This window comes from Amblyomma mixtum, chromosome 8 (genome assembly GCF_055824585.1).
Source record: "Amblyomma mixtum isolate Tamu chromosome 8, ASM5582458v1, whole genome shotgun sequence".
Classification (NCBI taxonomy): Eukaryota; Metazoa; Arthropoda; class Arachnida; order Ixodida; family Ixodidae; genus Amblyomma; species Amblyomma mixtum.
The window spans coordinates 123,362,440-123,434,333 of NC_143019.1; the positions used below are offsets into that span (position 1 = coordinate 123,362,440).

The 71,894-nt window shown below is 47.0% G+C and overlaps 2 protein-coding genes across 2 annotated transcripts; one reads left to right on the top strand and one right to left on the bottom strand.

The window, feature by feature from the left end:
• The first annotated feature begins 2,131 nt into the window (after positions 1-2,131).
• Positions 2,132-19,984, top strand: LOC149334195 (uncharacterized). Its single transcript, XM_089555066.1, has 5 exons — positions 2,132-2,224; positions 6,058-6,120; positions 8,021-8,095; positions 8,478-8,531; positions 19,907-19,984. Exons 1-5 carry the CDS (start codon positions 2,192-2,194, stop codon positions 19,982-19,984), a joined length of 303 nt encoding a protein of 100 aa, XP_089411192.1. The 5' UTR covers positions 2,132-2,191.
• A 1,607-nt stretch (positions 19,985-21,591) lies between these two features.
• On the bottom strand, positions 21,592-38,521 carry LOC149334196 (uncharacterized). Its single transcript, XM_089555063.1, has 6 exons — positions 38,309-38,521; positions 35,250-35,385; positions 33,060-33,193; positions 30,561-30,672; positions 29,391-29,519; positions 21,592-22,194 (listed from the first exon to the last, which is right to left on the bottom strand). Exons 1-6 carry the CDS (start codon positions 38,397-38,399, stop codon positions 22,089-22,091), a joined length of 708 nt encoding a protein of 235 aa, XP_089411189.1. The 5' UTR covers positions 38,400-38,521; the 3' UTR covers positions 21,592-22,088.
• Between the last annotated feature and the right edge of the window lie 33,373 nt (positions 38,522-71,894).

Here is a 71,894-nt window from a genome sequence, read left to right on the forward strand (position 1 = left end):
ACTTACAGATGAAGCCATTCAAACTTTGCTTCAAGTTCTTGAACACGTTTGGTTAGATTTTCTAGGCCTGTTTTTTGTGCGGCGCGGATATTTAGCACTTCTGTTACTGATTCAATGAGAGTGGCGTTGCTTGCTTCAAATCACATTGCGGTCTCTGCCAGTGTGTTTATTTCTCTTTCTGCGTCTTATTCATGGGCCCTGGGTTTACTTCTACGCCGCCACTGAGAAGCAACAAGCGCAAAACATTAAACAAGAGCAGCGCAAGCACGTTTGAAAGGGCTGGGCGGCCACCACACTGCCAGAAGGCAAACATCGTTGCTTCGGTAACACCGAGTTTGAAGATAACTAACCTGTAGAAATACAGATGATGAGTGACGAGACATCGTGGCAGCGTCGTGGCCCAGAGCGTCGTCCAAATGTGCGCGCTCTTGAAGAGGCGAGTAGGTAGCATCGTCCTACGTTGCCCGACGAGTAAAGTTAACGCCTCCAGAAACGGCGGTGGGTGAAGCAGCAGACTTGAAGATAAGTCGCAGCAGATTCACGGTTCGTCCAGGAATGGGCATTTGCTGACGCACGGTTCATAGCCCCTGGTGATGACGACGAGACATTGTGACAGCGTCGTGGCCCCGGATAAATTTATCATGTTGGATTTTGACCCACTAACAATGTTGCTGAATTTTTTAGGACCTGTAACCACCAAGAAGACAGGGTCTTTCGAAAAAATTCTTCTTTAGCGCTCTTCATTGCGCCTTTGTATAGAGAGTTAGCTATCACGTAGACAACCCAGTCATTGTGCATGCTGTAAGCTTTGCCTTGCGAAACAATCTTTTCTTTTTATTTATTCGCCGTTTTAAGGAAGTGTTGAACCACGGGGATGGCTGCTTGCCCGATATGACACGTAGGGGTATGTATCTATCTGTTAGCGAATTGTTTTTTTTTTAATAAAGACCAATTCTCTTCGAGAGTACGTGCAGAGGTATTTGGTAGGTATTCATCCAAAATTTTTCCGAGTTCTCAGTATGTCGAAACAAAGTAAAGTCTGCCTTGTAGTAATTTCTTATAAAATTTGCCGCTGGAGCGGAGCGACTGACGGTTCCTGCAGACAAGAATAGATTACTACTGTGGTGTGGTCACTGGGATCTGGTAGAAAAGTGAGTGAATGATTACCGTCGGGGGAAGTAGTTAGAATCAGGTCTTGGATACTGGAACTAGTAGGAGTGGCTCGTGTTGGTTGCGTTATGATTTGCGAGAAATTGAGATCAGCGCACACGTTTAGAAATGCTGCGATTTCAGAATACTAGGCTGAGGCAAACGGAACGGAAGGACCAACTTATTTCAGGGTAATTAAAATTACCCTGCAGGAAAATAGGTGAATTTGGGAATCTGACGACTATATTTAATACATCATTAAGATTGGTGCAAAATGAAGGGACAGTAGGGGGGTGGTAGCATGTGCAGAAAAACACGTAACTGTGGTTAATGAGTATATATAGACGCACACACCATCCATGTATAAGGAGAAGACAAGAGGAATATGGAAACTGCGAATATGGCTGGAATGGCAATTAGGAGACCTCCACCGTATCTATAAGCACGATCGCATTGGTATATGTTAAGACTTTTCGCAGTTGAAAAGTTCGTTCTTAGAAACCTTTGCGTTGAGCCACGACTCAGTTAGTATGCAAACATCGGTTTTAGAAGTGTCCATGAGGGAGCTCAGGTCACCACGTTTGTTCACTAGGCTTCGGATGTTTGAAAAAAGAAAACAAATTTAACTTGCGGAATCACGAGCTCATTTTGTTAGCTAAGAGAAAGGTGCGCCGTTTTCAGGAATGCACGTTCGGCAGCTGTTACATGCGTAGACGTATCACTACGATAATCATTCTCACATTCACAGACACTGTCCGTCCAAGATCAGTGCTAAAGCAATTGTGGTTCACGAACAGCTTGTTTTATGGAACTGAGAACTGCTGACTGGTGGCTTTACCAAAACCATATAGTTTTTCTTGTGTTGCGCGTGAGGTTGTTCCAAGTACGTATATCGATACGACCCAATTCAGACTTTTGTCGGTATCCCTTCTATCCTTTCTTTTGTCTGTAACGTCTGTGTGTTTTTTTCGCAGATCCTTTAGACTTGGCCAAGGCTGGCAGGGAAGCCACTGATACATTCTTTCACTGTAAGAAGGCAATTATGGACATGAATATTAGTCCTGACTTCATCAAGGTTTGTTGAGCACATTTCTCCCGTCGATTAGTCTGAATCGTGCAAGGGGCAGAATGGGGCAAACCCAAAAGCCTTAAAGTGGACAAAGCTGCAAATATGTGTATGTCCTTATAATTCGAATGAGTGTAACGCCAAATATCACATCCATGTCACGGCAAGTGCTTGCGCAGCCGCGGAATGCTATACTTCAGCACGCCCAAAGTACACCGCGAAACGCAGCCATTGCCGGATGGTTCGCCCGTGGAGCATTTTTGGTATGAGGGTATTCTAAATAAATTAATAAACTCCCTGCCGACAAACATTGCCACTGTTTGGCAAGAAAGACTGTCTGGTTTATTTAAAATGTGGCAAAATATGACTCTACATCCTCCTATTTCAGCAAGAACCGCATTTTGCCTTTACGAGCATTGTATTATGAGGGATGGATGCATATTGCATTCTTGGTTGGCAACCCTACTTATACCACCAATGAAACGCGATAGGGGTTAAGTGCAGGGATATGCAGAAACCAAGAAAGAGGACGAACTATGGTATGCAGTCGTTGAATTGGTAAATTCGTAATCTTTTGCACTTTCATCTCTGTCATACTGAAGAAATCTTCCTCTCTGTTTTTCGTAATTCTGTGAAAGCTTACTTTCTGCAGAAGGCATAACCTGATGCTCTTATTATATTGTCAGTTGCCTGCAACACCTACACCTCTCTGCTTATTTGGTACGACTGGTCGGTCCTCTGTTTATTCGGTGTATTACTAGTTCTGTATATGGGTTTGATTTGTATGTTTCGTTGCAATGTACTTTCTTATTCGTTGAACTCTCGGTCAATGTCTCAGTAATGAGAACGTACTGTAGGCTTAACTGTGAAAATTGAACGCTGCGAACATTCGGGTTGCTGTAATTGGAATGTTTTTTTTTCTTTTCTTCTATGTGTTTGGACCTCTTCAGGAAGTGTAAACACTGCATTTGCTGTTTGTATAAGTTTCAGGTTCATATTCATTTTGATATCTGCTGTGTGTGTAATCCTTTAGGCAATGTAAGCACTGCATTTGATCTGGGTACAGGCTTCATGTTCATATTCATTTTTATTGTGCTGTGAGGTCCACTGCATGATGCTGCCTGTGGGCACCCAGGACCCAGTCAAGCTGTCTGTGGCAGCTTTTTGCCTGCGGGACCCCCAACTTGTAGGTTAGAAATAAAGTGGATTTGGATTTGGATGTGCTTCTTGCGGCTGTGTTCGAGTGGTGATTAGGGCCCGGTCAAGCGAATTCTACTTTCGCTTTTTGCCCTCCATACCAAGACACTGTGTTTTCAGGATTTTCTGTATAAAAAAGAACAATTTGTCGCAGGTGATATTTTTGCACATCTTCAAGCCACCACGATTGGCTCGTGGCTACCGTCTTCTCACAAATTTTACAAATTATGTGCGTTAATCGTATAGGGCGCGAACATTGTATGGTGGCGGGAGGTTTCCGGGACGACGGATCGGGACGGGAGGATCGGGACGACGACTGAATGTTTTAACACTTTTCGAATTTTCGCTTTTTGTCAGACGTCACTTATCACACGCAATAGCTTCTCCATCTATGTTCGTGAAGACATCGTACTGAATTTTTTCATGTCAGGGCGATGCTCTTTCGCTTGCTTCTTTAATGAGAGCCCCTGAGCTCCAAAGTGTTAAACAGGGATGTTATTCCAGTCTTCTCCACCAAGTCCTTCTTGGGCAGTGGGATGGGAGACTGCCCTTAATTTTGGAATGAAAAGGCTGCTGCCTGATCTGCAAACTCCTGCGGTGTTACTTGCAGGACAAGCCAGATAATTTCAGTATGATCTTTAATCTGCAGCCCCTTTTCCATGCCTCTGACTGTCCTCCGGAGGACTCTGTTGTTCTTTGTAGTGCCCAAACTGCTGTACTAGGCTTTGCACCTCTTATGCGCCAGTTGCTTTTTCAGCCGGCATGCCCGAGCTGTCAGTCGGTTGGCTTCTATCTTCAGTAGTCTGTATCCACGCTTGTTTTCTACGGGCCCATAACTCCAGAAGGTGGATGACAGGAGTTGGCTGATCTTTGTATGCTCTGGTATTGATGGCTTGATTCTTGAGAGTGGCGTGTAGTGTTGACATAAGTGTATCTGGGCTTACGGTTTAAATGTACTTCGAAAGTGAGCCCTGCATTTAAATTTTCTTAAAGGGCAACTGCACCACCTTTCAAGAAATCCGCACTATACAAGGATTCAAATCTTTTTTTTTTTTAATAAAAACAGCGCAGTAGTCGGGACCAAGAAAGGAATCTATATAGGTGAATTTATATAGGCTGCAGTTAATATATGCCGATAATTTTGTTCTATCATTTCAACTAGTACCGTAATCAGCAATTAAATTTTAGGCTTCCCCTCACACCATCTTACGAGAGCAGAAAAGCTCGGTGTGACGTCACGGAAGGTAGGATGTCAAATTCCCGCTGCCGTCAACCACACCTTGCCGTGCCTAGTTAGATGCTACCAAAGAACGCACAGAGGTCATATCCTTTGGTGGTGTTGGTTTTTTGCCTTGAAAGGAAGAGCTTATTCGTCGGAACTGTACTGGTACCTTCGATGAAATAATGATGCACCCCCCAAATAGATCCATGCACTGCGGAGGAGTTTGATGACCGTCTCGGCTTCAATCGCCGGTTACGTCACCATTACAAACGCTACCCCGAAAGGACGTCGCACGCTCCACCTTCAAGGTTCGCACATTGGAACCCTTTAAGCTCGTCGAGTTCTAAAAACTGTGCAGTTTCTATTTAATCGGTAGTATAGCTCTAAATACAAAAAGTAAAAAATACTTATTTAAATGCATGCCAATGTCCCTCTCGCGCATTACCTAATTATAAAATGAAGTCATTCCGCGTAGGATAGTTGCTGATATGAAGTTAAACTCTTCGATATCGTCAATACACCACCTGCGCCTGTATCTGATGCATGCGAAGTGCGAGAGACACTATTTTGTAAATATGGAATGCGGGAAAGCAAACTCAAGAAGTTTTCGAATGCGTATGGATATTTTGAAGCACATTTACGGTTTAAAAAATTTTGAAACACAGCTGACCGTCGATCCTGACGGCCATGAATTTCACATTATAACCCTGCCAACAAGAATCAAAAATAAAATGTTTCATAATTTCAGCTAAGCAATTGTCTAAGTATTAATCCATATCAGGTATACAATGCCGTCCTTGCTGTCAAGTACAGCTCATCCGAGCGCACCGAGACACCTTTCACAGGTTTCAAAATAAAAATCGGGAATGGCTGAAAAATTACTCTATATACTACCTAAAAAGAAATAGGTATTAGCTGCGCAAGAACCCGAAGGCTCCACCGATGTGCGGAAAATGTCAGATACGAAGTTCCGACCTGTTTGAGAACGAGTACTTGTAAGCTGAAGAAAGCGCTAGGCATTTATTGAAGTTTTCTGTTTGCCGGCAATATGGTGGGCTCCTAGCAAGAGGAAATAGCTTAAGAGCACGTCAAAATTTACTTAATTTTTCCCATGTTTCTTTGGGTCTATATATTTTATCAAACTTTATCTTTATCTCACCTCTACTGAATCATCAGGGCGCTGAGTGCCCCTGCTTCCATGTCGCTGATAAAAAGAATATTTTACGCGATATTTCCTATCAGCAACGAAGGTTGGGATCTCCCCTTCATGCTACGTGGGGTAATGCTACTGCTTCTTAATCGCCGTGAATGTTGGAGCGACCAAGAGCGAGTAGGTAGACACGGAAAGGGGAATTCTGTTTTTGAGGAGTTTTAAGAGCACAATCTCCACTTTCTATAATTTGTCCTGTTTGTCTTCCGACAGGAGATTTCGCGAACGTGCGCGGCCATACGAGTGTGCCATGCTTACAACGATACGAACCGCAAGGTGAGTGCTGTGTCAAAAGACGGACACATGCCTTTCCGCTTAGGCGCTTCCCATTTTCGAGCTAGACAGGCTACCCTGATTCAGTTACCACATTCTCTTCTTGACGCGCTTCAGCCGTAGCATGCACTTCAGCGTTAGTGACGCCTTCTGCCACCTTGGCCGCTTTATTACCTCAGTATTTGTAGAATACAACAAATGTGCCGTTCGCTACACAGTCTAGCCTTTCTCTCTCTCGGCTTAGTTCTTTCTACTTCGCAGCGCAGTGGCTGGGTTGCTGGTGCCGATAATTTGAACGCACAGAACACACAGATAAAGAACGACGCCATCGAAACCCTTTTACTCGTTAGCAAGTGCTCTGTTTAGAGAACACATATGCGGTCATGGCCGAGCGATCCGAGGCTCCAGAAACAAAACTTCTGCATTTTCGCCGGTCTGGAGTCGTAGAAGATTGAGGTCTTTTGAGTTCAAGCAAAGAGTCCGAGATGTTTCGGCAGGTCTAAAGCGCTTAGTTGGGCGAGTTGGCATAAGTTCTTATTGTAAAAAAAAAACAGCGCACGAAAGACAGAGGACGAGACGAGAAAAGACACATGATGAGCGTTGTCTCACAACTAAGGTTTTATACATAACGGAGGAAGGAAAGGCACAACAAAGCCGCCGGAATTCTAGAGGCCCGAGTACTGTGCGATGTCAGTGCACGTTAAAGAACCGCAGGTGGTCGACATTCCCGGAGTTCTCCACTACGGCGTCTCTCATAGCCTGAGTCGCTTTGGGACGTTAAGCCCCGATAAAACCAAACCAAACCGAAAGGCGCAACATGTGAATAAGGCAGACCACGAAACTAACACAAACGTGGGCGCGTCGTTCAGAATTGACAAGAAATAACAGCTCCGTTTTATATAAAACAACACTATGTTTACTAAAGCAGCCGCGTTGTTTCGTTGAGACAAAATATGCTTCTGCCACTTCCCGCTTGTCTGGTCCCTGGGAGTATAACATTTGAGCGCGACGTAACGGAGCAGAGCGTCTTGTAGGACACTGTCGAGGGTGCGAAGTGATGAAATGGAAAAGAAGAAACGCTCTGAACTGTTACGTTGCGCTAAGGTGTTACACTCCCACAGGGATCAGACCAGGCGGGAAGTGGCAGAAGCATATTTTATCGCAACGGTGCAACACAGTTCCGTTAGTAAACCTAGTGTTGTTTTATCTAACATGGAGCTCTTGTTTTTTTTTTAACATTTTGAGCAGCACAGGCAAGATTCTTTTCTTTTTATGTTTTACCTTAATTCCCGTGTTATGCCTTTCCTTCATCCGCTATATACCCCAGGTTTTAAGAATAATGCTTTAGTTGTGAATCAGCGCTGATCCTGTGTCTTTCTGTCGTCTGGTCCTCTGTCTTTTGTGCGCTGCTTTTTTCAACATGAGGTGTATAGTAGTTTTGTACATATTGTAATAAATAATTCGAGGAAATTCTTTCAAGTGTCTCACCGTCAAAAGAGCAGCACACCGACCTGAAGTCACCAGTAACGAAGTACGTCGGCAGGGATCCTCACGAGACCCGCCCTTTACCAGTTCAAGTCAACACAAGAATCTAACAATATCTAGGAAAGAGGAAAAAATTTCTGCTCCGCCCTAAGCACATCAAATCTGTTGGTGAAACATGGGTCTTTTCCGGGAGCATTTCGAAAACTACTGCTGCTTCTGCCCGCGCAGTGGATATACATGTATGCATGTGTGCTGTAATCAGAGAGTGAATACTTAGGAAGTGGTGTTTTCTTGTTCTCCTTTTGTAGCAGTCAGTATTGCGCATTGTCGCTACAAAATCGACAGAATAGTGTTATTATGCACGAAGCAATTTCCACTTCCTGGGTAATATTCATTTCGCATTTCGTGCTGTCCACAGAACAGGACTGCTTTTGCTAGAGCAATGGGAGACTGTATGCTTAAGGTCGGCTTGTACACGGACTCCTCGAGCACGGTGAGTCAAGACAAAATATTTAGCAACTCACTAATAAAACGACAATGATACTGAAATAACTGAAGTAGAATAGAAATTTGAGCTAATTGGTGTAGCATCATGAAAAAATATAACGTACTCAGGAAAAGGGACTAAGAAGAGCGAACAACACAGGCGCTTACTCTAAACCAACACAGGCGCTTACTCGCAACTTTTGTGAGTAAGCGCCTGTGTTGTTCTGTCGTCTTTGTCTCTTGTCCTGAGTGCGCGATATTTTTTACATGAATGAAATAACTTTTAGATCAGGTCAAGGTATTGTCCACCAAAGTGCCTGAATGTTCAAATCCAGACATTCATACGAGATAGTAGAGCCGTCGTGTCAAGATAGATTTTTTTATTTCAGCGCTGGAAGGAACAGTACAACATTGTATTCAGCGACATATTGGTCAGATTCAACGTAAGTAACTCGGTCCTGTGATCTCCGTCATATTTGTTTTGCCGACATGCAACTTAAATCTCGAAGAGCTTGAATGTTTCTGAAATCACAACACATTTTACTTTCAAGTTGGCCCACGACTCGCTGGAGGTTCTTTATAGAAGGTTTGATTTGACACACAAAGAGACCAAAACTACGCAGCGATTGTATTAGTGATATGCTAAATATTGCAGAGAACGAATTTAGAAAAACCGGAATAAGTTAACATGCGTAAAGGTACAAATGTGGTTAGCTTGTTTCTCTACATAAACTACAGTTGTAAAGATCTTTTTGTGGGCTAGATGGTTACGAAGCATCTTGAAGTTAACAGCGTAGTCTGAGACACACACATGGAACGAAAAGTGAGGACGAACACAGCGCTGATGGTCAACTGAAGTATTTATTTCCACGACAACAGTAATAAATACGCAGATGGCGGGAAATTGACTCACCGCGCCTATGTCAGGAAAGAAAATACCACAAAGCCAATTGCTCAGGCGAAAGCAACCCAATGATTATCCTTCCCCCAGAAGTGACTATTTCATGTCCAGCAGTTAGATTGAAGAGGTGCTGAGAGACGAACCCCCGCCCTCTAATATTGTTATGTAAATGTAGGCACACAAGCAGTAGTCACTGAGGGATGCTGACAGCAACTCACAGCAGCTCAATCGAACCACTGCCGGCCAACGGCGCACAGATCACACTTCGTCCTCTTCGCGCTCATTGCACAAGCACAGCACTGTCTTCTTCATTGTCCACTGACACAACTCCCGGCGGCGAAAGCATCGTCCCGATGCTAAGTGGAAGACGGAGCAGGTGCACGGTATGGCTTGAGGCAAACCACGTGAACAACGTCAGTGGTAGGGGGGGTGGATGACGACGGAGGGTCGAGGGGGGCAATCTCATAAGTCACGTCGGTCACCTGACGGAGCACGCGATAAGGGCCCTTATACTGATGTAGGAGTTTCTCTGAAAGGCCGACACGGCGAGAGGGCCGTGTCGCTTCCATTGCAGCTTCCATTGTTTCTCCAGTGCATTCGTCACGAATTCTTGCAACCACTGCGAAATCACTGTAAGGTGACACGCATTGTTTTCCCTGTTTCTTCGCTTCTTCACACTCTAGGCAGTGAATGCCAAGGTCACCAGATTTAGCTTGCGAAATTCTGTAGAGATGTTCTTTTAGTCTTTCACTGAGACACCACCGAATCTGCCCTACATACTGCGCCCCGCAGGACAGCGGAATTTAATTAACGACAGACGATCCGGCACCGAGAACTCCACACCGGCACCAACTTTTTTCCCACTTTTTCGGTTTGTGAGAGAGGCCAATTGATATAGAATTACCGAGGCACGTTTGTGACACGTTCCGATTCCAGGTCTTTGCGTGTCCCTGAACTAGGTACGCTATTCCTTAGGGCACACTCAGCCGCAGATATCAGAATCTGAAGTGGGTAACTAGCCCGAGACAGCCTTTTCGCCTATTCAGTGAGGCTGAAGTGAAGACAACTGTTTGGTCTAAGACCCTTTTCCCAAGCATCTCACCCTAGAAGAGCCGAGCACCAGGACAGGGGAAATCTTGTACCCATTAAAGAAACCGGTGGGTACCCGGTGGCACGGGGGATCAAACCCAGCACCTCCCGAATGCGAGGCGGATGCTGAAATTCTGTCTATGATAGCATGATTTAGATATGAAACTTTTTAAATATGACAGTATGATGTCTCTTTTTGCAAGCTTTGAATTCCATGATCAGTACGGCAGCAGAGGCTTATTACCATGGGGCTGGAAGACACAAGAAACATGTGCAGGACGAAGTACAGGCCAAAATCTAGAAATTTGATGCGGTTATCAAAAGGAATTTCGTGAGTGATTCCATTTGTGCCGACGCTGTCAGAAAAAAATTACGAGGAACTTTAGCGGCTAAAGTTGTGAAAGGCGAAAACCTGAGTGCTGCATTAGGCTACGCGATTGTTCACTTTACATTATGTTGGTGCATAAATTATCTGTCAATTAATGACGCTTAACCTTTGCCTTTAGGAGTGGAACGCGACAGCGTGTTGTAGCGCTGCCAGGCAGTCCACGGAACGCCACCACCCGTTCGGCGCGATGCGTTACCCTTTGAATGCAACGCTTTTTGAGGAAAGGTTCTACGCCTTGCTCGTCGGTAAATTGGTTTTTGAGGAAAGGAAATGTATCTGTCTCTCATATTTCGGTGGACACCTAAACCTCGCCGTAACGGGAAGGGTGGAAGATGGGAGTGAACCAAGACACCGTATTCACTAGACGCGCATTTGTTCCTTCTAAACCATCGAGCTTGCATGGCGGAGTGGTAGCGTGCTCTTTTCGCACTCCGGAGACCAGGGTTCGATTCCCGAGCTCGGCCAATTTCCTTCTCAGTTTTATTTATTTATCTGGTCTGACTAGGAAGGTTAATTAGGCTAATTGGTTAAGTAAGTCCCACTAACTTGGAGCATCACTATACGATCCCTTTAAGTGGTTGCATTGTTTACTAGCCAAAGTACAATTGGCCCCGTTTCAAATTCGCGCACTGTGACGTCACGACCGTTTCGACCAACTGAAAAGCGTGACATTTCTGTCGACAACTTGTGCTTACAACGATGAGGCATTAAAGGCTTCCGCCTTAAAAATGGACCGATTAAGCGAAATTTGTGGAGGAAGTTCCGTTCTAGCACATTCAATTAAAACACGGCAATTGTTAACAAACCTAAATGTTCTTACAGCGTTTGTTGCCTGAAGACAGCCGTTGAGGATAGGGTCGCACTTGCTAAAAACGTTTTTTTTATGATTACCTTGTTTTTATTGAACGTCGTAGAACCGAACTTCCAGCTTAAAATTCCCCTATTTTCTCCACTTTTCGCCCTACTTGAAATCACTCACGAAATTCCTGTTGATAACCGCATCAGGCTTCCAGACCTTGGCCTGTACATAAACTCTGCACATGTTTGTTGGGCCTTGAATCACCACGGTAATTAGCCGCTGCTCCCATACTGATCATGCCATTCAAATCTCGTAAAGAGAGGCGTCGTACTGGCGTGCATCAAAAGCTATATATCTAAATCGTGCAGTCATACACAGCATTTCAGCTTCACTGAATACGTAAAAGGGCTGCTTTGGGCTTGTTCTCCATTTGAGCTTCTCTGTGGCTTAGTCTGCCCTAAGGAATAGCGTACCTGGTACAGGAAGACTCGAAGGCCTGGAATCGGGCACGTGTCGCAAACGTGTCTCGGGGATTTTATACGCACATGGCATCCATCATGGCCTGAAAAAAAGGGAAAATAAGTTGAAGTACTTGTATTTCGGCGTGTTGATTCATAACTTTTCAGGAGGACACAGGGGCGCAATAAAAGACACGGACATAGAAGTAGATAGGGACGAGCGCTTACTATCAACAGGCTTTATTCGACGTAGACCGTGATTCATCTATGATACTTCGCCGATCTGAAATGGTTTTCTTAGATAGATTTCTGTAATCGCCGCCATTGGATTTCTTTTGGTGTTCTCTGGTAACCACGTGCTTGTGATTCGCACAGTGGCGCTAGGGTAAAGCTAAGGTATATTAACGGTCTACGTCGAATAAAGCCTGTTGATAGTAAGCGCTCGTCCCTGCCTACTTCTATGTCCGTGTCTTTTATTGCGCCCCTGTGTCCTCCTGAAAATAAGTTGGCGTCGATGTGGTGTTCTCGGTGCCTGATCGTCTGGCAGACTTGTGGCGAGCCGTAAACAGCGGATATGGCAAGCAAGCTAATGGCACCACGAAGCATCAGCAGCGCTTCGTTGCTTGTGATCAAGCTGTTGTTTATTCAGTTTGTGCCATCTGGTGGTGCAGGCAGGGAACTTTCTTTTTTATTTCGTTTTGTGAGCCCTTTCTAACATTTGTCCTGTGGTGTGCAATGTGTAGGGCATACTGTAAGTTTTCGTAATGAAAGATTAAAAGAACAACGCTACCAAGTTTCACAGGGCAGATCTGGTCACCTCGGCATTCACTTCTGAGATAGTGAAGAAGCAAAGCAAAAAAGGAGAAACCATGCGTGCAACGGTGCAGTGATGCCGCACCGGCTGCAAGAATCGTGACAAATGCACGCGAAAAATAATTGAGGCTCTAAAGATTGGAAGGCTGGGGAATTCGTTTGTCAGCACCCCTTCAATCACACTGCTGAACAAGCAGCTGTCACTTTTGAGGGTAGCGCAATGAGTGCGGTGTTTTGTCCTGAGCATTTGCTTTTGTTGCTACTGTATTTTTGTTCCTGAAATAGGCGCTGTGAGACACTTTTCCGTCATCCGCGTATTTGTTACTGATGTTAGCGCTGTGTGTCTCAGATTGCGCTGTTAATTTCAAGATGCAGTGCAGGAAGCAACATAAGGACAGCAACATGGTCTGTCAGTTCATGTCTTGCTTACGTCCCATGTTGCAGTCTGCAACCATGGCACCTAACTACTGAACTTTGCTGCAACAAATTCTTGGCTGTGAAAGCAAGCTACCAATGGTGCCCGCGCAGTCTTCACATGTCACGAAAACATCAAGCAATGCTGAGATTCGAGGGGATAGTGAAAAGCACTGGTTCTGGCGAGGAAATAAATTACCGCCGTTGGAGAATTAATAATAGCATAATTACGTGGAAGCTTCATAGATCAGCTCACCGCGCGGCAAGCTCTGCGCCTTTCATAACCAGCATTCTTGCAAAACATTTTGAAAGTTGGAAAATTTTAAGACACTGTTATGAAAATACTGAAAGTAATGGTCCATTATTCTGATATATAGCAAAATATTTGCTTTCAAGTGTTTCCATCGATCGCATCAAAGAGTTAAGTCTGCCATAAAAAAAACAATGGGGAACGCTTTTGACCACAGCAAAATGGTGAATAAAACAATACAAAACTGCCGTCGGGTGGTCTGAAGCTTTGCAGAATGAAAAAAAATCAAGACAAAAGATTAACGGCAACATATTGATTATTATAGAGAAATATTACATGATATAAAAAAACTGCGTTGATAAATAAATTCCGGCCCAAAAATGTTTTTTTCCAAGATCGCTTGGTATGAAATAGAATTCACAATTGTGTTTACCGCATGCAGGAACTTATGAGGCAGGAACTTATGAGTGCTCGCAAGGTAACCCTTTAATGTCGTTTAAGTTTTTGAAGCAGGCAGTAGTCAGGTCGCGCAAAATAGGGCAAGTAGGACCGCGCTACTCGAACTCCAATTTTTTCAGAATACGGATTGTCTTGCGCGCCCTCTAGGCAGATCAAGTTACCTTGAAAAACCCCTTTTCACAGCTTTGTGTTTTATTCATGTTTCATGAGTTTGTGTAAGGGTCACTAGTCGCAGTTACAGCCTTAAATAATTGATTGATTTTTGAGTCAGCCAGCGTTTATTGCCGGTTCCGAATTACAAAACGCCGTGACCATGATCTTTCATACTTACTTATGGGCTGTGAACTCCCTTCTTCATGGAGGTAGTTATTTCTGCGGCTTCGCGAGCTATTTCCTCGATACTATAGAAGCGCTACATCGTTTCGTCAACAGCCGGTTGTCGCAGAAAAGTGGCATGACCACTTTCGTTATTTTGCCACACGGAGTAAGAGAGAAAGGATCGCGGACTGTTGTGCGCCGCATTGGAATCTGCAAACGTGAATTTGCTACATGAATGCGCACTGCGCGTTAGGCAATCTGCTTTGCGCTGTACTTTATCCCTATGCCACTGTTCGCTCGCCAGTGGGGCTTAATGCACGCTTTTCCCTTTCGCCACCCTCCTCGCAGAGATAGCCTGATTGAGGTACCTCTTGTTGACAGTGCCAAGGTAGATACAGGCTGGCAGCGTAGCTTGCACAGACGCCCGTACGTTCAAAACATGGCTGCTTGTGGAGCAAAGCTAGCGCCCTCTTCGAAATGAGTGGGCGACTAAACATTGACGTCATAATAAAAGCAAAGACGTAACGCCATGTCCACGGGATTGCCGGCAGAAAAAAAAAATCCCCAAGCCTTTCAAGGCTCAGCGCGACGCACGAGACCAGGACGAACGCAGACTGCACGGCGACAGCAGACTACAGATAGAAATTTTAGTTAGATGGTCCGCTCTCGTGCCTTCTTCCGCTGTCTACGCCTCTAGTGTCGCTTTCAATTTCCAGGTGTTAGTATGCCAGCAGAGCAAATCATTTGCCTGAATCCCCGAGAGGGAACTTGTATAGCCATAGTTATAGCTTCTTTTTTTGGCAGATGTTCTTGAGCAGCCGACTTTTCGATCAATCGATTGGCTTTCAATTCACTCGATCGATTTTAGCTCACATAAAAATAGACGATAGTGCAAATTTTTACTACCTTTTTCCTTTATTAATCGAAGCTCACCGCACACAAGACTCAGAATAGTGGCACAAGACTTCGCTGAACTAACCCACGGTATATGTTTAAAATTTTCAGGGGTAGAAAATGAGCTAGTTGCCTGCTGTGCATAAATGGCATAAGAGTGCTGGAAACAGCGATGCATTTTATCATTGAAATCAGGGTTGCTTTTTGGAACACATGGAGGAGACATTTTCGTCAACAAAATTAAAAGCTACGCGGAGCAAACGAGACAACAATCCCCGCTCTCAGAGAGGGAAGAAGCAGGGGAAGATACAGAAAATTGAACAAATAGGAATAGATAGCTTGCAGTGGTAGAAAACATTCAAACAAGCTCTTGATTCAGTAGAACATCCAGGAGGGTTTCAATAATGGTACAAACCTTAATAAACACTGCTCTGTACCAAACAAACAAATAAAAAAGCATCTGAGTTAGCGAGATTTTGCAAAGGAAGAAGGCTGTGCATAGAAAATCATACTCTTCTCTGATCTATAGTAATAAGAGTGTTGTATTATCTTGTATCCCGTAATCATAAAATCTACAGAACTCAATGTGTAGGAAAAAATTTGTATTCGCTGGTTTTGGTACTGAGTAAGACCTAAGTAGCGCAACCGGTCACGCCAGCATACTCCTCGTATTTGCAACGGATAGGGCTATTGATTTCTCTATGCGAAAACAGTGCCCAACATTTAGAGCGATGAGAAGCCTACTTATGCTTAATATCACTGGCAACTGCCCTTTCATCATAGTGTTCCTTCACCACGAACAAAAATATCTCTCATGTATTATTTCAGGCAGTACATTCAGAACAATGAACAATAATTTACTCCTACTGCATATGACATAAAATGAACAGAATTCATTCCGGAACATGCGCTTTCTTACCAACTACAAGCGATCATTCGAAAGTCCCATCTGACACCTCCCACACGGACGTTATAAGATACCTTTCAGGCTCGTATAGACATTTAGTAGAAAGTAACAGTTCTTCGCCTTAGCTGGGCTTTTTATCTCGAATCACATGTCATCCCTCTGATGGCAGAAGCTTCAAAACCGTACAACTGGAACTGTGGTCGATGGCAAAAACAAGCGCGCTCCCGTAGCCGACTAGATCGTAGCATGCGGACAAAAGTAACCGGGCACTTGAAATTAACGCTGATAAAAGGCGAGCAGTCCCAAGCAACAAAGACACGATATAACAAGATACGTCGGCCAACGCCGACAGTTATCGGCTAGCAAGACGCAGAATAATCAAGGTGGAGGGCATAACAGGGCTGCAAGCTGGTGTGCACGACAGCGAACACGAGTAAGTTTTTATTTTTAAAAAATGTTCTTCCGAACCAAATGTGCAAACAAAAGCCAGTAAAAAACCAGTAACAAGAAAAGCTTTTGAAAGAATATAAACTACAGATACGTAGCCAATTGGTTTGCGGCCATATTTGTCCGTATATTCATTTAATTTTGGCGCTTCAGTTCCACAGGCCGAACTGATGCCGCGGGCGCTTGGTTCTGGACCACACTGGAGCTTTGCCATTCCGACCTATGTAAACTGACATTGACAGGGCTGCGAAACGAAATTATCACGACCAGTGACGCAGCAGATGCAGGCGAAGCGCGAGTGCAGCGCCTTGGAGCAGACAACCACGTTGCACGCTAGCGCGCATGCGGGCGCCAGCAAAACAAGGGGAGAAAGCTTCCGGCCCCTAGAACCCCGGAGCAGCGGCGTGGTGAGACCGCTTTGCTAGGTCTAATGCCACATCTGAGCGCCTGCTATCAGATGCCACACCGAGGTTTTTCCGATGTAGCAAAACTGATCCCCTGTTATCACCGGAGTCGGCGTTAATTTCTATCTTACTCTGTGTTTTCCAAATTGGACTTGTCTAGCCGTCGTCGCTTGTTGCAGGATTTGAAACATTTCGTCACCCGGTCGGCCTAAAGCTTTGGCATACGCAGATGCGCTTCAGAATTGAAGCCTAGAGGTTCCTTAGTTCTCTGTAGTCACATTCGGCGATATATCAAAATCAATCCATGGAACGGGCGACAATTTCTGGAGTTCAATGCATTCAATGCCTTCCCCACAACTTTTCTGCAACTTCCGCCTTCAAATATTCAGACTGAAGCTGTGCACGCTTCTTTTTACCGTTATAAGCAATGTGTACGAACGCGAACAGAAGAACATGAACCACGCTTAGACGGTCAGTCTTCTGAAGCGCTACCTAGAGAAAAGCAGCTCATGTTTGATGCATGTACCTTTGCCCTTGCACATAATGGCAGCAAACATTTCAGTTTTCGTAACGAAATACGGCGGAAAAGTTGGAACGCGGAAGCGTGGTCCATGTTATTCTGTCCGGAACTGTGCCTTCCACGGCACGCTTGCAACATAGATTGGTGAGTTTTTCTAAGGGAGTGGTTTTGCTGGAATTAAGCGTTTACTTCTACTGTGGAGAAATGAGCATGATTTGATGCAAAATTTATCGTTGAGTAAAACACATTGCGGGGCTAGTTGGTGATGCATTTTCTTTTTTTTCAAATTTAAAGAGCGCTAAATTTGCAGGCGAATACACAGATAGACATGACAGGGCACGCGCTGACTCCAACTAGGTAGCCAGACTTCGAAAAGCAGGGTTCACTGACCACGTGTTGACTGCTGTGACCGAGGCACACGTACAGAAATTCAAGGGAAGGCAAAAGAAGACAAACATAATAGAAACGCCTGGGAACACCAAACCAGTGGTTATGCCATACATCCACAAGATTTCCCATAACCTAAAAAGGGTGGGCCACAAGTACGGCGTTGTAATTGTGTTCTCTACGCCTTGTAAACTGGTAAAGATGTGCCCTAAGGTCAGCAGAAGTGGCCCTGCAAATCCGGCTGTGGAAAAAAAAACACGCTAGCCGTTTTTCCGGTGTGCCATGGGTGTGGTCACTGAGATTCCCTTTTCTTGTCGTAAAGTGTACGTTGGCCAGTACTGGGCGTTCTGTTAACGAACGTGCCAGGGAACATGCACGAAGCTTAGGAAACGATCCAGAGTCATGCAGGAATCTACACGCCCATTGCCGTTCTTGCAAGGACCTAAACGATCGGAACTGTGAACTACGGCTTGACAAGGTCGGCATTCTGACCAGGAATAAAGATAGATTAGCTCGGGAAATATCCGAAGCCTTTTTTATTAAGGCGAGAGGCGACATGTGTGTGAGCACCACCTCTGTCTCCCTGCATACCAGCGAATTCACATTGCTTAAAAATAGGGGAAGAAATGCAGCCTGCTCGCCTTAATCTGCTACGCTTTATTTGCTGTCAGCTTTGAAAAAAAAAGCAACCTCACTTTACTCTTCCCCCCCCCCCGCCCTCCCGTTTTCTTGCCCTTTCCTGCTGTGGTCAGTCGTAGATGCGCATGCGCTCACTTCGTCTTTCTTACCAGTTCAACGAAAATACGTGTCAATAAACATAGTTGGAGTCAGCGCGTGTCCTGTCATGTCTATCTGTGTATTTGCCCGAAAATTTAGCGCTGTTTAAATTAGAAGGAAAGAAAATTTACCTATGCGAAGCCGACTGAAATGATTGAAACAAAAGATGTAACTAGGACTCCCGAAGTGAGCAATCGTACTATAACATACTGCACCCTCCCGATACTCTGTCATATCAATGCACATACGTTCTTAAAGAACTATAGTCGCCAAATTTTCGTTTGCGTGCTTTCTTTTTAAAACGATGTGTATGATATTCGTATACATGGACAACCCTGTGGTATTCGTGTGCGACCGCTAAATAATTTATAATTCAATTTCTTCTTGGCGCTGTTTCGTTTTCGTCAGTGGACCAATGACTGTGATGAGTAGCTATAGTTTAGGTCAAGTAAGGCATAAAAAATCGGCTATATAATTGCTGACAGGTAACTTTTTGTCATTACAGGTCTTGGGAGAGGCTGGATTAAATGTTGTAGTGAATTAAATCTACATATTAGCGATTATATTGATACGTGGTGGCAAGCCAAGGAACGGAACGGAACGACATGATAGCCCATGAAATATGATTTTAATGGCTGCGGTCCTAGCGCGAGCGCTCCGTCCCATGCCACAACCCGCTTCTTCGTCATCTTCGTAACGTTACCCGGGACCACCGACGATCGTCCCGATCGATTGCGTGAATTCTGAAGCATGAGCTGACGGTGAGGATGGCCAGAAAGGATAGAAGAAGATGAAAGGCTTGCCACTACGATGGATGAGATGGTCTGATGAAGAGTTGCCTGCGGAGCTTCAGGGCCGGCGGTCGGTCGCCCAGAGCCGAAGGTCAAGGTTTATGGACTCGCCGGGCAGCTTGGGCGGTGGTGCCGTCTTGGTTCTTCTCGTCATCGGGTCATAACGGGTCTGGCCCTGGTCACCGTGTCTTATGTTCGGGGCTGGGGACGGGGCGGGGGGGGGGGGGGGGGGAAGCGGCTGGTCAGTTCTGGTCAAGTAGAGCTGGGTCAAGCCGGGCGGCGGAGTCCATGTCCCCTAGGCCGACGACCAAGGCGAGCAGAAGGCTGTGGTGCTACAGGGACCAGGATGACGATGTACCCCGCACCTCACACCAAATGATACATAGTGGCAAACCAAGGAACCGAACGACATGATGACCGATGAAATATGATTTTACTGGCTGCGGTCCTAGCTCGAGTGCTCCGTCCCGAGCCACAGCCCGCTTCTTCGTCTTTTCCTTCGTAACAATAAGCTTTTCTAGGGGATCACGTGAGCAAAACATGAACTTCACATTAGAGTGATCGTTCGGTCGATGAAACCGACATCCAAACAGCATGAGAGAAGAAATTGAATCGTAAATCATTTAGTGGTTTCAGGCAGATACCACCCGGTAATCCATGTATTCTAATGTCTAACATATCGGTAGAGAGAACAAAACACGCAATAAAGTTAAATATCTCTGGCAATGGTTCTTTACGGTCATATGTCTTGTTACGACGCCGTGTTTCTTTCGATGCACACTACAATTCTCACCCACTGCAGAACTGCTACCGTTGGTCGCCGGACGTCAGATACATACTCTTCGGGCTGAAGTTTTTCAGAGACCTCATGACCGGGTGAGAAGCGCACCACAGCTTTAAATAAATGTTGCTGGACACTTTTTGCTTGGTCATCTTTAATTTTTTTTTTGCGTGGAGGAGAATGCTGCACAAAGGTTCCGCTCAAAATTAGCAGGATGATCATTTCATATTTTAAATGAAGGACACACTCAGTAGGTGTTTTTTCCAGCATTAGTTTGAGTCCTTTATCCAAGACCCCAAGGAGAAAGAGAGCGGTGCTTCAGTAATGAAGAAAGCAAATTGTCTCTATCGGCGCTGGTGTCTTTGCAGTCAATTACTTAGGGGAATAAAAATAGAGGAAAATGCATTTGGCAGGCATTATCTCCGTATGAAAAACTATAGGGGCTCTTAAGTGACCTTAAGAGTGTAATGCAATCATCACTGTGTTGCCACTATGTGTACGTGTCAGTTCTTTCAGGAATTGTGCTGCTACTGCTCCACAATCGTCGGCCTCAAAGCCGATGCTCTTAGATCATAAAGCTGAACCACGGGACGAGAGCGGACCGCCGGAGTTCGCTGATCCTGTACACACCACATTTATTGCTCATAGGGGCGCTTTCGTACAACTACGAAACACTTGTCGCTGACGCTTTCTGACGCACGTCCACACAACCAGGAGCACCTGCCAACTGACGCTGGGGGCACCGCGCCTTGATTTTCCCTTCACTAATGTACTTTGCATGGCGGCCACGTTTTCTAATTTGGCTTCCATGCGCAGATAGCTAAGAGCTCTTGGTTTCGCACAGACCTGCACACCGATGGAAGTTGAAGTGTACAGGCAAAGCTCAATGCGCGAGACTTCTAGCTTCACACCCGGGTTGTGAGCCTGCGGCGATTTCGTGGTGGTCTAATAGAGTGACGAGCGAAGCTGATGTGTTCACACCTGGGTTGATTTGTACACGGTACACTGGCGCCATCTCTTGGCGGGTCGCAGCCGCGGGTTCCGTCTTCAGGCTGCCACCGTACCCTCTTCGTCCGCTTTCCTCCTCGCGCTATCTTCGTTCAGCTAGAGCAGCGCGCTGCCCCGGCTGCGGAGCTGGTTACGAGGGACAAGGGCGACGCCGCGAAACGCAGGAACGGGCGCCAAAGAGCTGCGCTCTAAAAAAAACATAAATGAGCACGGGCAGGCAGTGTAATGTAGCACGAAGGAATCGATGGTCGCTTAATGTAACAAAGATAGTGGTAAGTGAAGCCGAGCTTCGCAGTGGGAGTTCGAAAAGGGGGAATAGGGCAGTAAGATATGGATTTATTGCACTGAGGTTTGCAACGCGGGGATGTCATAGACGCATAAAAAATATCATTGGGGACTTAGGATGACAGCGAATAAACAACGGTGGCAGCTCGGTAAAAGAAACAGGCACGAGCTTCCAGCCAGACCTCCATGATCGGGCTTCGCGGCAGTGTTTTCTAAGTCTTTCTAAACCCTACCCGCCGCACAAGCTTGAGGATAATGTGTGGTAAATCTCAACGCTGTCACACGTATTGCCCTTGCTGCGGCGGTGTAGTCTTCTTGCCGCGCAGGCAGACCTTGGCAGCATTCTGTGCGGCGTTTATAGCGAGCACGAGTTTCAAAAAAGTCGCTGAAAAAAAAACGAAAAATAGTGTCTCTTCAGTGAAATAAATTTTAATTTGTTTGAAATCTTCAGAGCCGTTGCAAAAGTCTCTAATAATGTTGAACCAGCAGTATTTTATTACATGAAATTCTTTATTGAACAGCATTGGTGATCGCAAAATGTAATAACGGGTGCGCCCAAGCCACAAGTGGGTTTGTGTGGGGTTGTATGAGGGCAAACACTTTCGCACTCGTATTTATGCTCATACCATTTATATACTAGAACATTTTGTGATTACGATCGACTTAGGCTACACGAGCAGATACCGGCAGGCGCCCGCAATGATGGACACTTCTGCGATGTCCACGAGACTTCCTGTTCGGAGCTTGCACAGCCTCCTTGCATTGTACATAATTCCCAGAAGCTGTTCAGTCGACTTCAATTGCTGCTTTAATATTTTGCCGGTTTCGCTGAGCATGTAATCTTTCTCCTCCTGCAACACGCTTACATTCTTGGTGAGAAGAGATGTCGGGAGGATGTCCTGCTGGAGCATTATTTCCCGGCAACATTGCCACTGATATCACCATGGGTTGGTGCATCGCTTCTGCCTCCTGTGGCAACATCGCTGCTGTTAGGCTCTGCGTCCTGGGGGTACATGCTGCAGAAATCCATCGTAAATACCTGCTTAGTGTGATACAATTTCCCCGGGTTCTTATCTTTGTTAGACCGCATACTAAAGGTAAAAAAGCTTAATTGAAGGGCGGGCTCATTGTAGCTTGAATTATTGACGGTCGGAAAACTGCTGCGGCCATTTTTACTTATTATTATTATTATTTATACATACTGCAGCCCTGTTGGACTACTGCAGGGGTGGGCGTCCCACATAGTTCTCTGCTACAGTAGCACTCTGCCATCCACTGTGTGCGATCACAAGTTGCCTGAATTTTTTCTCATTCCTTTGAAACATTTCTATTAGTTTGGTTATGTTGTGTTTAAAATTCCAAAGCTGCATGTGGGCTAAGAGTGGTGCCGCAGTGTAGGAATCGGGATTAATTTCGACCACCTGGGTCTTTTTCCCATGCGCAAACTTTGCATAAAGCAGGGGCATTTTCGGACGGAATATGATACACCGTCCTTGGAATCAGCAGTCAGACAACATACCAACAAAGCCACAATAGAGGATACGTTGCATTAGTTACAATGGGGGAGACAATCAAAGAACAACGCTTTGGTTAATGCTCTGAAAAAATCTGCTTTCGCACATCTGCTCTGTTTAGGCTAGTAAACAAAGAATTACAATTCGCACATGAACTATAGCGTGTTTAAAACAAACGTGCACCTGGAAGCGAGGGCAACCAACGTTGACGTAAGACACATCTGAATTAGACAGGAATGACAAGTTGGAGGCCTAATGTGAAGGTGAACCTGAGGATGGTGAGGTATAAAGCCTGAACTGGCAGCAACAATGACAACAATTGGCTTAAGCAGTTGGGCTGTTTTCGAGCTGCGATAGACTTTCTCGGTGGCATGCAAAAGTCCGTGTGTCTGGTGAACAGGCTTTTTAAATGGCTGAACTCAATGAGAGCACGGAAGAAATGTTTAGGGTATCCAGTCGTGTCAAATTTAGATTGCCGTGCACAGAGGCCTGCCGACCCATCATAATAGACTCACCGTTATTTAGCAGCAATGATTTAATAGCCAATTATTTAGCACCACGCCTGGGCCATGACTAATCTTACGGCGCCGGACGATCGCCGTGGTAGACTTAAGCTGCCACTGCTGTGCGCCCTTCCTCCAGCGCTGTACTTAGAAAAGGTATTTTGAGTGGACGGCGCCCTTTTTGGTTCGGCTGTCCTTAACTAGGCGCGGACACTCTGACCAGCAAATTTCTCAACGCATTTCCGGCATCATAGTGTCATCTTCAATATTTCAAACTTAATATGATTTCTGTCCTTCTAACAGACAACCTGCTTACAATTGTGCGCAATGTATTCCCTTCTCTTTTATTTTTTGGCTTCATTTATACTGATATCTACTTGATCTCGGTGGCATTCTTTCTTCCTGGTAATTGATAAGAGTATTCACCTTTGTGGACCTCCGGTAAAATTTTACATGAAGAACAACTGGTTTGCTCAACTCAATAAAACTTGTAAACTACCTGATACTGCCTTTTTGTTTCACATCTTAAGCATTTCCTGGGTAATAACTGCGACCAATAAAAACAGCTGCATAACTGCGTCATATCTTCGTCATTGTGATGCCGGCGTCATCATCATCAGCCGAATTTTGTTTACAAAAGCCTCTCCCAAATCTCTTCAATAAACATCTTCGTGTGCCAGCATCAGCCACCTTAATTCCGTGCTTTTCCTGACGTCATCTGCCAATCTGTCCCTCAGCGCCCCCAGCAGAGCCTTCCTTCAGTTAGAATCCGCTTCGCTACCCTTAACAACCATCGGTTGTCTTGACTTCGCATTACATGTCTTGGTTAAGCCGATTTCTTCTAGATTCTGAATGAGATATATTTAACTCTCGTTTGTTCCCAGATCTATTCTGCTCTCTTCCTTTCTTTTAGCCCTACACCTATCGTGGCAAATGGTCCTGCAGCGACCATTTACGTAACATCATTTAAAGATTAAGCAGACAAGGAAAGGTAAATGAGGGGCTCGTTACAAATATGAGAGAAGCCAACAGCCGCAGAAACCAAGGGGCACAGGGGATTTTCAATTTAATTATTTATTTTGTGGTGTTGATCAATTTATAATATTACTGAATATGTTATCGCTTAAAGCTAATTGATTAGAAAAGCAGAAGAAAAAACGACCACATGCCGCCGGTGGGATCCGAACCCACGTCCTCCGAATTACGCGTCCGGTGCTCTACCTCTGAGCTACGGCGACGGCTGTCAAACCTTCTGCTTTCGGGGGTGTTTATGTTTACAAATAACCGAGCCTGGGGAGTGTTCACCAGCGCCACCCACGTTCTTAAGCGGCGGACGTAGCACGTCCTGAGTTACCGCTGATGTGACGTAGAACGTCATCGAACGGCGAGGGTGGAAGCTGTGTGAGAACCCTCTTATGCTTCCTAAGGCATCAAGGCTGCTAGAACCGAGGCCCTCGTTAAACAATTAAGCAGACAAGGAAAGGTAAATGAGGGGCTCGTTATAAATATGAGAGAAGCCAACAGCCGCAGAAACCAAGGGGCACAGGGGATTTTCAATTTAATGATTTATTTTGTGGTGTTGATCAATTTATAATATTACTGAATATGTTATCGCTTAAAGCTAATTGATTAGAAAAGCAGAAGAAACAACAACCACATGCCGCCGGTGGGATCCGAACCCACGTCCTCCGAATTACGCGTCCGGTGCTCTACCTCTGAGCTACGGCGACGGCTGTCAAACCTTCTGCTTTCGGGGGTGTTTATGTTTACAAATAACCGAGCCTTGGGAGTGTTCACCAGCGCCACCCACGTTCTTAAGCGGCGGACGTAGCACGTCCTGAGTTACCGCTGATGTGACGTAGAACGTCATCGAACGGCGAGGGTGGAAGCTGTGTGAGAACCCTCTTATGCTTCCTAAGGCATCAAGGCTGCTAGAACCGAGGCCCTCGTTAAACAATTAAGCAGACAAGGAACGGTAAATGAGGGGTTCGTTATAGATATGAGAGAAGCCAACAGCCGCAGAAACCAAGGGGCACAGGGGATATTGAATTTAATTATTTATTTTGTGGTGTTGATCAATTTATAATATTAATGAATATGTTATCGCTTAAAGCTAATTGATTAGAAAAGCAGAAGAAAAAACAACCACATGCCGCCGGTGGGATCCGAACCCACGTCCTCCGAATTACGCGTCCGGTGCTCTACCTCTGAGCTACGGCGACGGCTGTCAAACCTTCTGCTTTCGGGGGTGTTTGTTTACAAATAACCGAGCCTTGGGAGTGTTCACCAGCGCCACCCATCTTCTTAAGCGGCGGACGTAGCACGTCCTGAGTTACCGCTGATGTGACGTAGAACGTCATCGAACGGCGAGGGTGGAAGCTGTGTGAGAACCCTCTCATGCTTCCTAAGGCATCAAGGCTGCTAGAACCGAGGCCCTCGTTAAACAATTAAGCAGACAACGAAAGGTAAAGGAGGGGCTCGTTATAAATATGAGAGAAGCCAACAGCCGCAGAAACCAAGGGGCACAGGGGATTTTCAATTTAATTATTTATTTTGTGGTGTTGATCAATTTATAATATTACTGAATATGTTATCGCTTAAAGCTAATTGATTAGAAAAGCAGAAGAAAAAACAACCACATGCCACCGGTGGGATCCGAACCCACGTCCTCCGAATTACGCGTCCGGTGCTCTACCTCTGAGCTGCGGCGACGGCTGTCAAACATTCTGCTTTCGGGGGTGTTTATATTTACAAATAACCGAGCCTTGGGAGTGTTCACCAGCGCCACCCACGTTCTTAAGTGGCGGACGTAGCACGTCCTGAGTTACCGCTGATGTGACGTAGAACGTCATCGAACGGCGAGGGTGGAAGCTGTGTGAGAACCCTCTTATGCTTCCTAAGGCATCAAGGCTGCTAGAACCGAGGCCCTCGTTAAACAATTAAGCAGACAAGGAAAGGTAAATGAGGGGCTCGTTATAAATATGAGAGAAGCCAACAGCCGCAGAAACCAAGGGGCACAGGGGATTTTCAATTTAATTATTTATTTTGTGGTGTTGATCAATTTATAATATTACTGAATATGTTATCGCTTAAAGCTAATTGATTAGAAAAGCAGAAGAAAAAACAACCACATGCCGCCGGTGGGATCCGAACCCACGTCCTCCGATTTACGCGTCCGGTGCTCTACCTCTGAGCTACGGCGACGGCTGTCAAACCTTCTGCTTTCGGGGGTGTTTATGTTTACAAATAACCGAGCCTTGGGAGTGTTCACCAGCGCCACCCACGTTCTTAAGCGGCGGACGTAGCACGTCCTGAGTTACCGCTGATGGGACGTAGAACGTCATCGAACGGCGAGGGTGGAAGCTTTGTGAGAACCCTCTTATGCTTCCTAAGGCATCAAGGCTGCTAGAACCGAGGCCCTCGTTAAACAATTAAGCAGACAAGGAAAGGTAAATGAGGGGCTCGTTATAAATATGAGAGAAGCCAACAGCCGCAGAAACCAAGGGGCACAGGGGATTTTCAATTTAATTATTTATTTTGTGGTGTTGATCAATTTATAATATTACTGAATATGTTATCGCTTAAAGCTGATTGATTACAAAAGCAGAAGAAAAAACAACCACATGCCGCCGGTGTGATCCGAACCCACGTCCTCCGAATTACGCGTCCGGTGCTCTACTTCTGAGCTACGGCGACGGCTGTCAAACCTTCTGCTTTCGGGGGTGTTTATGTTTACAAATAACCGAGCCTTGGGAGTGTTCACCAGCGCCACCCACGTTCTTAAGCGGCGGACGTAGCACGTCCTGAGTTACCGCTGATGTGACGTAGAACGTCATCGAACGGCGAGGGTGGAAGCTGTGTGAGAACCCTCTTATGCTTCCTAAGGCATCAAGGCTGCTAGAACCGAGGCCCTCGTTAAACAATTAAGCAGACAAGGAAAGGTAAATGAGGGGCTCGTTATAAATATCAGAGAAGCCAACAGCCGCAGAAACCAAGGGGACAGGGGATTGTCAATTTAATTATTTATTTTGTGGTGTTGATCAATTTATAATATTACTGAATATGTTATCGCTTAAAGCTATTTGATTAGAAAAGCAGAAGAAAAAACAACCACATGCCGCCGGTGGGATCCGAACCCACGTCCTCCGAATTACGCGTCCGGTGCTCTACCTCTGAGCTACGGCGACGGCTGTCAAACCTTCTGCTTTCGGGGGTGTTTATGTTTACAAATAACCGAGCCTTGGGAGTGTTCACCAGCGCCACCCACGTTCTTAAGCGGCGGACGTAGCACGTCCTGAGTTACCGCTGATGTGACGTAGAACGTCATCGAACGGCGAGGGTGGAAGCTGTGTGAGAACCCTCTTATGCTTCCTAAGGCATCAAGGCTGCTAGAACCGAGGCCCTCGTTAAACAATTAAGCAGACAAGGAAAGGTAAATGAGGGGCTCGTTATAAATATGAGAGAAGCCAACAGCCGCAGAAACCAAGGGGCACAGGGGATTTTCAATTTAATTATTTATTTTGTGCTGTTGACCAATTTACAATATTACTGAATATGTTATCGCTTAAAGCTAATTGATTAGAAAAGCAGAAGAAAAAACAACCACATGCCGCCGGTGGGATCCGAACCCACGTCCTCCGAATTACGCGTCCGGTGCTCTACCTCTGAGCTACGGCGACGGCTGTCAAACCTTCTGCTTTCGGGGGTGTTTATGTTTACAAATAACGGAGCCTTGGGAGTGTTCACCAGCGCCACCCACGTTCTTAAGCGGCGGACGTAGCACGTCCTGAGTTACCGCTGATGTGACGTAGAACGTCATCCAACGGCGAGGGTGGAAGCTGCGTGAGAACCCTCTTATGCTTCCTAAGGCATCAAGGCTGCTAGAACCGAGGCCCTCGTTAAACAATTAAGCAGACAAGGAAAGGTAAATGAGGGGCTCGTTTGTATGTATGTATGTTTGTATGTAAAGATGTATCTTTATGTATGTATGATGTTTGTATGTAAAGATGTATCTTTACGTTTGTATGTAAAGATGTATACAGCGACAGCCGCTTCAAAGAATGACCGAGAAATAAAATACTGACGTTACGGCGCCTTCTGAGACTGCCATTTTGCATTCAGCGAGTAGCATGGCTGCTCCAAGTGGGTAATCAGAATGCGAAAGGAAGCGCATCGTATCTCGTAGACCGAAACAAGGTATGGGGTTGCGCTTTCTTTGCTGGCATTGAGATGCTCCCCCCTGATAAAAATAGCTGAATTAAAAAGAGCATAAAATTGTTTTCCGCGATGGCTTGCAAAAGTGTTTGTCCTACGCCTGGCTACTTGATACGTTATCATGTGGCCGCAGCCTTTCCTTACCTTCTGGGTGCACCACTCTTTAGCCGCTCTATGCCGCAATTGAAACTGGGATACTTTCGGGTACTTCAACATGCTCGCTTGCTTTAGGTTGCGTAGAGAAACGTTAGAAGTTTGGCCGCCATAGTCTACATATTCTGTATACTGGCACACTTATTCTGGGCTACGAGCTAAGAAACGCCAATCGTGACTTTTTTTGCCATTGGAGATAGAAAAGTTTGCGTCCCATTCTAATTCACAACTGACCAGTTATAAAGAATATTTATTCAGCCGAATTTTTTACTTTCCCGAGCTCCCCTTTAGGATGTTTCTCTTTTGTCGGGAGGGGGAAGGGAGAGGGTTGAGGTTTGAAGTGTAGCAGTACCAGTAAGTAAACATACTAGGCAATAATATTTTCTATATACCCGGCCTCTATGAGGGACACAAGTGTCCTTAATGTGAGTAGTGCGCCAAATAACGATGCAATCTGTGGCTAGTCAACAAACCAGCCGGAAAATACGTAGGAATTGTACTATATTACCTTCTATTCAAATTGTTTCGGTGAATTAAGTATCATTTTTACACAATGTTTTGACACCCAAAACTGCACTGAATTAAAATTTTATATGCATGAGAGCATTCCTTTCAGCAACTGCTAATAACATTTCATAAAAAACAGCTTGGGCGTACAGGCTAGCGTCAATCTTCTACACACATTTTGCATTTCATAAGAAAACATGCCCTCTTGCCCTCTTTTGTTATATTCAGTGATTCTCAGCAAGCAAGCTTGCAATCTAAGGCGAGGTGGCTATAGTAATAACTTGTGGTAGCTGTGAAAAAATCCACGCCTAATGTCCATACCTTTGGCAATCGTGCAGCGAGTCAGCAGTATCCAGAGTCCTGGTAACGAATTTCTTGGTAAATTCCAGAGACCAAGGGCACTCGGGAGTCCACGAGGTTTCGTAGCAAACTCGCTCAGCCTTTAACCACCTGAAGCAATTAAAAGTGTGGCACTTGAAGTAGCATGAGGAGAACAAACAATAGAAAGTGTCTTCTTTTTACTTTAGATCTAGAAAACCTGTTGAAACAGGTGCGCTCCGATCTCAGTCATGGTACTGGGAAAGGATAGTCACAGTTGGCATATTGAACTAAGTTTATCAATTCAACCGTTACGACTGGCACTGTTGAGAATTCGGAAAATCATAAGTTATATGCGGCATGAATTCATTATTTAGAGTTCGCTGCTGAAAATTTCAAATTAAGAAGGGAGAACAGTGCTGAAAAAACGAAAAAATTAACATTTCAATGAGATTTTACATTGCTCTACAGCTTTCTCACCGCTCTCCTCTTGCTATAGCGTGCATTTTCTATTTCTTGGCTGCACACTATTTCTCTGCCAGGCCGAAGTCAGTGCATTATCCAAGGTTAGAGTCTTCGTAAAGGTAAAAACAACCGACCGCCTGCAGGCATGCTGTATATTTTATTGCCGTTTCATGGTGAAGAGAATGCATATAACATTTCACTGCTGTCCTAAAAAGTTTTGTATACTTCTTCATAATTTATTTTTGCACATTTTTATTTCAGAGACCATTGCTGGTCAGTAATGATCCCCAATACATTCCTCCTGTCAACTACAATTAGCAGCATCTCTTATAGCCTATCAGTGGAGTTGTATCCTTTCCTATTGTTTTAACTCAAGCTCTGCCCTTTCAGTGAAACTCCCTTTGGTAGAGCAGTGTCCTAGAAGAGGCATCTCTAATATTTTCGCTAACGATTTATTAAGGCTCCGATCGCCATGAGCAATCCATCGACACCTGATTGGTGTCTCCTTTCGAGTTCGTACATGGAAGCACAGGTATGGCATCCAGTCCCAAATGAAGCTGTTTCTTTGCCCGTCAAAATCATCTGCACTGGCACGGTATGACTGATGGAACCGATGGCTGCACTAAGCACGCCAGAATAAAGTGAAGAGCACGCACGCACTTCAAATGAAATGTCGCTCTTCGCACAACATTTTGTTGCAATACTCACTTGCACAATATTTCCTCGAACCTAGCATGGCTTTGACTTATGTTGCCGTGATGCTCCACCATACATGCCCGCATTTTATCCGGATTCGTGCAATTCTTGGCTGAGATGGCAACTGCAACAGAAGTTACGGAAGTTCATTTTATTTTGAATTACTTTTAAAAACATTCCGTGTCTGAATTAGTCTGCCGACCTCTGGTAATCTCATTAACGTGAACAGACGCGAGCCCGGGAACAAAGTGTATATATTATCAGACAAGGGGCTGCTTATATAAGGACAGGTACAAACACGAGCATGCGCACTTGGTACCGTAAGGGCACGTGTTAACACTACAGTTCGCATATTTGAAGATAACGTCTCCATTAACGGGCCTCTCAAAGGTGAAAAACTCCGTAAAACTCGGTGGGAGGAAGTCGCTAAGACAAAATGAAGTGCTTCGTGGTCAGCGCAGGATTTGTGTTTGAGAAAAAAAAAACTGATTTCCATGTATATCAGTGCTATCTCTGCAGCATCTTTTGACTTTGTCCTTGCTATAAGCGTACATACCAGGAAAACATTCTAGGCGAAGCAATGACGCTTGCCAACCCCGCTGCGTAAACATTGTCACAAGAAACCCTCAACGTGCCGTAGCTGCCTTGACATATGAGCGGTAGGCGGTTGTCATTTCAATGCGGCAAATCACATGAAATCTGCTCCTCAGAGCAGTTAGTTAATGCTGTTATTGGAATTGCGCGACGATTCGTCACTGCCGTAGTGCAGGTTCATTAATATGGCTTTGGCCTGCTACCCCAAGCGGGCCCTGCATGCAGAATTGAGCAGATTACTGATCTCGTCTCTTCCCTGCCCTAAAACGGCTCCTGGACGACAGCATTTGCACAGCATTGAATTAGTCAGTATCGCTTCGCCTAAAAGAAGCGAGGTCGAAGATAGCTGTAGTTAATCGTTAACATCCCGAAAGCTTGCAAAGCTAGAAGGTCGCTGGAAAGAAGAATTGTATCAGAGAAGACTTAGTTGTTTACCAATAACTTTAGTCCCATTAGATATAAAGGAATGACAAAAAATTAGAAAAATTTAAGCATGCTCCCTCCTTCCGTTTTTGTTCTCGTGTGGTGGTATATTTCGCCTTTATGTGCTCGTTGGATAACTTGGTTGTAGTCTGCGCACCATAGTTTGCTATTCGTTATGTCTATCAGTAGGTATTGGTGTGTGAGCAGCAATGTCACCTTACTGTGTAATCCACCAGGGGACTTTCGTTCGCAAAAGACGACTTTTGCCGTAGTAACCTTTGTCTCGAAGCTCGTTAAAATTCTTGCTTTCTTTGTCGCGTACCTTGTCTTTCTTGTTTCATAAGAATACTTCAAAAATCGCAATTCTGGTCTAGTGCGGTACGCTTTTAATTATGATGCAAAATTTAGGTTGCCAGTTCGCACACCTAATAAAGAAGTAGTCTTCGAGGTCAGTGTTCTGAACATGGAATCACAATAGAATTATCCCTAGAAGATTGAGACACGTGTACTCAAATAACCTTGATTATTATTTTGGCTGTAAATCATATTGAGTGGAGAATGATACGATAAAGCAACCAAAAATAATCTCATTGCCTTACAGTAAATTCGATTAGGACGGCTCATATTTGATAATAATTATTTTCCCTGTGGCTTTCATAATTCCATCGCTTTTCTGAATACCGCACTGCCATCCGGGCACATTGCCTGCCGTGATGCTGAAAGTGCGGCAATTAGAAAAAAAAGCAGTAATCAGGCGTTTAAATTTTAAAAAAAATCTGGCCACCGTCTGTGCAACACTGTACGAATGCCGATGATTAGCTACGTCAGTAATTCAACATAACTTCAAAAATTTAATAAATCTGTTCTAGCTAAAGGTTCACTCGTATCCCGTGACCATCTTGAGGCTCCCCCGACTGCTTGTCACTACAAAACAAACAAAAGGAAACGATGAACTCTCCCACAGGATACGCCTGCAGTGCATAAAGAGAGTTCGTCTTACCTCGGTGTGTTCTAAAAGAGGCGTATGCTTTTTATTTAAATGGAGACATATGAAGCAAGCGCGTTTTCAGCCGTAGAATGCGTTTCCTCTTACATCTATCATTTTTCACATAAAGAAACCAAGTATTTAACGCGTTACGAGTACGAAACTTAATCATAGTTACCACATGGAAACTGTATAGCGCTGGAACATAAGAAAAATTATGTTCCCACTACTAAAGCTCAGCAGTGTTCCTGGTTTATTTCCTGCGTGGCTTTCTCCTCTGGCACCCAGTTCACTAATCTAAATTTTTTACCGCCTTGAATTTCAATATATTTACAACTCGCGTACCCGACCAAGAGGTCTAATTTTGCGCAGTCTAAGAATTATCAGTTAAGCTAATCATCGATGTTCTCGACTAAGAAGTATTAGATCACAGTTCGGTTTTCAACAAGCCCCAGCTTAGACCTCACAGATCAATCAACATCAGCGTCAATCTCAGCTCAGTGCCTTACCTTTCAAGGCCTCAGTATCACAGACCAAGGCGCGAAACGCTCTGTAACCTTCCTCCCTTCGAGTGAAGTTGCTCCTCATGGACTCGGGACAGCGGGCGAAACCGGCGTAGCAGGAAGACGTCTCATTAAAGGCGCTGCAATGTATAACAAATTGCTTAAGCTTCGCGCAATGTTCACGAAAAGTATTCAATGCTAGACAATGAACTACTTTAGGCGATGTCAACCGAACTAACGTTTTTTTTCGTCATGGATGCAGCTGAAAAACTGGTGACCGTCCCAAGGCAATAGGAAAAGGTGCCTTCTAGCTTTTGGTCCCTAAATAATTTTGAATATGCCGTGAGCTTTACCGTTTTCTTGATAACAAGCGCAGGAGCGGCATTGAAAATTTGAAAGTAACCAGATTACTTGTCAGAATTTTTCCCATTGTATTTCTTGCGTTTCCATGATGAGAAAGGTGGTTCACATAAAATGTTTGTTAAGTATTGCTATGTGCTGGCTAAATGTGTCATAAAAAGTTAGGACTTTCGGACCGGTTAGTGAATACATTATCTTTGAGGCGACCTGTCGTCGCTCTTCTTCTTTTCTTTTGTTTATCATTTCGGGGCACAGTATCTTTTTTTCATTTCTGTGCATCATTTATCGTTTCAGTGCGCAATATCATTTCAGCGCGCAAATTAGGCCTACTGTTGAACATAGACGTTTTTTTATAAACACTGCGAGCAGCGCCGTATTCAAGAGGGAATTACATAAAAAGCTGCGAAGGCTATTTTCTGCAAAGCAAACTGATGCAATAATTCCTGTCACCAAATTTTCTCGTTGCTTGTGCGAAGCAGTAGTTTGTAAATTCAGCTCAAATTTTTTCAGTGAGAAAAATAGCGCTTAAGGGCCGACGATGTTCTCATTGCTCAGACGTGAAGTTCATACGAAATGGCGCTGAGAAGCTTCTCACTTGATAACCTGAAGAGTAGAAGCAAAATTTTGTAGTATAAAGCGCTCTTTGATGTTGTAGTTGGCAACCTGCGAAGATAAGTTACTTGAAAACTTATTTCCACATTATACCCAGTCCCGAGAATTCGCTGCTTACCAGATACACGTGACAAACGTTTCTCACGTGGCACTGCGATGTGTTAGGCGTCATTACATAGTATGTAGGATCCAGAAATTGGTAATTCAAATTTATGAGACAACTTAGATTAAGTGCCATCAAATTCAGCGCATATTCCGAGAACAGGGCGCAGGGCGGAGAAACAATGTCTCCTGCGCGCGCCTTTAAAACAGTGCAAAAGAAACCCCAGCGAGCGGCAAAGCTTTTGTGTGTTCCAGCTGTTGTTGGTGTTGCTGCCCTCTCCAGCTCACTTGTCGTCGCGGCGCCAAAGGAAACATGCATGCGCTCCTTCGGACGGAGAACCGAGAAGATTGGAGTACATTGTATTAATTGCGAACGGAGAAGGGATAGAATTGAGGGTGCTTTGTTATGTCCTCCCCACTTCGCTCGCGTTCTGGCGGCGGCAGAGAACTCGAATTTTCTGGAATCCGGTCTCCACGCCTGACCGACGGGGACACGCACCCGGCACGACAAAAAGAAGGAAAGTGTACAGCTAATACTGTGTGTATGGGCGGACCTGCATAGGCGCGAAGAACGAACAGACGTCTATATATGAAGGGCGCTGACCGCTGTTAACTAGTCCAATCTGCCCTCTAAGCTTCAGAGAAGCGCGCCCGCTCGACTCTAGTGGCAACACCACTCGCCCAGCCAATGAACAGCCAGGTAGCGTGCGCCAGCATGCGGGACGATCGTCATCCTCCTGTCGTCGGACTGTGGCAGTGCCCGGAGAACAAATTTGGTTTTGTTTGCTTCTCTCTCGTGTTATTCCGCCGTAGGAGCAATATTTCTCTTCTGTTGTAGTCTCTCGAGTGTGCTACTTTGCAAGAGTTGCATTGTATTGTAAGTCACCTTGTAGGTGTTCGTACGAGTGACCAGGAAATCTTCTGTATACACTCTTTGTTGTATAAACATTGTTTTCATCATCTGTATATCCTTTTGTCAGGTTATCGCAACTTTCAAGGAAAACGTTTTTTTTTAGACTAGAGCCAGAAAGCAAGCAGAAGGAAAGGGGTCAGAAGATTTCATATGTTTTTCAGGGTAGGTGCAGGCAGTGCAGGAAGGGAAAAAATAATAGAAATGACTACCTGCAAGCCTTTATGAGGGCTTCCTCGTCGAACTGGCCTTCGTCATTCCTCTGAAGCTCAGGCTTTTGAAATACATTGTCGTACCCTGTGTAGCAGTCAGAAATTCCCTCTTTCGTGCATTCCGTCAACTCCGGTGCTGAAACAAGTTAATCACAGGGATGTACACGCAGTGCGCAATGGACCACGAGGGGAGATTAATGGACAGGTCTATCGCTGCCGATTTTAAGATAACTGATCCCGTTTTACGTAGAGTACGAGAGGTTTATTTATAGAGAAATGAAGAGAGATAGGTTTGCCTGATGGAACATCTGGCCTGCTCGTATGCTCTCCGGAATGGAAGATGGAAAGAAAAAGGATTGTGATGGGCACTGATGTGGGCGCACAAAAAAAAAGTTACAAACTGATCATCTGTACACTAAACACTGATAACTGCAAGTGCCGGAGATTATAAAAGCTCTTTTTTTTTGTTTATGCTGCTTCCTGATTCGCTCTTGCGTTTTTCTGGCGCAGTCATTAATTTTTCGCATACCGGTCAAGGTGACTAGGTGCTTATCTTTAAGGAAAAAGAAATTGGATATCCTTTGATGCTGTACCTTGTGGTGCGTAAAAAACTTCAGTATTGCTCGTTCTCATATGGCGATAGATTCCTTAAAAAATGTACGCCTTTTATAAACAAAGACAGTGGGATTTCTACTGGCTCAACGAATTGTTGTGGTAATTGTTACTTGTTGGAAGTACAATAATTTTAGCACAGCTGCCCAAAATACGTCTAAGAAATATGCCGCTTCAAATAAAACACAGGAATATCTAAAACATATACTCTATTTACCAGTCACGAGAAGAAAAGAATAAATTGTGGCCCGAATGCAGTATATTCGGTCAACTAAGCCGAAAGCTTCGTTGCTTTAAATCAAGGTTTTAAATATGAAGGCCAATGCAGAAAATTATGGGCTTCTGAAGAAAATTATTTCTGTAGGTGATGGCATCAATTCTAAAGATTGTGGTCTGTCTTGTGTTTCCTTCCTGTTGTTAGTTTTTGCTTCTCCTGACCACTCTCTTTCCTTATTTTTTTCTTCCTCGGTTTTTGGTGAAACTCAGAGTTTAACACCAAAAATATATTTCTAAGACGCCCACTTTCAGTTCCATAATTTTTTTTAATATGGTGTACTGTCTGCCAGGATACGGAAATAATAATGAACCTTGCACTGTAAGCAATTTTACCTCGGATAAGAGTGGCACTTTGTACGAAGTTATATATATATTTTCCCTTTGACTGTTAGTACAGCCTATGGTGTGCATGAGTTTGCTAGGCTCCGCACCCTCGGTTCGTCCACTCTCTATATAATATAATAGCTGCGGTTTATTTGATAACTTTCGGCGCCTACACCGAGGGACCCCCTCTATTCACGCGTACTAAGTAGTACTGAACTCTGGCCCCAGCTTTTTTTTGTTGTTATTAACGTTCTTACTATTGTCGACGAACCTGTCAAAATTCAACTCGCAGCCGACGGATGCGCTTCCATGGATAAATAAAATAAGAGGAACTGATGATCAGCGAGCAACTCTATTAGTTGAGTTGAAAACACCTAAAACTGGAGGAAAAACAAGGGCATACAACTTTACTGCCGGTATAGGTATATTTTGCACACTTAGTAACTGTGAAAGCATTCCACCAGTATTCTTATTGCATTTTGGACTAGCTCTTAGTAGCAAATAATGAAAATGTTTTGGAGCGAATTTGTAATGACCCGGGTACCAGAATACCCATAACTGTGACATGTGCTTCTCTACCGCTCCCAAACTATGCCTATTAGAGTACAACCTGAAGCATGTTTCCAAAGAATTCTAATAACATGCGTCTACGTTATTCACAAAGCCTAAGTTAGGGTATGCCTGTATGTTGTGCGAGCCACATAGTGTGTAATATATACACTCCGGATAATTCAGACGTCGGAGTTCATTTCAATCTCTCAAAGTGCGCTTGATCAGATTATGTGAGTGAGATAATGAGAGCTAGCGAATTAGCAGCCGTCCACGGAGCCCCTTGGGTTTCCTTTCGCACCTCTATCGCAACTCGCGATTGGATCGAGGTCGCACATATGTCCACTTGCTACAATATATATCTAACTCTGATCTAATCTAATATTTTGAACTCTCATTTTTTTAAACACTCATTAGCACGAACGATATTTTCCCCTCAAGATGATCGTCGATTGAAATAACATACCTGTCTGTTATCTGCAATGCCTCGCGACACCGGAATTTTGCATTCAGTGCTTCTCAATTTTTCCGTTATGAACCATTAATTTTTTTCTTTGAACATCTCAGGGTTAGAGCTTAAACTTACGGCAACAAAGCACTGTGTACCTGTTCTTGTTTGCTTTTGTAGGAAAGTGACTGTGTCTTTAGTGGAGCTGATTTTTCTAAGCTTCTTTTTTAATATTAATTTTACACCTTTTATGCATGCAACTTCTGCTCGCACCGTCGCAGGTTGTATCTTTTAAAAGTAGATAAAGGATGCGTCTCACATCCAGTAGCTACTTCAACAACGTCTGCACTTAGTGTAAATGCATCGAATTTCCTAGAAGTCCCATTTATGTCTTACCGCTGCTTATATCGTTCCTCAGTAGAATATTTCAAATAAAACTACGCCGGAAGTGCCCGAGCATTACGCTTAGAACCAGGTGATTTTATGCGGATATCCATAGTCTTACATTAAAACAAGCACTTACAGGCAACAAATACTTATATTCCTGTTTGGAATTTCAAAGCGGGGTTATGTGTAAAGAAAACTCTTTATCTTATTCGCTGCAGGCGCTATGCTTTGCATATGAAAGGGTCTCTAAACTAGGCTGACAGAAGCACAAAATATCTTCTTGCCTGTTTGTGCTAGCCTTTCTTGGCAGGGACCTATTTTGCGTAGTTTGCTTATTTGCTGGTATTTGTGCGTTTTCTCGCCACGTGAATTGTCAGTTGTTCTGAACATTTTCTTCTGTTCAAGTAACAAAATATCCCAGAAAAAAACAGTCGCCTAGTGCCTGTCTCTTCAGGGCACTCACCTTCCCCGGCGGTGACGATGGCATGGAAGCTTAGCACGAATGCAACAGCGCAAAATGGTGCGCGCAGATTGACAATACTCGGTGCAGCCATGTCGCTTTGCTGAGTGAAGGAACACTGCGCTATCCTCTTTCAGCAACAGCTGCAGCTATGTAACCAGTCAGCACAATGCCTGAAAATGTGCGTGTTCTTGGCGAGCTGCCCGCATGCTCCCAAGGCAAAGACCTCAATCGGAGCTTTAGATTGATACCGGTTGCCGCCCCCATCCGTCGGAGGAAATTCCTAATTACACCCCGGCGGACGTGCGTTGCTCCTTAGGTCCAAAAAGAGCCCATGAAGGAAATTGTTGGCACAAAACATCCGTTGATACGGTGTGAACCGGCTAGAAATAAAAGAAAATATGGTTTCCTGCCAAGCTTTCAAGGACATTTCGCGTTCGAAAGTTAGAGCGAAGGATTGCAAGCAACTGCAAGAAAGCCGTCTATTAAGTTGTGAAAGAGATTTGAAGGCACCGCTATTCGCTGCTAACAACGAGATGTGGGCTTACTATGCAAGCACCTAACATGCAAGACACGCTACCAACTCGGCCTCACGGAAACATTGCTTTTCGACACAAGTTTCCCATCAAACACGTGAACCCGACTCGCGTCCCGAGTTACAGCGGTGGTGATTCTGACCCTGCTGATTTATAGATGACTCGTGAGAAGAACATTTATAGCCTTCAGGCAAAAAACCAAAGCCATCCTTCGCAAAATTCTTCGCCTACCATACGACGGCACAATGGCAAGGTTACCGGGCTGCCTGTTGGCCTTCAACGGCGAGTAGGAGGCGTAAGGACCGCAGATGATCGAAACGGGAGTCGTATTATGAGTTGAAAGCTAGAGCGACCTCCTTTCGTAGCCTTTAGCTCCTTGAAGGATTAAGGTAGGCTTGCAGTTATGTTTTATATAACTGATCATGACGAAAGGCTCCGCGTTGTCTTGACATCCATATGTGGCATAAAGGCTGCTGCAAAGTTACTGGCGGGAACTGAGGCGCAGGTCTCTGTTTATCTCAGCACCTGCAACAAAATGGCGCTAAAATACGGATCAACGAATGATAAGAAGGGACGCTACCAAGTTACGTTCTAACGCGACAGCGTTAAAGGCCCAGCTACCGAGAGAATCCGGTGTCGGCGATGACGGCGTTGTGAGCTAAAAATCACTGGCATCACTGTCTGGTGGTACTCAGAGAGCAGCTTAGGAGGCAGCTGGCCACCCAGGTCACGTCACCTTGCGACGTTATCCCAACCTGTTCTCGGGATAGTGACAAACTGCCCACCGTGGCAGTTAGCAGTTAAATTAATGATTTGTTGCTCGGGAAGAGCAACCTGGGTTGCACAGGCCCACCGCGTAGGGCAGTGGCGCATCACTTAACCGCTGCACCACTCCGCGAGGAAGAGTGTGAGGACTCCCAGGGAACTCTACATGTAAAGTAGAGAATGACGTTCCGCATATTTCGGAGTTGACCCAGTGCGCTATCGCGGTATACCTTTAAGACGGAGCTGAAGTGTCCCATGAATTTTCATTGCTTACGCAGATGTGCGCAATTTAAAACGTGGCTGAAAACCCCGCGTGTGACGTAGTACTATGAAACAAGAATAATGAGAAACAAAAATCTCTTGGGAGCCTTAGGGGAGCATATCCAGGATATTCCTCTGCCTTGTTGAGATTAGGACCTGTCCATAATTTGTTCACCATGGATTTGTTCACCATACCCTCCTGCTACCATGCACAAAAGAAAAAATCGTGAATGTTAAGAGAGACGACACCATAGCAGGCAGTGAAAAGTTTTACTGTGTCGGTTAATCATGTCATACAAGCGGTTGGATACCCAGAATCACCTATGGATGAACCTGCTCGATGAACGGGAAAGATCCAGCAAGCCGTATGTCCAAAAAGATGGAAGAGGTCTGATACGACGCCATGAACGAAGGCAGTCAAGATGACTGCTCAGTAATGGTTAGGTAATGCGGTTCTTGAGGGACCGGTTAGCTTCACCGGAGACAAACGTATACAATCGTGCGGAGAAAATGGTGGAGTCATGTCTTACCTGGACAGGCAAGGAGCATTGTCAGCCTGGAATGTTTGTAAAGGTAGTAGCATTCAAGTGAGTGTGGCAGCAAATCGTTTCGGAAGGACCTGAAAAGCCACGGCTTGTCGGATCTACAACAATGTAAAAGCGTGCAAAGTCGCCGCTTAGGCTTAGCGGGACCTTACGCGCTGATTTACACAAAATGCTTGGCTAGCATAAGAGAGTAGTTCGGACGGCGCGAAAACAACAAAGACAAAGGAGACACGAACACAACAGGACGGGCGCCAACTTGCAACTGAAGTTTATTGCACCAGACCCCTACATTTTATGCATCACCCCAGCCATATCTCGCAAGCCTATCACACAACAAAACGAAATTGTCATCAAAAGTCCTAACGCCGGAAGTAGGCGCAACTATTACAGACAGATGTGCGTTCTGCACTATATACATGATAACATTTTCCTTATTTTATAAGTCTCAAGATTAGAAGAGCACGCAACCCACATGAAAGCAATGCATTCTCAAAAGAAATACACAGGCTTGAATAAGGCAACCAGAGCGCAAACTCAACAATCCTGATTTAACACAAATTGTGATAATGAAAGAAAGACCAACAACAAAAGCGGAAAATTTTTGGTGGACATGAAAACTTAAACCTTCGGGGAAACCCCCCAGCGTCAAAGATAAAATTTGTAAACGTTAAAATCTAAAGACAGCCTTCTAGAAAAGCCACCTCAGCGTCACTAATTGAAATTGAAGGCCTACTCACGCATGCGCTTTCCGCTTTCTTAATAAAAAATGCCTCCACTACTTCCCGCTCAAATCTGTCTTTACCGCTCTTCAACAAAGCTGTTTTTCTCAATTCCGGACTACACCCTTTGCAAGTCTTGCAGTGGTCTGCAAGGAAACTTCCATGTTGTTGGCGCACATTCCGCATGTGTTCGCTGTCACGTTCATTAAAACATCGACCGGTTTGCCCTATGTACACAAGACCGCAGCTTAGAGGAATCTGATATACCACTTGTGACCTGCATTTCGTGAACTGTTTTTGATGTTTAATAAGAGCAAAGCCTGTTTTTACCCATGCATCGAGGTGCGCCAATCCTAATGCGTACGGTACGTTCGCGCACTCCAATACAAGACGCGCAACTGCTGTCCTCCATAGAGGTCGTTGCATCGGCCACTTTCAAAAATTGTAAAAATGCGAAGCCGAGAACGAAAAAAAAATCATTGCAAGACGAATCTGTCAGAGTCTGTCAAAATAAAAGCTAATAAGCAGTTTAGTTATAAGCTTTCTGGTGGCTATCGTTCCTCAAGATTTTGCAGCCACTTTCAATACGATGTCATATAAGTTTCGGAAAGGGTGAAAAGGCTATTGTCTATTTCGTTCCAACGTCGAGGAAAAACAGTACTTTTCTCGGCACATTGATAAAACTGGACATACAAGGCGCACAGGAAGTTGAGGTCAAACGCATCATTCATTTGGGACATGTTGCAAAAGCCTGCGGAAACCAGTTTGAACTACCGGCACGAATGTAGCGATGCATCCACCTTCTCTTGCTTCGTAGCGGTCAAACATGGCAGGCAGGTAGTTGACAATCACGGCTTTTTCTTGCGCCCAGCAACGAAACAGATTCTGCTCGGAGATTCCAACCCCCCCCCCCCCCCCCCCAACAAGTTCGGAGGCGGAACATAGTTCCGCAAAAGGGCAGGAAATCGCAGCGAAAATATTCAATTCAATTCATTTTATTTCGGACAACAATACACGGTGTCCGCGCGGAGAGGCTAAAGGAGACTATAGTGTCTCCTGACGAGGCCTAACACCCGCTTTCACGTCAGTGCAGATGGTGCAGAGTGACATATCAGTGAGAACAGTGGTACATAAAACACAGTGGGACAGGAAATTCAACATAAGCAATTACACAAACACTGATCAGGCAGAAAATAATACTCAAGAAGTCATCAACAATGAGCGATAGTAATTGGAGTAGAAAAGAATAACACATTCACACAGAACAAAAAAGAAAGTACAGAACAGTAGGTGTAAACATGAATGCAGCAGGTATGCATAACAAAATTTCACAAGGGGGTGTTCAAAAGATTCCTCATTTTCTTCTTGAATTGGTGAATGGTGACACTCTCCTGGGCACAAGCAATTAGTGTTGGATATGTGTTGCATAAAACTGTTATTTGGTGATCCGTAGTCTGGGTTCAGTAATTAGTGCGAGGCCTCGAAGCAATCAAGGAAATTGTGCGCAAGTTATGTGGGACTTCTTTATTCAAATAAGAACGAGAAAATGATTCAAAGTCATGTTTTATTTTTTGGTAGATTAGGAGTGCTAAGTAGTGCTTATAGCATAGAAAAAGCGGTAACACCTTACAAGAGGTAAACATGTCATTAGTACTAGCAGGATAACTACCCAATATGCGCAAGGCTCTTTTTTGCAGAGAGAAGAACCTATCCGAGTCAGTTTTATTACATGTTCCCCACACTGAGATACTATACACAATATGGGAATGAATAAGAGAAAAATATAACTGTTTTTTTACATGGAATGGAAGAAGATAACGAAGTCGTTGAATTAACCCAACTGATCTTGATATTCGTATCCGCAGACTGTTGATATGATCAGTCCAGCCCAAGTCACTGCGGACACGAACTCCTAGGAACTTATGAGAATTCACATGTTCACTTTCTGCGTTATTAAAATATAGTCGGATATTATGATCAAGAGGCTTATTTTTGACACTGAAAAGCACATATTTAGTTTTTTTTATGTTTAGTTCAAGCTCATTGGCATCAAGCCATGTTCACACACATGCATTGAGAATTCGCACGGAAGCTGTGTGATTCGGTTACACTTGGTAGGAGTCCTCGATATAACCTAATGGCATGAACCCAAACGTCCGGGAGGCATGAAAAGTGGTGGTCGTATGGTTCCCGGCAGTTTTCGTTCGTTAGGAACAGCACGACATGGCGTCTGAATGGTAACATAGTTATCAGTATTGCAACACGGAGGCCTGCAACGCAAAGCCGACATGGATACAAGTGTAACGTCTTTATCGATGAAGAGATATATAGAGCATGGAGAGGGACTTTCGGAACAAATACATTCTTCTGAAGTACCCAGCTAAACTCTCCGCGTGTTAGATGACCAGAGTGGCAGATGCGTTGTCGTACGGTGGTGCTTTGTCCGCGATGACAACGAGTCGCCGAACTAAGCCGTTCTTTCAGGGAGTTAGTGCCTTGACACGCCGTACCAGGTCTCACCTGATTATGCTCGACCCATTCAGTGCGGAAAGTGTACGCATGTGATCAGCGGAACTTGCCAGAAGTAATAGTTAGGCATGCGCTGAACTCACGTCGTCTTGAGTATAGCAGAGCCGTCATTGTTTGTTACACTGCTGATGCCAAGGAGCGGATATAAGTGGTTGGTTGGTTGGTTGGCCTCAAATAAAATCGCACGTATCCACAACAGCGGGGTGGCCATAATGGCTTTCACTACACTGACAGAACTAAGTTTATTTTTCTTTCTTTCCGCGTGCACAGACAAGAGTCGGCTGCGGAAGAGCCCTACAAAAAACTCGGGACGCTTGCCTCGCTTACAACTTACAACTTGCTTCATGGTTTCAGCTAGGATAATATTACCGCATGTTTTTTTTTCTGCGGCTAACTTTGCCCTATTCCTGTTATTAATAAGGTATTTATATCCGACATTTTTGTCACAATTGGCAGTTATGACCTACGCCACAAAGAAGGAACTTTCAGCAGCTATCGACCGAGTTTAGACAAGTGGAGAAGCTGCTGAAAGAAACGTCGGCCTATCGGTCTCTTAAGCAGGGTGAGGATAGACGTCACATTCACGACTAATAAAGGATGTACAGCATTCAGTTACTAAACTATCGCTTCTTCCTTATCTGGTTTCAAAGTCTGAGGGTCAAATTTTTCAGTATATTATCTGGCCAGTGAGATTTGAGGTTGCGTTAACGCACCTTAGTTCGACGAATAAACTCTGCAGGTACTCACGGGTATTTGCGGGGAGTGTGGGTACGTGGACACATGCTTCTGACGCCATGTCCAATGTCAAGTTCCACTGGAACACACAGCTATTGTTATGGACTTAAAATATCTTGCAAAATCCAAAACGTCCCCGTTCCCGCGCGAATTTTTTCTCAACTGCGAAGTGTCTGTGAAATTTATTTAGCTGGCTTCCTAGCCGTACGTCTGTGGTCGTGTGAATGCTGATGTGGAGATCCTTTCAAAGCGGTAGCATTAAGGGGCTCGTGTCGCAGAAAATAAGGCATTGACGTCATTGACTGTGAGCAAAAATCCGCAAAAAATCCCCAGAGAAGACGCCTAAGAGGCAGGTGCATCGCCTTGGGACCCAACTTTGTGACTTCATCCCAACCTGCCCAACGAATTGTGAGCAAATGGAGTACCTTGGCAGATGGCAGTTAAAATAATGATTGGTCGCTAGAGGTTGCTCGGTAAGAGCAACCTAGGTTCATCGCCATCAGCCAGTTCGTCTACCGTGTTATGTAAACTGGAGCAGTTTCTCGGGGGTGGGGGGGGGGGGGGGGGGGCTATATTTAGGTAGCTTCAGGGCTGCTTTATTATATGTTGAGCCAATAATTCTGTCTACGGACTCTTTCTCAGTTTGGGAAAGATGAACGTAAGGGATAGTATATGACATGCGGCTGAGGACGGAGGCCTGCACTAGTCGCGGTGTGTCCGCCTCCATCATACCTTTGTGTTCGTTAGTAATTCTGCAGATGAGGAGAGGCTACTGTTAGCGCTTGCTTTGAGTTTGCCAGTTATCGCATTATTTCTCCCACTGTTCTGCAGGAGCATTCCTAGTACGCGGATGGTGTGTACTTCGGGTATCTTGGCATCATTGGGGGTGATTATAATCTTAGGGGTGTTCCGGTCTAGGGCTTTTTCACAAAAGACCAAGAGTTGCGATTTACTTGGGGAGCAGGTTAAGCCAAAGCTCCTTGCATGAGATGGACGACATCTGTAGCTGTTTGAAGCGTCTCCTTAACCTCGCATAATTTCCTCTATCAGTCCAAAGGATAATATCGTCCGCATAGAGGGAATGTTCTAGGTGGGGAATTTTTCGGAGCTTATGAGCCAGCAGAATGAGGCTCAAGTTGAAAAAAAAACTGCAACAGGACTGCGCCTTTTGGGTTACCTGTTCCGCCTAGATGGAAGCTGTTAGATTTCGCGGAGCCTGGTTGTATTCTGTGCTGTGCAGTCCTTCAGGAAGGTTCTATCATAGTTGTATGTCATCTTCCTGAGATTCAGATTGCTGAGGGCCATGAGGATTGCCGGGTGCTGAACATTATGCACAAAAGCTTTAGGTCTAATGCAGTGCACTGGATCAATTTTTTCTAAAATGGCGTAAAAAAGCAATTGTGTGGGCTACGGGTCGCACAACTTTGCAGGGCTGTGGGACACTTTAGACTGTGTGTGTGTGCGTGCGTGCGCGCGCGCGCGCGCCCGTGTGTGTGTGTGTGTGTGCGCGTGCGTGCGTGCGTTCGTGCGTGCGTTCATGTGTTCGTGCGTGCGCGCGCGTGTGCGTGTGTGTGTGAGGAGGGGATGGCTCTCAAGCTCTTTAAGACCGACTGTGCACCTCTGGCTTTTTAATTTGCAACGAGATTTGACCTTTGGCGCGTTTTTCATTTGTTTGTTATTTATAGCCTCAATCATAGCCGGGATTTTTAACCGGGAAGTTTGGGTCAGGTGAGTAATATTTTGGGGCAGTCAGCCATTTATGTTTCAAATTATCAATTTTAAGCAGGATTTAATGATCAGAAACGCTGGTGAACCACCTTGAACAAAGAGTCAACCCAAGGGCGTACAGGAATTTTACAAACTGAGTCACCGCCATCAGTGCCGACATCAAAAAGCGACCCGGTAGCACCTACCGCGGTCGCTTCACCTTATCGGCAATTAGCCACCCCAGGCAGGCTTGTACACTTTACGACTTCGAGAAGTGCAAATCCGCAAACAGGGCATTTGTTTATACAATGGCGCCGGGAAAAAAATCACCCGACACTTGTACTGAGCAGTAAAGAACATGCATTGGAAGTTTGGTGCACCTTGACTAGGACATACTTGGCAGGCATGCACCAAATTAAGTACCATCTTCACTTTTGTCGAACAGCACTTGTAAGCCCTGCCCGTCCTTGTTTTCTGAACGCAAGCAGGCCGCATATCCTGATTTAATTCAGCTACTCAGTTGATAATATTGCCACGGCTCGACGTACAGGCAGGCGGCGAGAACACTTGAAGACAGGGGGCACAGAAAAACAGGCCGGTCCGCCAGCAGCGACAAGTCGTCGGCGCGCGGCGATCGCTCTTCGTCTTTTATGCGAAGCATACTACTTTAGCTACCACTTCAGCCCTTCACCGTGGTTATGCGCCTCCAAATCACGTGATACATGACGTCACACCACGTGACACGTTGACGTCACGACAGTAGAGAAACGGGGGCCCACCTCGCGCCGTCGCTGTGGTTGTGCTCCTCCAAATCACGTGACACGATGATGCCACACCACGTGACACGATGACGTCACGACAGTGGAGAAACGGGGGCCCACCTCGCGCCGTCGCTGTGGTTGTGCGCCTCCAAATCACGTGATACATGACGTCACACCACGTGACACGATGACGTCACGACAGTGAAGAAACGGGGGCCCACCTCGCGCCGTCGCTGTGGTTGTGCGCCTCCAAATCACGCGACACGATGATGCTTTGCATTCTCCAGGCTTAACCAAGTTAAGCCTCAGCCATTTTTTTCTTTCACTCGATACACTACCTAACCCAATAAAGAAGCATCGTCCCGATGCTAACACGATAGCAAAAACACACGGCAAAAGGGAGTGGGAAAATCAGTTAGGCGGAAGGTGATCATCGAGCGTAATACGGCTTACGCTGTACTACGTGCACAATTTCAGGTCGTGATGAACGACGTGATGAAGGTCGCGTTCCTACGGGCAGCACCTCGTAGTTAAGTTCACCGATGCGACGAAGAATTGTATACGGGCCTAAGTAGCGCTTTATGAGTTTGTCGGAGAGACCTCGATGGCGTAGCGGCGTCCACAACACGACCTTGTCTCCCGTCGACGTAGATTGTACCGACGAGCGTCGGCATGCTGTTGGTGTTGGATGCGGAATCTAGCGAGTTGCCGAGCTTCTTCCGCGCGCTCGCATACTACTCGGGCACCATCGTCTACGTCGACCGGCGGCTCGTGCGGTAGCATAGCGGCAAGCATCGTGGTGACCTATCTGCCGTGGACTAACTGGAAAGGGGACATACCGGTCGTCTCCTGGACAGCGGTATTATAAGCGAATGTAACGTAGGGCAGTACCGCGTCCCAACTGCGATGGGCGACATCCACGTCCATGGCGATCATGTCAGCCATGGTATTGTTCAGTCTCTCTGTAAGCCCATTTGTTTGCGGATGGTACGCAGTAGTTTGGCGGTGGCTGGTGCAGCTGAGACGGAGGATCTCCTGTGTGAGCTGGTCCACCAACTTGTATGTTGGTGGACTAGGTTCTATTAATTCTTTTTTAAGTATTAGAGTTAGGCGTCTTGTTGTAAAAAGATATTTGTTGCCGGTCGTTTGTAACAGCGATAACAGTGTTTAAGAGTTTGAAAACGCGATTACCCGCGGCGCTGTTGGTAAACAAAATTTGGCTGTTTCGACTCATTACAGTACTGGAGAGGTTGGTCTGCCTACATACTTTCCGAATGCCTATGCATTTCGGGGCGATGTAGCCAAAATTTGTTTGCGCACCGAGGTGAGGGTAATCTCATTTTCAAAAACATAAAAACTGATATCATGGTTACTAACGTCCGGTTAAAAATCTAATTGAAACCAGCTGCGTAACTATAAGAGATAAAAAGTTAATTTTAATAGATAAAACTTAATAGATAAAAGCTCAAGTTAACGTTTCAGTCAGCCAATTACGGTAAATGCTGTCCTGTGGTGGTTGTTTGAGCCCCGCTGTGCTGGCTTGATAATGAAAGTCTGGAGATTATCGATGATGGCACATTCGAAGCTTTGTCCCACCTATTTAGGGGAGGTATACACAGATGTATCAAGAAGCAACATTGTGCAGCCAGGCAGCCCATCGCCTTCACGCTGAAGCCTGGGACACAACGTCACCACGACGGAGGCTGGCGTGCCTTTCTCCTGTCCTCAGCAAGCAAGCAACACCCCTTGCCCGGCCTGACAGAACGCGTGGCAGAAAGAAAACCTCTTTCTCCCCGTTTCAGGAAAACAAAATAAAGTGAAAGGGGGTTTCTGCACAAATGGTACAAGGCGTGGTGTTCACAGCGGGCTACAGAAAACGGCGAGCAGAACGGCGGGCAGCGCAGAAGACGGCCAGTCCAACCCAAGCGATCTCGTGCAGCGCGGCGGCACTTCGTCTTTCAGCGACACTTCGTCGTCGTCGGCGCTCCGGCAGCGATCGGCCTAGGCGGTATCAGGCGCGGCCGTTGTGGTTCGCTACAATTGCCCCGGGAACGAAGATTAGCTATCCTGGCGACTAATGGCGAGGTCAAGAGTTGCGGGTCGTAGTAAGTCTTCAGGCGGCTGACGTGGACTGTTCCTCGGCCGCAATGGCGCAGGTCCGAAGAGGGGTTGAGCGGCTCCACGATGTAATTCACCGGCGACGTTTGCTGGACGACGCGATCAGGCCCGTAGTATTCCATGCGAAATTTTGATGACAATCCTGGTGGTGTGCCGGGAACCCACAGCCAAACTAGGGATCCAAGCGGAAAAACGTGTTGCCTGTTAACGTTATCGTGGCGGCCTTGGGATTCAGAGGTAAAAGAGCGCGCCAACTGGCGGCAGTCTTCTGCATGCTTTGCGACTTCGGAGAGAGGCGTCCACTCGCAGGCGTCAGGAGTATAAGTTAATATGGTGTCCATCGTGGACGACGGCTCACGCCCATACAGAAGGAAGAAAGGGGTAAAGCCGGTGGTTGATTGCGTGGCGGTGTTGTAGGCGTATGTCACGAAAGGAATGACGGAATCCCAGTTGGTCTGATCTGCTGTGACGTACATCGTGAGCATGTCTCCGAGAGTACGGTTGAAGCGCTCGGTGAGCCCGTTAGTTTGAGGAGGGTAGGCAGTGGTGGTCCGGCGTACGATGCGACATTCGGTAAGTAGAGCTTCAACGACGTGTGAAAGGAAGGCGCGGCCTCTATCATGGAGCAGCTCGCGCGGCACGCCGTGGCGAAAGACAAAATGGTGCAGCAGGAACATAGCAACTTCGCGGCTAGTAGCAGCAGGAGCAACCAGGAGAAAGCAAACGTAGTAGGGGACGGCAGAAAGTTAGGTGGGCGGATGAGATTAAGAAGTTTGCGGGGATACAGTGGCGGCAACTGACAAAGGACAGGGTTAATTGGAGAGACATGGGAGAGGCCTTTGCCCTGCATTGGGTGTAGTCAGGCTGATGATGATGATGAGCAGCAGGAAGGGCGGCTGTCTTGGCATACCGGGTGAGGTGGTCGACGCCGACGATAACGGTTCCCAGAGACCGTACAGGGAAGCGGGCCGTAAAGGTCAACACCAACGCGATCGAAAGGACGTGCTGGGCATGGGAGTGGTTGCAAGGGGCCGTTCACACGGAGAGTGGAAGTCTTCCGCCGCTGACAGGCGATGCACGATCGGACGTATTTTCGAACATAGGCGTACATACCGCGCCAATAGTAACGCTGAGAAATTCGTTTGAATCGTGTCAGTACACCAGTGTGCGCACACTGAGGATCAGCGTCGTAAGATGCGAAAATTTGGGATCTTAAATGGCGGGGAATCGCGAGAAGCCACCGCCGACCATCAGGCATGTAGTTGCGGCGGTATAGAAGGCCGTAGCGGAGGGCAAAGTGCGGAGCTTGACGCCGTAAAGTTCTAGAAGGCGCAACGTTTTGTGATGAAGACACAGCGTCTATGAGGGACGCAAGCCACGGGTCTTTCCGCTGCTCCGCAGGCATATCAGCGATGGTAAGAGACGAAAGTACGGGAATCGGTCACTGAGGAGCAGGCAGCGTCGCTGGTGCTCTGCCGCCGACACGCGATATAGCCGCTGGCGAAAAGCGGGTGAGAGCCGGTCTCACTGCGATGAGCGATGGTGGAAGTCCGGCCTAGAGGAGTGTGGGCGACGTAGAAAGAGGAGCGAAACGTGTGTAGAAGAGCTAAGAGCTGCGTCCTGTAGGCGGAAGGAAGAGCGTCGTCGATGGCGGCTTGGAAGAAGGCGTCGGGCAACGGATCAGGTGCTGAATCAGGAAGAAGAGCATTGATGGAGGAACTGCGGGAGGTCACAGGGGCATCTAGGTTAGAGAGAAGGTGGCCAGGTTGAACTGAACCAGGAGACTCGCCACGTAGCAGGGTAAGCGGGCAGGGAGACGGATTGTAGATAATCATCGTCGCGAGACCTCCGTGAACAACGAGAACAGCAGACGGCAGCGGCAGGTTTTTGCGATGGACGAAGGAAGACGACGGCGTAAATAAAACGGTGACGGCGGGTGTGGCAGGACACGAGAGGGATACAAGCGCTGAAGCCTCCGGAGCGATGTCGACGTCTTCAGTTACGGTGATCTTCTGCGGACACAGGGAATGGAGGTCGTCGGCTGGTTCGTCACACAATGCAGAAAATTCAACTTCAGCGCGGGTGCAATCTATCACGGCGTTATTTTTTGATAGGAAGTCCCACCCGAGAATTACGCCGTGGGAACAAGACGGCAGGACCACGAACTCAACACTGTAAAAAATGTCGGCAATGACGACCCGCGCTGTGCATGCGGCCAAAGGTGCGATCCTCTCTTCGGTAGCAGTCCGAAGCGACAAAGCAGAAAATGATGTCACTTTTCGTAACCGACGGCACAGTCTCTCATGAATCACAGACACAGCAGCACCCGTATCGACCAGCGCGTACACAGAAAAACCATCGACTGAAACCAATAGAATGTTCGCGGGGGCAAGGTGACCTTCAGCTGTTTGAAGAGCACGCTGTTCTTGCCTCTGGAACTGAGGAATTTAGTTTCCCTCGTCAGCTCTAAAAGAAGTTTCTAAAACTTCTCTGTTTTAGAAACCCGCACAAGCGAGTACTCCTAAATGAGTCACTTTTTTTACATGGCTCGCATTGTGATTCGTGCACATGTAATCTCATACCATTTGAACCTTCAGTAAAATATCTCGGAATAATATTTGATGAGCATATGGCATGGACTAATCATGTGCAGTATATATGTAACAGGCTTAGAGCCGTGTCCGCGATGATGTACAACCTCAGAGGTAAGACTTCGATGCACTTAAGGCGCGTCATATTCAAGGCACTAGCTGAATCTATTATAACCTACGGCATTACATTATATGGCACCTGCTCTGATCACAAAATGGGATCCATAAATCGCATAATTAAAAGAATTGTAAACAGTATAACTTATGGTACTATGCTGCAGGAGGTTGATAAGGAGGAAAAATACAGTATACTAGGTGTACTGGAAATGCGGGAACTATTTTATTACACAGTGCTCACACGTCATTACTTTACAAATGCTTTCAAAATACCCGTCAAGAAAAACGCTGCCTTAAGAAAGACAGAAGCTTATATTAAGCCGCGCTGCTTCACGCATTATGGGAAAAAGATACGGAGATATTACGTGCCACAGGTATTCAATACACTTGGTGAAGAATTTTACAATTTCAAAACAAAACGTAAAATGACTAAAGCAATAAGAAAATGGTGCATATCCTTGCAGATAAATCACTGATGGCCTCTTACATGTTATAATCTATTTTCTCTGTTTTTGCTATAATCTACTTTCCCTTTTGCTTCAGATTTTAGAGTTGTTTAGATATTTTTAGATTTGTTCAGTTGTTTAGATGGCTCATTTCAAGTTGTGATGACGTCTGTTCATGTTTGTTTTCGTTTTTCTCGAGTTGCATTCCTATTTGCTCAATATGCATACATAATTTTTGTATAATATGCATGCATTAGTGTTCTCAAATTTATTGTTTTGTGCATAATTTTTTGTACACATTCGGTGATTCACTGTACTGCCTGAACAACCAACAAGCACGCTGTGCTTAGGTTGGACGGGAAAACTCATGTACTAAATGAAAATGAATAAATTTGATTTGATTTGATTTGATTTGATTTGAGCAGATGCAGGGCGACGGCGCATTGGTGAAAGTGAACGGCGACGTGGGGGCGGGGATCGACGGGTCGTATACGGACGATCGTCAGTGGCGTAGGCTTCCGGAGGTGGAACAGAACGGAGCAACTGAGGTGAGCAGGCAGGAGGCGCAACCGCTGTAGCGGCGACCATGCGGCGACGACAGTGGCGGGCCACATGTCCGGGGAAGCCCCACGAAAAGCATATAGGACGAATGTCCGGTGTGCGCCAAGGGTTGTAATGTGGCGAAGGGGGATGATGAAGTGGAGCTGCTGGTGGGGCTGGTGCCGGGCGCAGAACAGGCTGACGAACTGGTAACGCCGGAGGCCGTGCAGCCACGGCGGCGTACGTCAAGGGCGCCGACACAGGGGTGGATTGGCGATAATGTGCTGCGGCGCCGGCGTACGTCAAAGGAGGGACGGAAGGAACTTCTGGTAGAGGAGGAAGAGCTCCGGCCACTTGTTCGCGGATGACGCGCTGCAGCGAAGGCACAAGAGGAGATGGAGCGTCAGGACTCGGGTGGACGAGAGACAGCTGTCGGACAACTTCCTCGCGAACGAACTGCTGGATCTGGGGCAGCAGTAGCGACTGGTCGGAGTCGGACTGCAAAGCGGCCGGAGGCTCCGGGTGCGGGAGTGGAGAACGAGTGAGGAGACGGCGCTTGCAGAGTTCGTCGTTGCTCTGACAGTGAGCGATAACGTCGACGACGGTTGCTGGATTTTTGCCCAGAAGCATCTGGAACGCGTCGTCTTCAATGTCCTTCAGTATGTGGTCGATCTTGGCACGCTCGGACATCGAACCATCCACACGCTTGCACAGGTCCACCACATCCTCAATATAACTGGTGAAATTTTCACCAGGCAGCTGCGCCAGAGCACGCAGGCGCTGCTCAGCGCGCAGCTTGCGCACCGCAGGCCGGCCAAAGACGTCGGCGAAATTCCGCTTGAAGGCGGACCACGATATGACGTCAGCCTCGTGGTTGCGGTACCACAGATTCGCAACGTCTGTGAGATAGAAAATGACGTTGTTCAGTTTTAGAGGGTCGTCCCATTTGTTGTGGGTACTGATTCGCTCGTACGAGGCCAACCAGTCCTCGACGTCGTGGTCTCCGGTACCGCTGAAGACAGCCCGATCGCGCTGGCGCAAAGTTCCAGCGCACACGACTGTCGGTGGCTGTGCGGCAGGTGTGTGCGGCAGGAGGATTGGCGGCTGTGGAGAATCTTCAGGCATGGTGAATATTGGAAGCGTACGGCTTTGAAGCGTCAAGACGTCAGCAAATCTGCACCTCCACCAAGTGAAAGGGGGTTTCTGCACAAATGGTGCAAGGCGTGGTGTTCACAGCGGGCAACACAAAATGGCGAGCAGAACGGCGAGCTGCGCAGAAGACGACCAGTCCAACCCAAGCGTTCTCGTGCAGCGCGGCGGCACTTCGTCTTTCAGCGACGCTTTGTCGTCGTCGGCTCTCCGGCAGCGATCGGCCTAGGCGGTATCAGGCGCGGCCGTCGTGGTTCGCTACAAAAGAGAGAAAACAGAATGCCTCCTCTCATTCCCAGGCTTTAGCTGGTCGGGGTCCATTTGATTTTTAGGAGCGAGCGCATGCATGGCACATCATCGCGCAGATGAGCTTGTAAACCCAGACGCTGAGCCGTCCTCAGCGATGTTACCCCCCCCCCCCCCCTCTCAATTTCATGCTATCCATACACTTAAGTGTAGTCCGAGCTACAGCAGCGTCAGCGAACACTCCGAATAGGGGGTTCGACGACCTAATAGTCACTCTAAAAAAAATGTTAACTACACAAGCTTGTTATTAGAGAGCACGGAGGAAGGCAAGATTGTTTCACACACACAGTTTATTAGCAAAATATACAATTTTTAAACAACTAGTTCCATAGGCAGGCCTGTGTGCCTCTGCAATTTCAGCCAGACAGATGCTTTAAAAGAAGCCACGCAATTTGTCGCCGGGAGACTCAGAATCAGACCCGCACTGTTGAGCGAACCCTTTCTGCCGTCCGAGTATAACTCCTTCAAGAGCATCGATGGACCTCGTTTGTTGTTTGAGAATCTTGGCGTTTTCTATCCGCTCAAGTTTGTTAGCCACCTCCATAGTTTCTATCTTTTCTAAGATAGTGTAAAGCGTTTGAAGTGCCTTTCGCTGAAGATTTTTTATCTCGGCTACTTCGGCACCCAGTTTATCAAGGTCTGCAGGATCGCCGGCGGTGATATTGCTGCGGTGAACCTTGGCCGCTCGTCTATACATCCTGTAAACCACACATGCAAATGCAAATAAGTGAAAACAACTTTACTATTCAATGACGCTCATCATGTAATCATGTGCGATGGCTCCGATATCGAAAGCTCATAACTTCTCTGAACAAGAGAGGGAGGGGGGGGTGCGCTGGTGAGTTCAGAGCAATACACCAGGGGCTCATTTATACATCCTGCAAAAAAGACGCGAGCAAGTGAGCACTTTGTGATGTCGTTATTATTCAATTAACGTCCGATGGCTCCAATATTGCCACATCATAAAATTTTCTGAGAAGGAGCAGGGAAGAACGGTGCGATTCTAAGTTCAGAGCATCACAGCGGATGACTCACTGCGGCACTCATGCGACTGAAAACAACTCATCCCTGTGCACTCCCTTGAGCACTCGCACTGAATATAGTTGAAAAAAATTAACAACGAAAATATAAGCCTGAAAGACAGTGTCTTAAGTTGGTTGCGCTTGAACCGAACATGTTTTGAAGGGTCTGCTTTCGTTAGTGTTTTTTCTTGCAGAAAATGCTCTTCAACTTTCAAAACTAACACGCAGTGACGGCGAGGAGCCATTCAGGATAAATGAACGTGCCATATTATAGTCCGCAAGAAGTTTTTGAGATCAGGTTACAAAGCATAAAAGAAATTTCCTGGCTTCGTCAAGTCGACGTAGCCTCTCTTTCTGTTTATCAGGCGGCATAACGACGGAGCCGGCCAGCGAGCGAACGAATTTTATACCCCCACCTCCCTCCCCCCCGTTCTCCGCACTACACAGCTGGCGAGAGCGCGGCGACGGCAGCGCCCCCACTCGGCAGCGGCGCGGCGGCAGCTACAGAGCTCCGTGCCTCGCGCCGCCCTTCAAGGTCAAACGTGCCTCGGGCCGCCCCGACGCGAAGGGCTGAAACCTGTCGTAATATTGCTTACACAATAAAAGGCTGTTGAACAGAACTCGCTGCCTTGTGGCAAATTCGAAAATCCATATTGACAATTGTCATGTGTCCCGTATGTGAACCTCATTACTTTGAAGTATATTGGCATTTGACAGTGGTTATTTTTCTGAGCGCAGAGGTGTCCGCGCGATTTTTGTATGTTCGGAATATTGCTGCAAAAGATCTTTAACGGCAGAGGCAGTGTCACAAAATTTGGCGCATCTTTAGCGGCGCGAAAAGGAATCTCACCCGCGTGCCGCAAAATGATCGAGAACTTTGGATGAACACCCCGAAAACCCATGGAGAGCGCGTATATTTGAGCGTGCTGCACGAGGCCCTCTGCACTCGGAAATGACAGCTCGGGGTCGGAAAGAAAGGACTCGAGTCTTCTGGAGCCTGTGTCCACGCCTGTCTTATGGCTAGGCTAGCCCGAGAGTGTGAAGATGTGTTTGCACTCTTCATGTTAAGCACGTGTATGCCGATGCCTTGGCGCGAAGCTACAGTTAGAGTAACAGCCATTCACCCCGTGCATGGCCCCTTGGCAGGTGCCGGATAGAGACGGTGGCTGTAGCAATAATGAATTAGGATTTCGCTGAACCGCAGAAGGCGTTTATGAGCTTCTGGGCCAGGAGAGCTAGGATGAGGAGCCCGGTGTGTGAGCGCTCGGGCGGCCGCATCAGCGGCCTCATTGCCTCGTGACCCTGGTGGCCAGGAGCCGAGATCACTTTGTGCGAGTTGGACCGGCGGGAGCGCGTCTTAGAATTTGGGAGGCAAGAGGTGACATTTCGCCTGCAAGATAATGTTCACAGATCCGGCGAGAGTCTGTGATAACCGTTCTCGATTTTGGATGGACGGCAGCGAGAGTTGTTGCGGCTTCCTCCACTCGTGTTGAATTTGGGGCCCGAAAAGATAGCCCATCAACATTCATTCCCCGGTGGACTACGGCAGCCGCGAAGAATCCCGCGGGCGACGGGCCTGGGATGTATAAGTAGTAGACGCCCTCTTTATATCCATATTGCCCCTAAAGCGTGCGAACCCGCGCTTCTCGTCTGCCTTCATGTGAAGCAATGTCCATGTTACGCGGGAGCGGAGCGACCCAGAGCATGTGGCGCCACAGCACCGGGATGTTCTCCGTCACCTCTGGTACGCATGTGTGTTGGATGTGTAAGCGGTTTAGCAGGCGGCGCCCTGGAACCGTCTGCGATAGCCGCGTATATTGGTTCACGAGGTGGACCTCCCGCAACTCCCAACGCCTTCAGTTTGGCGTTGGAGGTAGCCGCCGGGAGGTCCAGTGCTCGCTGTGTTGCCTTCCTGATGATGGCGTCAATGCACTCGTCTTGTTGTTTGGTGCTGCGTAGGTACAGCACGGCGTAGAGGATCCGGCTGGTCACGAAGGCATGGGCGAGCCGTAGCCCGTCCCTGCCCCGCAGACCACCGTGCTTGTTGGAAACACGGTGGATCATGCGCCCTACTTGTTCACCTATGCTGTTGAGTTTCGCTATAGTAGAGTCTGGCCTAAGTTTGTTATTGATGAACAGGCCCAGGATCCGGAGTTCTGCCACTTCTCTGATGGGACCGCCCGACAGAGATAAGTGTAGAGACGAGCAGCTCCTTGAAAAGATATACCTTTTCAGTGCAATCAAATGGAGACGCTGACGTTTAGAGCTGTTGTTTTCGTTATTAATTTCCACATCTGTATCAATCTGGACTGCTCAAGGGCGTAGTGAGGAGAGAGCTTCTTTCACTCGCCTCACTGGCGCAGTGGTTCATTCGCTGTGATGCTTTGAATCCATAAGCTTACCGCTCGCCCTCCTCTTCAGAGATGTTGATGATTTTTCAATATGAGAGCCGTAGCCCAGTGCAACCAATATGAACGACTTCGAAGAGTTGTTTTCACTTGCCCTTGCACGCGTGTTTTGCAGGATGTATCAACGAGCACCGAAGGTTCACCTCAGGAATATCACCACTGGCGATCCTGCAGCTCCTGAGAAATTTGGTGCCGAGGTAGCCGAGTTGCAAACTCTTCAGCGGAAGGCACTTCAGACACTTTATTCTCTCTTCGAGAAGGTGGAGAGCATGGAGGAGGCGGACAAACGTGAACGGATTGAAAATTCCCACATTATCCATCAGCTATTGAAGTCAATCCAAGCTCTCGAAGGAGTTGTACAGGGACTGCAGAAAGACTTCGCTCAGCGATGCAAGTCTGATCCTGAGTCTCCCGACGAGAAATCACGTGCACTTTTCTGAAGCGTCTGTCTGACTTATGTGGCAGAGGCGCACAGGCCGTGCTTCTTCAACCACTTGCTTGAGAACTGCACATTTTACTAATAAACAGTGCTGTCTGAAACCGTTTTGTCTTTCTCCCTACTTTTCTGATGACCAGTTTTACGTAGCTCTGAGCGCAACAGGAGCCGGGACGAAAAGAAAGCAGTTTATTGAGAGAGTCTTGACCGATAGGACCCGCTCGTCCGGGATTCCGTTGGAGGCTATGCCAGCTTCAGCTAGAACTAAAAGTAATGTTGGCATTTTGAGATGACCCGCCGCGGTGGCTCAGCAGTCAGGGCGCTCGCCTGCCGAGCCCGGGTACCCGGGATCGAACCCGACCACGGCGGTCGCTTTTCGATGGAGGCAAAACGCAAAAGGCGGCTGTGTACTGTGTGATGTCATTGCGCATTAAAGATTCCCAGGTGGTCGAAGTTATTCCGGAGACCTCCTCCACAACGGCACCTCTTTTGCTCTTTCTTCTTTCACTCGCACCTTCCGCCCTTCCTTTACGGCGCGGTTCAAGTGTCCACCGAGATATGTGAGACAGATACTGCGCCATTTATTTTCCTCAAAAAACAGTTATTATTGCGTTAGCAATACTACTGTAGGTTTCGCCTCGTCGCGTAGCCCCGCTCGGTAGGACGGATGACTTTCAAAAGCGTTGCTTCAGCCACGCCGTCGGTGCGCCGCGCGGCAGCGGCGCCGAGTAGTTCGCTCTGTCTACGACAGATGGCGCCACTAGGAGGTCCGCCACTTCTGGCCTTCGAAGCCGGCGTTAGCAGCATTGGCGCGCAATGCATCGATGACATTCGAATAATAACGGTTATGCAATTAACCTAATTTCTTGTAAATAAATAAACCCGAGTAGGCAACTGGGTGAGCTGGGGAATCGAATCAGGGTCTCCGGAGTACGTGACAAGCACGCTAACCACTCTGCCATGCCAGCTCGATGGTTTCGAATGAACAAAGGCGCGTCGAATACGGTGTCTTCGTTCACTCCCATCTGCCTCCCTTAACGTTACGGCGAGGTTCAGGTGTCCACCGAGATATGGGAGTCAGATACATCTCCTGTCCTCAAAAACCAATTAACGGACGAGAAAGGCGTACAGTCGAACGGGCGATGGCGTTCTGTGGACTCCCAGGCAGCGTGGCGCAATTGTCACGCGACCAAATATGGGGGCGCCCATGCTCCCGCTCTGTAAAGCGTCTATAATTTCGAGCTTGCCTTGATGTGAATGCCTTGCTATGTAGTCCTCTAAGGAGAAGTGGTAGCGACAGGAAGAAGCGAGAAAGCGACAACGTGCACAAGAGGCGCCAGAAAAGCGTGGAGAACGTTTTGCAAAGCGTCGTGCTAAGGATGCAGCTGGGCGACAACGTTCTACCTCGCAGAGTGGTTCCACGTCATCGGTCACCGATGAATCTCAACACCTGAATGCTCAGGAACGCCGCAATGCTACAAGGCGAAAGCAGCGCGCCGAAGAATCGCTAGAAGAACGCGCGCACCATTGCTAACGCAAATTACCCGGTTTAACCAGAGATAAACCGCCGCCAATTTTTATTATTTTGGGTTGGAAGAGCGCGGGGCATGCCCAGCGCCTGTGTTTTCTCGGCTGGTCTGCGCACTCATGTGAAACGCACATACTTCTGAATAGGTAACGGTCTCCGATCAGCTCATGGCTGGCCAATTGGAGGAACAGCTGTTCTCTCTTTTGGTTTCTGTTATTTTCCCGAGAGGGTAGCGAGGCGATTTAAGCTCCGCGCAGTTTCGAGGGAGGCACCTTGTTTCACTGTCTCGCGTTCGGTCAGGCCGAGAGCGGGGAGGCCTTTGTTTGCTGAGGGCTGGCGCAAGCAAGGAGTGGTGGTGGCCCCGTGATGGCCCCGTAGTGGAGACAGGGTGTCCCAGGTTTCAAATTTGAACGTGTTCGGCTTTTTACGACATCTATATGTACTCGTACTATCGCGCTCAATAGGATTTGTAACGCGCGGTCACCGACCGGGGCTCGTTCTGTGGTGTGCTTCCTCCAAACAGTCGCTCGGAATTCTGGGATAAACTTTTTCATGAGCGGGGCTGCTCTTTTTTCCTGAAACAGCAGTTTCTCCCAGAATTCCGAGCGACTGTTTGGAGGAGGCACACCACGGAACGAGCCCCGGTCGATGACCGCTCGTTGCAACTTATATTGAGCGCGATAGTACCTGCTGTAAATAGCTGGGACACAGCCTCGATTCTCCCATTGTCGAGGATCTCCAGCACCTCCTTTATCAAGCCAGTGCACCAGGGATAGGAACATCAGCACAGAAGAGACTTTTCTGTGACAGTCGGAGGAAAACAGCGTACAAAAAATCACTTTCGCAAGCAAGAAGGACCAAACCCTTGGATTTTAAGTTAGCAGCGGCTTGATATACGACGCAGAAGTGCAGAAGAAGAGTGTAAAGTTAAGGGTGGACCTTCTTTTGGTATTAACCGGAAGAAGCAGCCAAGTCTAAGTACCTCTTAGAAGCGTAAGAAACACCGAATATTTTTTTTATTTGTACTGCGCTGTTGAGAAGGCAGTTTTTGCGTTACAGTAGCTTCTCTTGGAAGGAAGGGCTTGAGAGGAAGGCTGCGAATGTGGAGACAGAAGATTTAACATTATAAGGAATTTACAATGTATTTCGTGGGACTTTTGTTGCTGGAAGTGCGTTCTGCACAAAATTGGTTTTTCCAGAGAGTGGATGTGCAGCATTAGGCTGCCTTAGAGAAACGACATATGGGCTTGCGCACATCTCTTTACGTTGGCACATGCTAAATATTTTTAAATGGCAGACACCTAGAAAAAGTTTGTCGATAGTTTTGAGGTGAAAGACGAGAAATAAGATGCAGCGAATAAAGGAGGTGCGTCCCGCCTTTCCCTCAGATCAATAGCGGTGTGTTATATATTGTGTCCTTTTCTTTGCCCTTTTCCCATCCGAGGTATAAGTTTTATAAACAGATATTATTGGCATTGCAGCGACAGGGGCAACTGTTTCAAGGGCTTTTATTTTAGAAAGAATTTAGAAAAATTTCAACACAATGAGCTGAGAATTCTGAAAAAAAAGAGACGAAAAATATTAAAGCCTGAATCAGCCTGGTACAAAAGGACTGGCAGGTTAGTTTGCCTTGAAAAGATCAGTGAAGCATAGATGCAGAGCTGCAGTTAACTTTTTTCTTTGCCACAGTTTACAGCACGCACGATATTAAGAAAAAAAAATGGACGAAAAATATTGGCAAACCACAAAGAGCTACTTTCAGCCGTTGGTAGGCGTCAGTACCTTATGAAACACAAAAATGCTGCTCTAGCTGCCACAGTCACAGAAACACCTGAAGGAACAAAATGACTGTGCTTGTCGTTCTTGCGAACTATACAACTAAATGCCTATAATGTGGTAATTTTAAGAACATAATGAATAGGAGCAACCATCAGGATGATTTTAGAATTGTCGAATTCCTCTTTTTCAGTGTCCCAATCCTTTCGGCTGGTAGGATGGAATGGGACAAAAATGTTATTGGTGGAAATTAATTCTTTCGGCATTTATCTCATGCTTATGTCATCTGATAGTTTACATCTAAATTCTTAACGCAAAATCTTAAGCACCTGCCGCGTTTTCCCTGGGGCAATGCCGGTACGACCACTTCCGCGGTAAGAAAGCGCTGCATTATTGTGGTTAAGTTTTCTTTAGCGAACAAACCGAACAGCTTTCGTTCTCGCATTTGAAATGCATACAAGAGCGGGCGTCGCTCAAATAAACATGGCAAATCTCTCGGGTAATCAACTGAGCAGACAAGCAGAAGAAATCTCGCTCTGGTGCACAAATTCCTCTATTTTACTAAATGATCGCTGAGTAGCTGAGGGAACATGCTGGAGACCTGAGAAGAAAGAATGGCGCGCGCTTCCCCGTATTGAGTCCTGCTTCGGCTTTAAGTCCTGAATTGGATTTCGTAATAGGGGTAGTTCTCTCATTTTTTAATTGAACAGAAACGGGGATAGGACGGAGCCCTGAGGGGTGCCCTAGCTGCCTTGTTTTGTAATTCATCATGTACGCTGATGTCATAAATGATTGGATCATTAAGGGAAGGGACGCGGAGATATAATAGAAGTTGTAAGCAGCCGCAGATGTGGTGCTAAAATACGCGCGAGATAGAGGTCTAATGTGCTCCCCGGGAAAATTGCAATTGTTCGTCTACAACCCAAGGAAAAAGAATGACGTAGACATAAAAATTAGGCTAGAAAACACTGTCGTCCCGGCAGTAGACGAGATACCAATTTTAGGAATGATCATTCAAGGAAATGGACAAACCACAAAGACCATTAGGAAATTTGAAAGCTGCGTGACACAAGCCACGGGCATATTCAGGAGAGTCTTGCTCAGAGACCACGGTCTCAAAAAGCGCAGCCTCCTGAAAATGATCCATGCTTACATCATCAGCCGCATAGGCTACGCCACACCCTTCACACCCTTTTTAAATAAAGAAAAACGTAGTGAGACACAATCGGCGCTATAATTAGGAATTGCGTAGACCAAGCACTAGGACTCCCCATATCCACTTCGACTTAGAAGCTGGAAGGTATGGGAATTCGCTATAGATGGTAGGAACTAACTGAGGCGGTAAGAATTGCGCAGCTAGGAAAACTGCACCAGGCAAAACGAGGAGAACCATCATGAGAAGGATTGGCCTCCAGCCATACAGAGGCCAACACGAAAAAACGGACATTCCTTACAGACACGAGGAAGTATCTACTGATCACACCTCTACCTAGGAACGCGCACCCGGTACACAAGAAAGGGCGCAGAGAGCACACAGCGAAAACCATCGCCAAAACTACGAAAAACAGGACGGCCGAGGATGTAGCCTGTGTCGAAGCGGCGGGCGGCGGACATGGAGCGACAGTATCGGCAGTGGTAGATAGAGACGGGGTACCCAGAATTACGTGCTCGTCACGCGCCCGTGACATACTTAGGGCCGGAGAAGTTGCAATAGCATTCGCTTGCGCTGGCACCCGAGCACACATAATAATTAGTGACAGCAAAACAGCCGTTTGGAATTTTGCGAAAGGTAGAATTCCGGGGGAAGCCAGACGCATCTCTCAACGAACTCATTTAATCGAAAATATCCAATATATGGACACGTGCGCACGAATATCTCTCTCGCAACGGCGCTGCACGTGTGCTCGCTCGAGATCTTTGCTACCGATAGACCGTAGTAAAGCCCGGATACAAGGGAATGAAAGATAACATCATTACACACCACGAAATCACCGAACGCTATAAGTTACATAGAAGGATATTTCTACCCCTAGGTCGGTGTCTCCCAAATAAGCAGGCGCGGATTTGGAGGAGGTTATAAGCTGTAAATTACATCTGCCTAGTCTGGGTCTACATGACACACCCCGGGGCTGAGAACGATTCTTAATGTAAAAACGGCGGTGAAAGGGGCACTCTTCATCACATAATTTGGGAATGCGCCGATTCCCCAGGAGCGGGCTTAAACATAAACAGTAGAGAAGCCTGGGAATTTTCTCTACGGAGCGAGGACCCCGCCGTCAAGCAGCGCGCCACCCGCCTAGCGGCTGAGGCCGTAAAGAAAATATATAACTTAATCTGCGGAGCATCACCTACAATAAATTAGTTCCATCCGCTTAATGCGAAGCCAACCAATCGAACCTAGGCAACAGCGGCCAACGAAAAGCGCGACAAACCCTCGTTCTACTCAACGGCTTCAAAGTCATTACCACCGTTGTCACAAATTATAAAAGACCGCTTTTAACAACTGTCATTGTATACGCCAAGATGCGACAAAAGGAATCGCTAAAGACTTCAGAATGGCATCTTTTTTCCATAATGAGGGGGCGCTGTTGAATCATTACCTTCAACAGCCCTCAAGGTTCTCCCATGCCCCAGCCACTATAACAGATTCACTGAACCAGTATCCGCGTTCGCATTTGAGCCCTTGTACCCTTACTCGTTGGCATTTCAGCCAGTTAGCTCCACTCGGACAGACGTATTCAAAGCAGCAGTGTTGGCGTCGTCCGCGCTCACTTAGCTACGGTGGTCCATCCTGACGATCCTTCTGATGTGCGCAATGTTTAATGAAAAGCTTGCGGCTTCCCCGCGAAGCTGCCAGACTTCAAGCTTGACGTCAAGCTTGACAAGCTCCACATGATAAAATCCTGAAGTCCTTGAAATAACAATCCCGACGTCCGCTCGTGCTCGAAGATTCACTACGCGTGTCAAAAACGACTACGTCGGAGCTGGTATCGTAACTGAAAAACAAGACATTTTACCGCATTGCTCTATAATGGCGACTGTTGAGGGCAATTATTTTGATTTTTTACTGCGAGTGAAAATCGACTGCATGAATAATCATTCTTTTGTGGCAGGAAAAAACACGTGAAAACTGGATTTAAAGTTATTCCCGCTACTCTTTTCGAACAAATGAGTTCAACGCTGATAACAACTCTTTGAGAATTTATTTCTAACGAGTGCGGTGTAGCGTTAGCGTCGGTCGGAAGTAGAGACGCCTCTATTTTATTTTTCTTGCTTTCAGCGTGTAAAATTTTCGTTCTCGGTTAATGTGCCTTGTTTATAATTTCGATGCGGTAAAGTATTCATCATGGCCAACCTAAATTTTTCCTCAATGTTCCTTTGAAAGGCCAACATTGCATGTTGCGCTTGAGAGGCTAGAAATTAATGTGCCGACATCAATATCCTTGATGAGACCTTGCGCAAGTTCTATACGTGCGCAGAGTGAGCGAAAGTCACCGAGCTTCTTTGAAACTGCTTTCTTTAACCTTCAAACATACATAGTGGAACAAACCTTAAACATCCGTCGACAGCCAGCTAGGTCATAATTCTCTTCACATGCCGCCGTGCCGTTCCGCGGTAGGTAACATCTCTGCAGAACACTGCGCAGCTCCCGACTAAATCCAAGCTTTCAGATAGGGGCGCGCGTAACAATATCTTCGAAACCGTGTTGCCTTCAGGTACTCGATCAGCCTTTTAATGCGATAATGTCAGGATGGACATGAAGGCGAGAAGTGTCTGACTGCGCCGGCGTTTTTGTGAAGCCTGCACACTCAAAGACTCTTAAACGCCATATTGCTTCAGGATCCCTAAAGAATGTCATTGCCAGGTCGTTCAAAGACCACGTGCAGACAAGTTTCCTGGCACAGATGGAACGTGCTAAGTCAGCTGAATTTCTCGAATCACTTCTCCTGAGCGTCGAGGAAGGGTTGGTGCGATGGCGGTGCAACTTTGTTGGCCACGAGGAAGTAGAACTCAGGCGCATGCGTAGTATCGTCTTTGTCCCGTTTGTTCACTAGGTTGCTCAGAAGAAAAGGCGTGTTTCGCGCAGGATAAGAGCGCATATGTTTTCAGCCGCTAAGAAACAGCAATGGCGTTGAGGTAGACCATCCACCTCGCGAACGACAGGACCGCGGTTCGAATCCCGGTGGCGCTCAATTCTACACTCGGTTAAATAAAATCTCCGCGTGTTGATAGAGTTCTATTGTTACGGAACTTACGGGTTGCTACGCAACTTACGCCGGGCCGCGCTTCGGAGCAAGTGAAGAAGACGAAGGGCGCAGCGGAAGAGAAGAGGACGACGAAGGGGCGCGTACTCGAGACTGGGACTGGCTCGACGCTGGCCGTTCACCGTTTCACTGTTTGCTCCCATATCCCCGTTCATCCTGTAAATAAACCCATTCCCTTCGTCACAACTTGGTGGAGGGGCCGGGTAAGTCGTTCTGGACCCTGCAGAACCTCGACGGAGCAAACGCTTGGCTGGGCTACCCCCTGACCTACCCGACATGGCGAGCCAAGACGGAAGCGGTCATTCTTCGGGTAGGGTTGGTACTGTTTCGAACGCAGGCCGTGAACACCAAGCATCGACCAATTCCTGGCCTCCTCAGCGTGAGCCTAGAACGTTTTCCGGCGGCGTGGACGAGGACGTTGAAGATTGGCTCAAACACTACCAACGGGTCAGCAAATACAACCGCTGGGACCCAACCATGCAGCTCGTCAACGTGGTTTTTTATCTCACCGGTACCACACTACTGTGGTTCGAGAACCACGAAGATTCCTTCTCCACCTGGACTAAGTTCGTTTAGGAGATCGCAAAGTGCTTCGGCGACTCCCTTACAAAGAAACGCAAGGCAGAGAACACCCTGTCTCAACGAGCACAGTTGCCTGGAGAAACCTGTACGACATACATCGAGGAAGTCTTGCGGCTCTGTCGAATTGTGAACAGAAGCATGACCGAGGAGGACAAGGTCGGCCACATTTTGAAAGGAATTGCTGAAGACGTGTATAATTTTCTGATCACTAAGGACACCCTCACCAGCACGTCTGACGTTATTCAGCATTTCCGCACGTTCGAGGCGTTGAAAATGCGGCGAATTGCACCGAAGTTTGGGCGCCTTGCTAATGTTACCACTGTTGCTAGCGTCGACTATTCTGCCCATGACGATCTTGCCACGCTCGTCCGCAGGGTTGTCGCCGACGAGTTGAGCAAGCAGTTGCAAGGCGTCGGCGTACCACCACCGCCTGTTTATCACGAATGCGCAGTCCAACCACCGCCTTCCGATCCCCAAGCCTCGTGGACCTGGCCTCCTGACCATCAGCGGTACTCCCACAGTTACGATCGTGTCTCCGAGCCCCCGTACATCCGGGGTACACCCGTACCCCGTACACTCAACGTGCGTCCTGCAGCTGCCTCCGACTCCCGAGCACCGCCCGCTCCCGTCGATACCTACGGTTTTCGTGAGTCGCCGACTTGCTATCATTGCGGCCGCCGCGGACACATCGCGAGGTTTTGCCAACGCCGGCGCCCACAGCCTTCACGCTCCTGGACCCGATCTTCGACCAGTTTCCGGGACAACACTGCGTGGAATCAACCAGCCAGTTTCCGAGAGAACACTGTGTGGAATCAGTCGGCCGGTGTCCGGGGAAATGCTGCATGGGTTCAACCTCCTCCCCCGCCACTTCGCTCTGGCGCCTTCCGCAGTGACTCTCCCGCTTCTGACCGTAGCTTCACTCCACCAACGCAGCGACGCGGCCGGTCTCCATCTCCACGCCAGCGCTCTTCTTCGCCCCCGCCGGGAAACTATCGGGAGCGGCCGATGGGGGTGAGGTCGCAGAACGTTCAGCTTCGCCAATTCCTCCGCCTGCTGTGATGCTGAAAAACAAAGTGCCAGTTAGTGTAAATGGTGTAAATACTCTCTCTTTGGTGGACACCGGTGCCGCAGTGTCTGTAATGAGTTTGTGTTTTAAAAATCGGTTGGGGCCAACGGTTATGTTTGCTTTGGAGCGCAGCGCCAGTTTTCGCGGAGTTGGGGGCAAACATTTGCGACCTGTGGGACTCTGCTGTGTGCCGGTCGAGATCGCTGGAGAAACGTTTAGGGTCGAGTTCACGGTTTTGGAACGAGCCACGCATGACGTTATTCTCGGTATTGACTTTCTGCGTGAGTGTGGAGCGACGCTTGACTGTGCCGCTGGCGAAATTATCCTTCGGCGGAATATTCTGTCTGCTTTAGTTGAAGATTCAGCCGCCCCTGTTAACGGCGTATTGTGTGTCGCCACAGATGTACTGTTACCAGCTCAGGCGGCAATGTTTGTGCCTGTACGCTACTCCGCCGACCGATCAGGCATCCGTCGTTTGCTCGTTGAACCCAACCATAACAACGCCGTCAAGAAACAACTCCTTGTGCCCCGTGCGATTGTTGAGGCCGTCGATTATTGCGCCCACGTGTCGACGGTGAATATTTCGTCGGAGCCCGTTTGTATACCTGCCGGCCTCAAGTTGGCGACGTTTGGCGACTATGAAACCCTGGATATTCGGTCCGTGTCTCCTCTCCTGCACCAGAGGGCAGAACAACCCGACTATCACGCCGATATTAACCGCATGATCAACAAATCTCTCCCTACGTCCGAGCAGCGTGCCTTACATGAAGTCCTGACTCACTACGCATCCGTGTTCGATTTTGCTCACAAAGCTGATTTGCCTGCTCCGCCGGCATCACGTATGCACCATCAGATAAACACCGGTGACGCAGCCCCTATCAGGCAGAAGCCATATCGTGTGTCCCCAGCGGAGCGGCGGGTAATCAACGAGCAAGTGCGAGACATGCTGGAGAAAGGTGTTATCCAAGAGTCAGCAAGCCCTTGGGCTGCCCATGTCATCTTGGTGCGGAAAAAAGACAACTCATGGAGGTTTTGTGTTGATTATCGGCGTCTGAATGCCATCACAAAGAAGGACGTCTACCCTCTGCCGCGCATCGATGACGCCGCGGACTGCCTACAATCCGCATCCTATTTCTCGTCAGTGCATTTGCGATCTGGCTATTGGCAGATACCGATGCATCCGGCGGACCGGGAAAAGACAGCATTTGTGACTCCTGACGGACTCTACGAATTCAATGTGATGCCCTTTGGATTGTGCAATGTCCCAGCGACGTTCGAAAGATTTATGGACACAATCTTGCGTGGCCTAAAGTGAAGGTATGCATGTGTTACCTGGACGACGTCATCATTTATGGGACGACATTTCGTGAGCATAACGAACGTCTTGGACTCGCGCTAGACTGCATTCAACAAGCTGGACTAATTTTAAATTCTAAAAAGTGTCACTTCGGCGAGTGACAAACCCTGGTGCTGGGATTCCTCGTCGACCAGAACGGGATTCGGCCGGACCCGCAAAAGATTGCTGCTGTGCGTGACTTTCCGGAACCTCAAAATGTAAAGCATTTGAGGAGCTTTTTGGGCCTGTGCTCGTATTTTCGTCGATTTATCCAAGGATTTGCCCAAATTGCCCATCCGTTGACTTGCCTCCTGCACAAAGACGCTCAGTTTGTGTGGTCCCCAGAATGTGCGTCCTCATTCCAACAACTGAAGTTCGTGCTACCTTCTGGCCCCGTTTTGCGTCATTTCGATCCCGCGGCTTATACGGAAGTCCACACCGACGCTAGCGGCGTGGGCGTCGGCGCGGTACTCGTCCAGCTTCAGAATGACGCCCAACACGTTGTTGCCTACGCCAGCCGCACTTTAACGAAAGCCGAACGCAATTATACCGTCACAGAAATGGAATGTCTCGCCGTCGTTTTCGCTGTCGCCAAGTTAGGACCCTACCTCTATGGACGCCACTTCAACGTGATCACCGACCATCACTCCCTATGTTGGCTCGTTGGCCGACGCGACCCTTCGGGTCGGTTAGCTCGCTGGGCCTTACGTCTTCAAGAATATGACTTTTCGGTGTCCTATAAAAGCGGCCGTCGCCACGCTGACGCTGACTGTTTATCGCGTTTCCCTCTTCCTTCAACGGCAGTCGGTGAGGACGACCTGGATGACTACCTAGCCTCTTTGACTGAGACATTTCCGGACCATGTCACGTTCCAACGAGAACAACGCCAAGATCCAGATTTGAGTGCGCTCTTTGCCAAGGCTCACATGGCTGTAACTACTACACCCTTCGTTATCCGGGACGGCCTACTTTATAAAAAGAACTACTCAGCTGACGGCGCCCGTCTGCTGCTTGTTGTCCCGGCTTCTCTTCGTGGTGCCGTCTTGCATGCAATGCATGATGACATCACCTCCGGTCACCTGGGGTTTGCTCGCACCCTTGCTTGAACCCGACAGCGTTTTTACTGGCCAAGAATGTACACAACGACACAGCACTACGTAGCAAGCTGTACTCCCTGCCAACGGCTGAAGCGGTGCAACACACCACCGGCCGGTCTTCTGCAACCGGTAAGGCCACCGAGCTTACCTTTTGAGAAAATCGGAATTGACTTGGTCGGCCCGTTTCCGAAGTCGTCTGCAGGCCACCGCTGGATTATCGTAGCTGTGGACTACTTGACCCGCTATGTGGAAACTGCTGCACTTGTTTCCGCCAAAGCAGCAGACGTGTCGGAATTTTTGCTTTCCCACGTCGTTCTTCGCCACGGTGCGCCTCGTGTAGTCATCAGTGAGCGCGGCCGGCAGTTCACTGCAAAAGTTGTAGAAGCACTACTCCGGCTGTGCGGCTCCGAATACCGCCATTCTACGCCCTACCATCCCCAGACGAATGGGTTTGACAGAGCGCGTCAACCGGACTCTGATCAACATGATGTCCATGTACGTAGCATCAGACCACAAGAATTGGGACGCCGTGCTGCGATTTGTTACGTACACCTATAACACAGCGAAACACGAGGTCACGGGATTCTCCCCTTTCTTCCTGCTCTACGCACGCCTCCCGCGGACCTTCTTGGACACTATTCTGCCATTCTCCGGACATGAGGACATCACCCTCTCGCAACACCTCTGCCGCGCTGAGGAAGCCCGTCGACTTGCTCGTCTGCGAACCATCACAGCTCAAGGCCGCGCCAAGGCTCGGTATGACGATGCGCATATGGCAGTGACCTACGCACCCGGAGATCTCGTTTGGCTTTGGACAACATTACGTCGTCGGGGCCTATACCAGAAATTCCTTTGGAAGTACGCCGGACCCTTTGTCATTATCAGCCGGCTGAGTGAAGTCACCTATGTGATCGCGAAAGTGACCTCGGCGAATCGCCGCTCACGAAAGACAGAGGTCGCTCACGTGGCTCGACTGAAGCGCTGCCATCCTAGGTCCTAACTCGCTCGGGGCCGAGCTTCGTCTGCTCGGGGAGAAGTGTTACGGAACTTACGGGTTGTTACGCAACTTACGCCGGGCCGCGCTTCGCAGCAAGTGAAGAAGACGAAGGGCGCAGCGGAAGAGAAGAGGACGACGAAGGGGCGCGTACTCGAGACTGGGACTGGCTCGACGCTGGCCGTTCACCGTTTCACTGTTTGCTCCCATATCCCCGTTCATCCTGTAAATAAACCCATTCCCTTCGTCACACTATAACTAGGCCTGGGCTGCGGCCTGACCTCGGTGACCAGAATCGACTACGCACTCTTCCAAAAGAGCTGCACTTTGCACACCCTGGCGTAGTACTTTGCCACAGTCTCACATGGACAAACCAATTATCATTAGGCCCTCAGCCCTCAGCGGCTGCGCAGCTTCTGACCAAGGCGTCGGTCACGCCTGTGACACAGGGGAGGATGCTAAGAGTCGCTGGCTCGGGACAGGCCGTCATTGCAGATTAGAACACTCCTATGTGTAACGCCTCAACGGCCCTGATAGTAATGAAATAAAAGTCACTCAAGAGATGAACTACAAAGCATGATCAAGGAGTCATACAGGCAGAGCAGAAGGGGCAAGTCTCAAAATTACCAGGCAGTAAACCAAAGTAATGTTCAATAGTCTCGCAAGGAAACAGCAGCTCACAATTGGTACTGAAGTGCTGCAAATGGTAAATGAATGTCTTCTTAGCGTAGGTGGTGATCGCTTATCCGGGTCATGAGAGCAAAATAACTTGAATAATAAGAATGGGGTGGAGTGCATATAGCAAGTTCTCTCAGATTATAAACGGCAGTTTGCCAATATCCCTTAGCAGAATAGAATACAATAGCTGTATCTTACCAGTACTCACATATGGGGCGGAAACGTGGAGGCATTAAGGAAAAGGGTTCAGCGTGAGTTGAGGACAACGCAGTGAGCTATAGACAGAAGAATCGCAAGTGTAATGTTTAAAGTGTGTGTGTGTGTGTGCTGGCCGTAACGTTCCGCAAAATGTTAGATGCTGTGTTTAGTAACTTTCGAAGGCGAGACTTTTCTTGATTTTTTTGTGGAGTTTGCTACATGTGCATTTTTTCAAATACCTCATATTAGCTTTTTTTTCCTTCCTCTGATTAACTTGTACCTGCCTTCTTAACTTGTTTACTTCTGTTTTCTGCCGTTTGTATTCTGTTTTATATCTGTTGTTTTCTTTGATGAATCCCCCCTCCCCCTATGTAATGC

Coding starts and splice junctions, on each gene's coding strand:
- LOC149334195 (XM_089555066.1), top strand. CDS start 2,192: ATGGACATGAATATTAGTCCTGACTTCATCAAG. Junction 2,225..6,057: donor TTAGTCCTGACTTCATCAAG/GTTTGTTGAGCA, acceptor GTCTTCCGACAG/GAGATTTCGCGAACGTGCGC. Junction 8,532..19,906: donor ACATATTGGTCAGATTCAAC/GTAAGTAACTCG, acceptor CACCCACTGCAG/AACTGCTACCGTTGGTCGCC.
- LOC149334196 (XM_089555063.1), bottom strand. CDS start 38,399: ATGGCTGCACCGAGTATTGTCAATCTGCGCGCACCATTTTGCGCTGTT. Junction 30,673..33,059: donor TGATACTGAGGCCTTGAAAG/GTAAGGCACTGA, acceptor CTTCTGTTGCAG/TTGCCATCTCAGCCAAGAAT. Junction 29,520..30,560: donor TTCGAGGAAATATTGTGCAA/GTGAGTATTGCA, acceptor TAATTGCTTCAG/GTGGTTAAAGGCTGAGCGAG.